The following is a 72089-nucleotide window of genomic DNA, read 5'->3' on the forward strand; positions in this document are numbered from 1 at the left end:
CTGGATGTACCTTAGATAATATCAGGCCTATATCTCTCACATCGAATCTAGTAAAACTCATCGAAAGAATCTTACACATTCGGATAGACAATTGGTTGAATGACAACATGATCTTGAGCCCATGCCAAATTGGATTCAGGCGTGGCTGCTCCATTTGGTGTGCGCACGTCGACCTAGAAAGTAGAATACAACTTGCTCGATATGAGAAACAATATTGCGCTTTAGTAACATTAGATATAACAAAAGCTTACGACAGTGTGGAGCATGTGAAACTTATACATTCACTCCAGAACTTAGGTCTGCCACAATACTTTGTAGCGTGGATCTATGCATTCTTAAGTGATAGAGAATTTTATTGCTCGCAATCCGGTGTGGCTTCTTCAAAATATAAACAAACGAGAGGTCTCCCACAAGGGTCTGTATTGTCACCGCTATTGTTTAATATTCTGCTATGTACCATTCCCATACAACAGGATGTACAGGTATACGTGTATGCTGATGACATCGCATTTTTTGCTACATCAGCAGACATTCACACACTATACCAAATTCTGCAGACATATATGAACAGACTGGAAACATGGCTGGAGGCCATTAACTTATCACTCAATATCAATAAAAGTGCAATTGTAGTGTTCACACAAAGTGCTCCAGTGCAAATTTCTTTACTTTACCAACAAGACATCATACCCCAGGTAGAGGCAGTTAGGTATTTAGGGGTAACCTACACCGAAAAACTTAACTGGAGTCCCCATATAGAAAACATGGCTGTTAAGGGAGCACGCGCAGCAGGCATGCTACGCAGGCTCAGCAACAAACGCGCAGGTTTACGCAGAGATGTGCTTCTTATGATTTATTGTATGTACATTCGACCGATATTAGAATTCGGCTGCGTTTTGTTTTCTGGTGCTCCAGCCTACAAAGTTCGACCACTGGTTCTTTTAGAACGTGAATCATTACGATTATGTCTTGGGCTTCCTAAATTTGTCGCAAACAATATTTTATACGAAGAATCACGACTGCCCTCTCTTATCAAAAGGTTTCATATTCTAACAGTACGACCATTCTTAAAAATTTATGCGTCTCCACAGAGGAGGTCACAGTATGTTTTCATTAATCAGCCGGCCTCATTCTTTAACCGCCAATGGTCTAGATTACGCTGCCCCCAAGTCATTTTTACACAAAGACTTTTGGACCCATTAAAAGTTCACCTCTATGAAGTACTTATACTCAGCACTGTAGAAATGATTAGGATTGAATTTGACGACATATATCCACAGAATGCTAAACAGTTACCATATCGATATCTAAACGGCATTTTGGAAGATCATTTGGCCAATCTGGAAACAAACATTGTGATAGCGACTGATGCTTCCGTTTGCGAAGAAAAGGCAGGGGTGGGAATCGCACCATTCTCTCTAGATTGGTCTTTCTCAATTCGGTTACCTGACTATACACCTATTTTCCAGGCTGAATTGCTGGCTATAGTCTTAGCATTGCGTAAATTGCCTTAGTGCCTGTCGGAAGTGGTTATTCTAACTGACTGCCTCTCTGTCTGTTCTTCCTTAAGAGCACCAAATTTGTCAAGTTATTCGCTAATTCCAAGACACTTACGGCTTATCCGTTTAGTGTGGGTACCTGGCCACAAAGGTTTGATACTCAATGAATATGCGGATTCACTTGCAGTATCATCCCACGATGGCCCTGTTATGTCTATTTTGCCGACGTCGGCATATGTCACTGCAGCAAGATTTGAAAAGCTTACAAGGTCCAATCACTTCGACAAATCTCCTTTGTTTTCATCAGACTTCCCGCAACTGAAGTTTCCTTAAAAGAGCAGATGGTGTTCCTCTAGAAAGGAAGAAATCTCAGTTACAAGGTTACGATGTCGAGTCCCCCCACTGAACTTTTACCTTCACAGGTCTGGTCTGGCTCAGTCACCTTTATGCCTTCACTGCATGGAGAGTGAATCTCTGGATCACTTCTTTTTGAAGTGCCGCAGGTTTAAAATCCAAAGGAAAAGACTAACTAGAAGATCCCCTTCGAAAGATGGGATTAAATTTGTCACTTCCGGTGGTTCTTTCATTTGGTGCTACCGTACTTGGTTTTAGCCACAGGAGTGTTTTCGACGCTGTATGCAATTTCCTACGAGAGACTAAAAGATTTGAATGTTAAGTGTAACATAGCTCAGTTTATTTTTAGAGCGTTTCTTTCTCTAATCACAGTTGTATATATAGGTATTTTTGGCCGTTTTTCTTTCGTTTCGTTTTTCCCCTTTAAGCTTTATGAAGTTGTACTGGTTATGTGCAACGCATAAAATATTAATTTTTAAAACCGTTTCCTTCAAAAAGCGAGTCCAATTTTTGAGAAAGGGAAAGGCACCGTCCGATTCATGGCCTATCCCCCTAAGTGGGTTGCGCCAAGTGTCTGAGGAACAACAACAACAACAGCATAAGGGGCCCTGTGCGTTTTTTAATTCAACGTATCCAAACAATGACTTGCGCATCTGCAGCCGATTTTGTGGACGCTGAGCACGGGGCCGACGATCAAGAGGTCGCACGGGAGGGTTCTGAGATGGCATCGCACGTGGTAAAAGGTAACGCCTTTTCCATCCTGTGGCAGATAAGCATCATTTTCCGGCGGGAAGCGCGCGCGAGCCATCGTCTCAGTGCGCGCTGTCTGCTACTCACCGAACATCACAGGCCCGACGCAGTAACGAGTCTTCGTCGCGGAAGTGCTTGTTCCACAAAAGACTCGTAGCTGATGGCTACTTGCCGGTTCTTAGCTTTAGAACCCATGCTTCACGCAGTTTCTTGTCACGCGGTTACCGGTGTAGGCTGACACCGGGCTCTGTTGCGTAAGCGCGGCACTGCGGCACCGAGCGGTAGAGCCCCATGTTCGTCGCCTTCGGAGGCAGCCACCCTATTACAATGATTTCAATTGAGTAGAAAATGAGAGAAAACCTCCGAATTTGGACAGACCGCAGCGCATGTGGGACTTGAAACTCACTTTCGAAGCACGCGGCAGTGCTCCACAAGCAGCCGACGCGGCCGCTGAGATCACGTGATCCTGCCAAGCACGTCACGCAGACGGTGGCGCCGGCGTTTCCAGTGGTGGGCCTCGAGGCCAATACTGCAAGAACAAGAGCCGACAGCGACGTGCGGCTCTACCAGTGACGTCATCAGTGACGTTTCTGATCAGGTCACGTGACTCTCCCGCATGTGACGGTAAGGGGAGGTTCCGCTATCGCGCTCTTTAGGATGGAAATACGCGGCGCTGCAAATCAAGGCACAAAAGCGCACCCCATAGTGTCATTTTCTTGCCACTTCGCAGGTTTTCTTCCGATCCCCGGGAATAACAATTAGCGTGCACGTAATAGATAAACGCTCCATAGAAACAACTTCGTCAGGAGTTTTAAGCCCTCTCTGCAAAATATCACTTGTGGCTTACGGCCGGAAAGAAATACCTAAGAAATTGCGTCAATAAACGTAACTAACTAGCTAATTAATTGCATTTCAATAAATAGACCGAGTCATAGGCGTGCGCAGGGGGGGGGCAAAGGGGGCGAGAAGGGGGGGCGCAAAGTCAGCCCTATACATTGTAGGGGGGCGATAGGGGGGGCGCAAAGGCAGCCGCATACATTGACATAATAGGGAGGAGGGGCGCTGCGACGAACCTTCGCCCCCCCTGAAGGGCAACCCTGCGCACGCTTATGGACCGAGTGACCCAAAACGACTACGAACAGCGTACGAACAGTACGTGTCATTATTAGGGGTGTGCAAACATTCGAGTTTCGAATTCAAGTCGGATAATTCGATTCGACTTTCGAATAGCTAGTATTCGAAGTTTCGAATAATTCGACAGGACGAATATCTAAAACGCGACAAACGCCAATGGTGCAACTTGGTTAGGGTGGGGTGGCTAAAACTAACGCTAACGTCGTTACAGTAGGCATTTCGTTAAAACTTTCATCGGCATGCTGGTTCAAGAGCGAGCGCATGTTTCTTTTAAAGAAGACTATATCATTTTCGCGCGCCGTGGCTACAGCAAAGAAGGCCAGGGAACAATCTGGGAGACTGTCGAAGTGCTAACGCCGAAAAATAACCAGCACACTGAGCTCAGACCTTGTAGTCACGAGGTTCAAAAATAGTTCAATGAGCCCCTGATCCCAAGAAAGGATGATCTTTTGAAATGCTGGAAAGGGCATGGAGCTGCACTTTATCCGGATATCGCCGAAATTGCCTTGCGATGCCTTCCCATCCCTGCTACTGAGGTGACCAGTGAGCGCATGTTTTGAACTGCACGAAACACTGTAACATCACGGCAAGAGAGCCTGAAGCCAGGTCATGTGGAACAGCTTGTGTTTCTGCATGACAATTTGTAGTCCTTCGGTAGCAGTCGCTCAGCGCGTTATGTGCTCGAGGACATGAGCAGATTTCATTTCTTTGTTCTTTCTTTCAATTTTCAATAAAATCATTTGTATACGAGATTTGATTCGATATTCGATATTTCTGGCCACTATTCGGCACTATTCGATTCGAGATGAAATTTCGCTATTCGCACACCCCTAGTCATTATACGTTTAATGCTCGGCTAAATTCACGTTAAACGCCCGCGCGGCACGGCGTAAGCCGAGGCCCGGCTCATATCCTTCACGATTCTCCTGTGTCCAATCACAACAGCCCTAGAATGACGACCATTGTCAAGTAAGGTTTTACTATTTTCCTTACGCAGCGGCGAAGCCCGTTTAAATTAAACGCTTTGCTGTTGAAAATCTTGTTTATACATGTGAAGTTGTTTAAAAGAAATTAGTATGTTTTATAATTGGGTCAATTAAGTCCTTAACGGCAACAAATACGACAGTCTAGAAAAACAAATTTTACCGTTGAATTTACGCTCCACGCAATAATATGAGATTTTACTTGAGCCCTAACAAATCATTTTTTTAATTAAACAGCGGTGCCAATCTAGAGTAATGTACAATGTAATTAATTTTGTCCGTGGCTGACGCTCTGGCAGAGGCTGTTAAATAATTACGATATATTCTTATTGATTATAAGTGCTGGGGTTTTACGTCCCAAAACCACGATATGGTTTCGAGATACGCCTTAGTGTAGGGCTCCGGAAATTTCGACCACTTGGGGTTCTTCAACGTGCACCTAAACCTAAGCACACGGACCTGGCCCGTAACCTGGGGGGGGGGGGGGGCGAAATTCTGATTGAAGGGGGTGTTTTACCGAAAATAAGTAATGAAAGTAGGTGTTTTTCTAAAATAGTCAACGTCTTCAGCAAGTGCCCCCCCCCCCCCCCCACCAAAAAAAAAAAAAAATCCTGGCTACGGGCCTGACACGGGCCTCTAGCATTTCGCCTCCATCGAAATGCGGCCGCCGCGACCGGGATTTGATCCCGCGACCGGCAGTCAAGCACCATAACCACGAGCTCACTGCCGCGGGTATATTTTCTTATTGTATTTGTTTTTACTCATAAGGCTAATTTTGAAGTTCATGCTTCAATTATTTATATATGTGTGTGTGTGCTATTGGGATGCTGTTATGGTGATCTCTGTTATGAAACATGTTGAGCGTGGACGAAGCACCGTGAAAAGAAAAAAAGAACTCCGTTGCGACAGTCTCGTTGTGGGTCCGTGACCGATTAATTTCATAATTTACTTGTACTTTGCTTTCTTTTTTTCTTTTAAAACAATTAGAGGTTCCTGGTTGTCACAAATTAGCGCGTAATAAAATGCGCGCGCTGCCGCTTTCAAGCAGCTACGAGACAACGGCGCGAACCGCTCGCCCAAGAAGCGCCAAAGACGAAAAAACAAGCATCAAAAGACGCCGGCGCGCCGCCTCCTCCTCACCCAATCGAGCCAGGCGCAGACGACGCGATCGAACGCCCGGCAAAGCCTGGATCTTTCTAGGAGGAAAGGGTGACGCATCCGCGAGCGATGCCGCCGCGATTCGAACGTACGAGAAAGCTCTCGCCTTTCTCTAGCCTTACGCTTCTAGAAACCGGGGAAGAAGGGATAAAAGCGTGCAAACGACGAGGGTGGAGGCAGTCAGGTAGTCGAGAAGTCAGCGAAGGAGTGAGCGAGTCAGTCGGCCCGGATATGGTGAAGTTACGCTAAGTGTGGCTCCGTTAGCCAAAGAAGACGTGTTTATGATGGTGTGCGGTCAGTCGATCGTCGATTTGGAAGAATCCGATGACGACACCGTGTGAGCCGTGACAAGTCACGACGACGGTTGAGCTACGACGATCAACGCTGGAGCTGGCGTGAGTGTTTCCTTGAAGAGAAGCATTCGATTACCGTCCAAGTATTGTGGACTGGATACGCCATTGTTTATTCAGGACTTTAACAGTCGTTGAATAGTTGTAATGCATGCGATTGCATTCGTAGCGTGTGATCTGTTTGTTTAGCTCCCGTTGTGTAAACACCATCTGAGTATTATTGTGAAGCCGTTACTGGTACCAGCCGAGTGTGCACGTGTTTGTATTATTTGTATTGCCTTAACTGAGAATATATTTCGTTTTCGTTTGTATTATCGACTCTCGGCTCTGACTCGGTCTTTGGACCACAACCGGCGTTCGCTGGCGCACTAAAGGACCAACTCTAAATTGTCCGCGCTTTCGTGGTGCGTTTTGGGAGGGCCTTGACGCCAGCCCTTAGAATCCGCCCGGCGATTGCCAACCCGATTAACGGGATCAGTGACACTGGTAAAAGAAAAAAAATTCGCTTCCAAACATTGATAGAACACGATATCATCTTTTCAACGCAAAAAAAAAAAAGAAAGATTGACTTCATGCACATTCTCTGGGAATGTACGGTTATAGGCGAAGAAAATGCAGTCTCCGCAGATGAAGCTGTGGCGCTGTGGACGGCCGCGCTGCGCAGCTCGAACCTCCAAGATCAACTGTGGGAAAACCAGCAAGCCCGTGAGGCGGTGAAGAGACTGGGTCTCCGGTCCTTCTCGGGGGCGGCCTAGGCCCAGGCCACGAATTTGCCGGAGTTCTTAATAAAGTTGTTACCACCACCATGTACACAATGCCTATAGTCCATGTCCTAGTTATAGGTAGTTAGATTCCGCGGCCTATCCGTGTTAGGTTACATGCTGCACGCCGCAAGGCGAGGACGTAAGATCAAGCAGCGCTGCTGTAAAAAAAAACCGTCCCGAAGAGCCACTGCAGACAGCCACAGTTGCCATCGTAAGGTTCGCCAGCAGGATATAAGGCTCGCATACGGTTTGGCGCATAAGTGAACCGTGTTCGTGGTTATTCATTGTAGGATAAACTCGATCGAATTGAAATGACAAGGGCAAAGCACAGCGACAGTTTCAGTTTCGATCACGCGGACTTCCATCACAAGGATGCGGGTATAACACGCGCATCCCAAAATACTTTATTCAATGAACAACGCATATATCATCAGCATAATAAGTAACAGGAGGTCTGCCCTCAGAGCCTTCGACATTTAGTCCTCCTTCTATATAAATGTACGCGATAAATAAATCGAATTCACTAATTAAACAGAGCGGTACACCAATCTGGTCCCCCAGATCCCCCGCAGGATTGACAACCGGGTATGTACGAGGGGCACCAAAGAAAGAGAAATTCTACATTTGTGTTGCATTCCCTTACATTCGCTTTATAAAAAAAGCAAGCGCTGAACAAATGTGCGCAAGACAAAAACGATCGAAAACATACCGACGCTCAGTGTGTCACATGCAATACATCGGTCAGACCGAAACATCATTTCGTATCCGTTTCAACAATCACAAAGCACACGCTAGCAGTCTGCCACATCTTCCATTGTCTAAACATGTTCGGCTGCCAGGTCATTCATTGGACAAAATCATGGTGACGCTATTACAATCAGGCTTCAAATCACACCATGATCGTGAAGTTCGAGAATCCTTTCTCATCCATAAATTTAACACTGTATCGTCCGGTATTAACGAGAGCGTAGGAAAAGTGTCGTGTCGTTCTGCGATGTCTTGATGCTCGATTTTTTGTCATATCTTGAATGAAATGCGCCTAACTGCAAAAAAGTTTGATTATTGAGCAATCGCTATCATCTTGTCCCTTTACGTGCAACCATCCAGACTAGTGCGGTCAATGGCTCATCGTTATAAGCGCTTGTTCATGCCCTTGATCCAGCCTGGTGTATTATATTTGTTTTGTTATTGTTCTGTATGTTTTGTAGATTCACTTCACCCACGTGTTGATGCCCATAAAAGCGGCTGCACGCTTGTACTTCAGTTTTCTTCGACTACATGTGCACTGGACCTTCAGAACTGTCTTTTGAATTACACCCACACACACCCACACACACACACACACACACACACACACACACACACATATATATATATATATATATATATATATATATATATATATATATATATATAAAGGAAAGGAGATGATTTTCTAAGGGCTCGTTTATCTTTGTTAGACACAATATTAATGAGAACTAACAGACAATAACGCCAAGGAAAGTATAGGGCGTGTTATCTGTAGTATTTAGAACATAAATGTGAAGAAAGTAAAGTGGACGAAAAGATGACTTGCCGCCGGCAGGGACCGAACCTGCGACCTTCGAATAACGCGTCCGATGCTCTACCACTGAGCTACGGCGGCGGTAAAGTGTTCTAGAAAGGGGTAGTGGGCTGACTGGAGGCCGTGCACTGACGCACTTTATGTCTCACCTGGTAGATGGCGCCACCACCACCTGCAATGTAAGCGACGCGTTGCTGCCCTCAGCGCGAAGGTTAGTTTGCCAGCGCTTCAAGCACAAACTACTCTTGTGCAACCCCTGTACATAGCCATTTTCGTTGCTTTTTTTTCTTTTGCGTGAGCATATTCTTGCTTTGGCCGTTGTTCTGGCGCATGAAGTATCGCTAAACATGAGCGGTCATCAGCGCCTGTAAACCGCCAGTTTTGTATTGCAGTAGCGAGCTCTCGCTTAAAAAAAAGATCTCGCAGTTTTATTGCGTTTAGATAATAAATAATTTATGGGGTTTTACGTGCCAGAACAACTTTCTGATTATGAAGCACACCGTAGTGGAGGACTGCGGAAATTTCGACCACCTGGGGTTCTTTAACGTGCACTGACATCGATTGCCTTTAGATAAAAGAGACTAATATTTTCATGCTAGCGTTTGTACTCGGTAGTCTCTTTAGTGAGGTCATACTCTCACTAAATAAAACAATATTACTACAAACTTAAGCACCTTACGCGCTCTCAGTTGATATATTCTCCTGAAAACTGCAAGAAAATGTGTGGGAGTACACAGCAGGAAAGACCTATCCTAATCATGCCCAAGAAATAAAAGACCGAAAGTAAGGGTAGACCATGCAATCAGATTTTGCTTCTTGAAGACCCCTCACATGCTGGAAATTATATTTGTGTAAGAAATTGCATGCAAACACCGCTATCAGTTGAGTGCAAAATTCAGTTAGCAATTCTGCTGACACTATAATATGCCCTAAAAGGTTCATATGCACTCTTTTCTACAGAACTATTGTCCGCACTCCTGTATTTAGAAAAATGAATTTGTAATGAAGGTGTGGAAAAATGTAGACAACAATCGTTCGCGGAAATAAGTGAAAAGTTTATTTGGTGGGGCAGCCAATGACCTTATATACTCCACAAAGCCGATGGAACAAAAACAGATGGAAAAAGCTGAATAGCTTGAAGAGGGCCTTGCCCCATTTTTGTACTTATCAGCGTGTGCGGCAAAAAGCATGGTCTCCTAAAACAGCCCCAATAGATGCTAGAAAAATACTCACAAAGAGACGCTAAATATTTTCAATAGCATACTTAGCATAGCATGAATTTAAAAAGTTCACAAAAGCACATGAATACTCAACACATATTGTTCACACAATAAGTGAAGACACTGAATCAGAAGAAATACTAAAAAAATGACAACTAATAGACACATTTCCATTCAAACACGTGCATTTTTATACAGATCTACTGACGTTCTGGTATATCATATTAATCGCATTGTTGATGGTACGCCAAGGACCAAAGCCACCATTTACAATTGAATTAAGGGTTTATTGCTATAGTATGCATGGCGAGTGGCAATTAACATACGATCTTGCTTGTTTTTCAAATCTGGCATTTTCTTGTATTTGGGTCAGTGAAACAGAAAAAGAATATCAGAGAAGATTCATACTTCAAGTTTAACCTACACTTGTAAAATCTAAACGCAGGAACAATAATAAAATTTTAAAAATCTTCTATAGCAAGGAAAAAAAATTTAAGTGCAGCGGCTTATCTTGAATGCTTTGCTTTTTGGCGTTTGCCTGCTCTGTCTGTGTTTAGCCCCTTAATGTAAAAATGAAGTCGCGTAACAACATAGAATTGGATTATTTTTTGAGAGAGCATTGAGGCATGGCTTCGGCACCCAACCTCTTGCCAAAGCCTTGCTTTCACAATGGTCAGTACATCTAAAATGCTGTCTGCATGGAGTTCTTCACATGAAAAGCAGCCCGTGAACAAGCCTTGCTACCAATCTACATTATTCACAACTACAGGAACTGAAAAATGAAACGTATTGACGAAGCAATGCTCGGCCGAAAAACCTGCAGCGACGACGAAACACAGCAGCAGCCCTACAGCAGCGGGGCGAAGGCTCCCATGCTGACGATGGTAGCGCCGCCACGCGGGCATTCAAAAAAACGAAAACTCGTTTACATTTTTTGCGCCGCGGCAACGTACCCTCTCCCCGGAGAGTGAGCTCACTACCCAATATTCTAGAACACTGTAGCGGCGGTCATCCTCCCGTCCACTTTTTGGGGTATATATGTTGATTTAAACGTAGGAGTGTTAGTCAGCGCCAATCGCAGCCATGGCGGCGAGTGTGGAACACTCATTTTTTTTTGCCTGGTGGCGTCACGTAGCACGTGATCTTTTTACGAGCTGGCAGCTGACCAATAATCCCTCGCATACTACCTGAAGGCATTAAGTCTGCCAGGACGAGACCCTCGCTATGAATGAAGGAAAGGAGATTATTTTCTAAGGGCTCGTTTATCTTTGTTAGACACAATATTAATGAGAACTAACAGACAATAACGCCAAGGAAAGTATAGGGGGTGTTATCTGCAGTATTTAGAACATAAATGTGAAAGTGGACGAAAAGATGACTTGCCGCCGGCAGGGACCGAACCTGCGACCTTCGAATAACGCGTCCGATGCTCTACCACTGAGCTACAGCGGCGGTCATCCTTCCGTCCACGTTTTGGGGTATATATGTTGATTTAAACGTAGGAGTGTTAGTCAGCGCCAATCGCAGCCATGGCGGCGAGTGTGGAACACTCATTTTTTTGCCTGGTAACGTCACGTAGCACGTGACCTTGGCGTTATTGTCTGTTAGTTCTCATTAATATTGTGTCTAACAAAGATAAACGAGCACTTAGAAAATCATCTCCTTTCCTTCATTCATAGCGAGGGTCTCGTCCTGGCAGACTTAATGCCTTCAGGTAGTATGCGAGGGATTATTGGTCAGCTGCCAGCTCGTAAAAAGATCACGTGCTACGTGACGCCACCAGGCAAAAAAATGAGTGTTCCACACTCGCCGCCATGGCTGCGATTGGCGCTGACTAACACTCCTACGTTTAAATCAACATATATACCCCAAAAAGTGGACGGGAGGATGACCGCCGCCGTAGCTCAGTGGTAGAGCATCGGACGCGTTATTCGAAGGTCGCAGGTTCGGTCCCTGCCGGCGGCAAGTCATCTTTTCGTCCACTTTACTTTCTTCACATTTATGTTCTAAATACTACATATAACACCCCCTATACTTTCCTTGGCGTTATTGTCTGTTAGTTCTCATTAATATTGTGTCTAACAAAGATAAACGAGCCCTTAGAAAATCATCTCCTTTCCTTCATTCATAGCGAGGGTCTCGTCCTGTCAGACTTAATGCCTTCAGGTAGTATGCGAGGGATTATTGGTCAGCTGCCAGCTCGTAAAAGATCACGTGCTACGTGACGCCACCAGGCATAAAAATGAGTGTTCCACACTCGCCGCCATGGCTGCGATTGGCGCTGACTAACACTCCTACGTTTAAATCAACATATATACCCCAAAAAGTGGACGGGAGGATGACCGCTGCCGTAGCTCAGTGGTAGAGCATCGGACGCGTTATTCGAAGGTCGCAGGTTCGGTCCCTGCCGGCGGCAAGTCATCTTTTCGTCCACTTTACTTTCTTCACATTTATGTTCTAAATACTACATATAACACCCCCTATACTTTCCTTGGCGTTATTGTCTGTTAGTTCTCATTAATATTGTGTCTAACAAAGATAAACGAGCCCTTAGAAAATCATCTCATTTCCTTCATTCATAGCGAGGGTCTCGTCCTGGCAGACTTAATGCCTTCAGGTAGTATGCGAGGGATTATTGGTCAGCTGCCAGCTCGTAAAAAGATCACGTGCTACGTGACGCCACCAGGCATAAAAATGAGTGTTCCACACTCGCCGCCATGGCTGCGATTGGCGCTGACTAACACTCCTACGTTTAAATCAACATATATACCCCAAAAAGTGGACGGGAGGATGACCGCCGCCGTAGCTCAGTGGTAGAGCATCGGACGCGTTATTCGAAGGTCGCAGGTTCGGTCCCTGCCGGCTGCAAGTCATCTTTTCGTCCACTTTACTTTCTTCACATTTATGTTCTATATATATATATATATATATATATATATATATATATATATATATATATATATATATAGCGTAGAGTTGTATCGGCGGAGGCTGACAATTATATAACATGGTATGCGACCGTACGCATTTACAATGCGTGTGCATTCCAAGAAGAAAAATAAACGGCATTCTTTCATTCACATTTCTCCTTTTTATAGCACGTTATAGAATGGCCTCCTCGTATGCGACACATATGAGGTGCGCTGAAGATTGTCTTAACTCCGAATTTTTGTGCCACTTTCTTTAGGTTGTGTGATACTTTATGAACGTATGGTATCACCACAGTACTTCTATGAGGGTCCTCTTCTTTCTTTTGGTTTTTTGATTATTTTAAAGTTGCCATCATTTGCTCAGCAGCATTAGAAAGCAAGGTCAAATGAAAACCCACTTTAAGTAGCCTCTGATCTAATGGTTCTCTCTAAAATGACGTCTAGAAAGTTGAGCAATGGTGGGGCCTGCAAAGTTCCCGATAATTTTGGCATCTCACTCTCCCCAGCGGTCGGTACACAGCATATGTGAGTGCGCACTAAACGATAATTACGATGTGGGACACGCCCTGGTAGCTTAGCAGGTGAACGGTGTCGCGCTGCTAAGCTCGAGGGGACGGGCATGTTTCCGGCCTCGGCGGCCGTATTTCGATGGGGGCTAAATACAAGAACACCTGTGTACTCAGATGAGCACGTTAAAGGGACACTAAAGAGAAACAATGAATTGGTTTAGATTGATAAAGTGTGCTCGGAGAACTCTTGTGTAGTTTATTTCACCACCATAGGTTTATTATTAGAGGAAAAAACCAAGTTCAGAGTTTCGTTTTTAAATTTCGCGCCGAACTTTGTAATTCGTGACGTAAAAGATTTCAAAGAGCATTTAACGTATTTTGGCGCCACTGGCTCGACTAAATTTCCACAATTTTGTTATGCCATGTCTCTAGCCCCCTCAGAGGACAATGTACTTCGATTTAACCGATTAGGAACTAGGTAAGCCCAAGCAGGCGCCTTCAAAAATATGTGACGTCACGGCAAATGGTGCGGGAATTCCAAGGTGGCGTCGCCACCTGTATTTTCTTTTTGCGCGTTTTCTCGCTTATTAAGCGTCTTCTCGCAGCAAGCGTGGTGTTTTTGGTATCGTGGAAGACTACTTTACCAATGCGAGAGAAATCGTTTTGCTCTTTAGTGTCCCTTTAAAGAACTCCAGGTGGCGTCATTTAAATCCGCCACTACAGCATGCCTCATAATTATATCGTGGTTTTGGCTCGTAACACCCCAGACATTATTATTATCATTAAAATGCCTGAATAGCGACAACTGACACGTCACATCGCTTTTTTTAGCACGTCGCATTCATGTAGATGGTCGTAATGAGCTAGGAAAACGAATCGCATTAATGTGACAATTACGGGAGGATAGTCCGTCATAACTAGCGCTGCGTATGTGTAAACGCTGGTGCATCGCACTCACGGAAGAGTGCAAAACGCCGGAAGCCAGCTAGCTTGTGTTTGGATGACGAGGAATGAGACACGCTGCTGCCGCATTCATGGGAACGTGGCCAGTAAAGTTTAAGTATATGTACTCGGGTCATTCCAATGCACGCAAACTGTCCCAACCGTGGCACTCGACAAAAATCAGTTTCTCTTTAAAAATCTGAGAAAATTACGCAGGTATAGACATTAGTTCTACGGCATTTTCACAAAATATCTTCAGCGGCAAAATTTTTTTGGGCACGCAACTTCTCGAAATGGTGGAAAACCAGGTAGGAAAACAAAATTCCCTATAAATCTACCGTTTCACGCGCCTTTCAACACTTATGTTTTTTTGCATTTTTCGAGTATCGTGCTTTTATTAATATGACGGTCCCTTATAGTAGCTGTATATTTTTTTACCCCTTAGCGCGTAGGTAAATGAATAAATTGTAGCGTTTTCGAGAATTTTTTTACAAAAGACAATTATAGATCAAATGCATAAATTAATTTTATAGACCTTTTCATAAAACGTACTATCTCCTAAAATTTTAGTTTTGCCTGTGTGCGGCGCATAGGCTCTAAAGTAAAATCGTGAACTTGGCAAGACGTCTGTAGCACCCTAAGGTGGTCCAAGAAAAAATAAGGAGAAAGGTGGATACGATTCAGAATCATAACAACTTTGTCCACAGAAAGTTTAATCACAGTTCTTGTTTTAGCCGAGAAAAATGTTTTGAAGTTTAGTCCCACCATTGCATTATTTTGCTATGGGGACAATACAAACTTACTGAATTTGCTGCACAAAAAGAGAGTGGTAGCACACGGTTTTCAGTACCTTTTGTTAGTACTTTGTATTGTTTATTACATATCAAGGTGACAATAAACAGAGGTAAAAATATAACAATGCCATAATAGATAGATAGATAGATAGATAGATAGATAGATAGATAGATAGATAGATAGATAGATAGATAGATAGATAGATAGATAGATAGATAGATAGATAGATAGATAGATAGATAGATATGTGCCCTTGGCCTGCAACATTTAAAAAAACAAGCTTGAAAAAGAGCACGCGTCGCCTGCTCACTGCCACCGTAAAAGCGCTCCGGCAGGAGAGTGAGTCCGCAGGCAGCCCGTTGGCTGCCGCCTGGCAGCCCGAGGAAATAATCGAAGATGTTCAATAATTAACTGCACACGACGCACGTGCGCAGTGTGGTTAGCTTATCACGTATCGCTGCGACGTAGCACGTGCGCCAAACAAACGCAGTTGTCTCAACCACGACCTACTCGGGGTCTCAACCTTGCCAATTAAAAACTGTGCTTTGCTGCGCAAGCATGTGGCTTGCTTACACCTCGTAGCTTCCACCCTGCTGCAACCTCGTTTCTGGACATGTGGCACGGAAGCATAGGCGCGCGCACGGCGGGGGATGGAGGGGCAGAGGGGGGGGAGGCAATGTCTCCCCATACTTTGATTTAATAGGGGGGGGGCTGCGATGAACCCTCGCCCCCCCTCCACACACACACACACACACACACACACACACACACACACACACACACACACACACACACACACACACACACACACACACACACACACACACACACACACACACACACACACACACACACACACAGGGAACCCTGCTCACGCCTTTGCACGGAAGTACGAAGGCTGACCTTCGGCGGTGCATTTTTGTGGGTTCAGGCATACTTACAGCAGCCCAGAGGAGATTATGGCGGCACCCGTGGAGCCTTCGTTGAAAAGGTAATATTCTACACCGCTTCGGTCAGTGAGGATAGCAGACGATAGACCTGGCGTTGCAAACACAGAACTCTGGGTGCAAACGCGCGGCGCCATTCTGAATACTACTAGACGACGAACCTTGTGGGAAGTGCTGGCGTGACCCTGTTAAAGTGTACTACCATGTGCTACACAGAAAGGTGACCTTTTTGCTTCCTAGAAGATAAAAGCTTGTCCACAAATGGTGCGTATGCGCACAGTACGTGCTATTTAACGAAGTTGTGTCTGTGCAGTGAGCATCGATTCGCGATGCACGCGCGTCACTCATTTATCTGCAGGTTGTCTAGATTTGCTGCAGAACACGTGAGTTTTAGTGTTCAGCAAGGCGAAGTGCGCAGTTACGCGCGCTTTAGCAGACGAAAACTCACTAGGAGTGTGGATTTGGATAGATTACCCCCGACACCACACTTCGACGCGACAGCACGACAGCGTTAAATAAAAAATAAATAAATAAAGGAACGTTTTTTTTAGTACCAGTGGTTTTTCAGAAAAACAAAAATAGATTAACATACTACATTGGCACTGTAAACCTTTTACGTTAATGTTAGAAAGTGGACGACAGATGGCGTACAATGTCTAGGCGCGTTCGTTCCTGCATCGGAAGCAGTGCAAGCAATCCGCAAGTTTGACTACAGTCTGATGCAGCGAAGACCGGGAAGCTAAAAAACGAAACAACTGAAGCTGCCAAGCTTTGCTTGCTGGAACGAAATTGAACACACTCGTTGTGTCTGGCTACAGGCAGCAACCGGTTGTTGGCTGCATCGGCTGCATCTCCTGCATTACGTAAGCGGCGCAGAATATGGCACCGCCCAAAGTGGAGTGCAGCGAGAGCAGCAGCAGTGGGAACAGTGGCGGTGTAGCGACGGATTTATCGCCCACCGAAAGTGAGACACTGGAAGGTCGAGCTGCGGCCATCCAGGAGAAGCTGGACAACGCTTACCGTCAGATTGTGTTCCTCGACCAGCAAATCCGCGACCTCAAGCGCCTCTACAAGCGTGCCGAGAAAAACAACAAGTACGCTTTTCGCTACAACATTCGCATGAAGATGTCCATCGCAAGCGGCATAAAGATGATGTACTACCACTACGCCAACACCAAAGTGGCTGAGCTGGAACGCATCACGACGCAAATTGAAGAGGCGCGCTCAACGGCCAGTGACACCTCGGATGGCGACAGAGTGTAATTTCTGTAGGTTGCTTGGTTTGAACTTCTGTCAATGATGGTCCATGTAAGTGCTGAGTAGTGCTCCGCAGGCAGCTGTTGTGCAGACTTCCTGAACGGTAATTGTTGGTGGGTGTCTTGTGCAGCGTCGGTTCATTTTTATTTTTACGTTCCTGAATACACGTGGCGACTTGAAAGTTAAGTGCACATGTAAACTGCGTCCACGCATGATTTCCTTTCGAAGCCTCTGGCGTGAGCTACTACAGATCCTCTTTATGAGCAGCAGTGTTTGTGCTGCGCTACCTGCAAGAGGGAGAATCCAAACGAAGCGGTGTAAGCGATCCGAACACCGCGCCATCCACCTGGGCATAGCGAAGTTGTAGGGTCAAGAAGTGACAAAGTCCATGTGATTTTATGTTACTCGGGCTTAGGTTTATAATTTTATCATTGCTTACGGTTTTATGGTTGCGTGCATTGTCGTTTATACCTAGGTTAGCATTAGCATTATTTGATTCTTAGTTCTACTGCAGTGAAAGGCAATGTTGGCTGGCCAACCTTTCCTTTCTTTATGTTTTTATGCACTCAGTGTTCTTTTACACCACACCTTCGTGCTATCTTGTGTTGCTCGTTCTATCCCAGCTTTTTTACTAGCCTAATGCTTCAGCATTTTTTGCTCCACGGTTCAGCTGCACTGCCACGGTTTTTTCCGGGCATTGCTATGTGAAATACGATGTTGGCTTAACTATCTTCCCCTTATTTTTAGTTTTTATATTGAATGTCATTTTAGATAGCACTCCTTTGTGTATGCTTTTATGGTGGTATGAGTGTTTTGTTAACTCTTTACAGGACTTATAATTATGTTGTTGCAGGCATCATTAAGTTTAGAGACGAAAATATGTGATGCTTGGTTTGTTTTGTGTGCCAGAAAATGTTACTGCAAATATTTGAAGCCATGTACTGATGGCAGTGTTCTTGTCTTATACAGCTAGTGCGATATTATTGTAATGCGTACTTTCCATGTATCTTTAGAAGCTGTGATACATCTTGTGGTCATTCTGGTCATCCATTGTGCACGGAATTATCAATTAGCCGTGGTCTCACTACAGTGGCTGCTAATCGATTCTGTTGTACAAATTCTACAAAACATGATGACTGAGGATGTAAGGATTGTTGATGTTCTATCTCTCAGGGAAATTTTGTGAGACTTTCAGAGCACCTTTACAGAGAAGCAAGCATTGGCTTAAGCCCAAAGTACTTATGCCCCCCCCCCCCCCAACCTTTTTAACTGGAAAGGCTAACACTAGGTTCTACTATACTGGTAGGCTGCTTTTCTTGACCTCCAGTGGCAACACATTTACTTGCTTATTGGTAGGAAAAATGTTACTTATAAAGGGGCCCTGCAACGCTTTTTGAACATAGTCAGAGAACACTGTCAATCGGTAGTTAATGCTCCTGTGAACATGCGAGCCGAATATTATTGCGCTGCACACAGCAGGGAATTGGCACTTTTCTCTCAAAAACGGCGGAAAATCACTCGCCCTCTTCTCGGCACGATGTAGTCAAAGGGACCGGCTGCGTGGTCATAGGTTTAATAAATGAAAGAATTAAGGGGGATGCTTAAAACTCCCTAAGAATGTGAAGGCGTAAGCCCAGTTGGACCCATAGCGATGAGGAATGAAGCTATGAGCCTCCGCGGCAACATATAGGCAACGTGCAAGGGAGCTTTCGAAATGCGACAGCAGCATCAAGAACCCACGGCCTAGCAAATGGAAGAAGCCAAATCGGTCCTGGCCCTGACTTAGAAGAGAATGCAACTCGCGAGTCTCCCCCTGTTTAGACTGTGCATGCGTGGCAGGGCCATTGCCACAGGGCCAGTGTAGAGCACGCACCTCACCTTTCTTCATACCCCTACTGTGCTGCTGCTCATCAAACTGTGAAAAGACAAAGTGAACCAAATGGATGTGCAACTCGCACCTTCGTGTGCTGTTTTTATTTTTGCACTCACGCAAATGCCGCAAACACAAAGTGGACAAAGTACACGTGCAGCTGCACGTGCACATGCGTTTTAATTTTTCTTATTCACGCGATGCCACAAAGACGAGCTGGACGAAATACATGTGCAGCTAGCATGCTCGCATGTTTTTTTTTTGGACCGCATGTTTTGGACCTCACACGACTTTTAAACATCAACATTTAAGGCTTTCACCTTAAAATTATACGTATGTCTCGCTTCAGAAACACCAAAAAAGTAACTAGCTTAGTACTTCCAGTCCCGATCATCGGTCGCCTGCTTATTAATTTTCTCCTGCGTTCATTTGAGGCGGCGCGTGGCATACTACACCTGTACTATTTCAACCACTATGTGCCTCAATAGGTCACCTGTCTCATATTGAGTCCACTACAGTGGCACTTACCGATGCACATTGTCATTTCTAAAACCACCGGTACGCTTGTCATTTCCCACATTCTCTCTTCGGCATGCCTCGTGAGCACGATATATTGTCAGACATCACTTGATGTCAAGCTAATTTATTTCGCTTCAAAACATGCTATCTGGATTTGACTGCTATTTGTCAATCAAGGTGATGCAGGACAAAGCCAGTGTGCACCAGGCACTCGCAGAGCTTGGCTACTTTCACACAACAATAGCGCTTTTGTGCTATGTAGTTGCCGTGGCTGCCATGAGGTGCTGCCATGTGCCACTGGCACTCTCATCATCATACCGGAAGTGTACGAACACGTTCAAAGATGAAAAGAAAATGCTCAAGCTCATGACATACATTGTAGCTCCTTGCCCCTTTGTCATTCCTCCCTGTGTAGCTTCCAGCACACTTGTCGGGACGAAGGAAGAGAAGAAGCATTCAAAGTGTGCAACCAATCTCTCCAACTCATACTTGATGGATTAGAAAAGTTTTTGTGGCACGTAATTTGTGAGGCAGTTAACTCCGATAGTGAGGTCATTCGATAATTACTTTGAAAAGTGTCGCAGGGCCCCTTTAAATCTGGACTCTATCAATCACCCATGAATATGAGGCCATAATTTGCAAGCTATAAATGCAACGCATTTATTGGGCTACTTTAGAAAGTTTTCAGTTGTCATCTGTTTGCTAGCTGAAAGCCTGGTCGCATGCAAAAAGCAATGTTAATTGAGTGTATCCCCATCTGAACTACAGCTACAGATGGGGTAGTTGCCGACTCTGTTCTCTGCACAACTATGCAGTAAAACAAGCAGTACCTGAATATCCTTAGTGCAAAAAGCATACGTCAAGAGCATAACTCCTTTAAGGGGGGCCTGAACCATCCATCGTGGCTGGTGAAAAAAAACATAGCAGAAAGCAGATGCTGCTGTGAACAGCTCGGCCAAATCTTGCAGTCGTGTGCAACAAGGAGAGTTCATAAGTGGAGTGCGAAGTTTCCACTTTCGTAAGCACCCTCTCTTCATAAAGAGGCCCGTACTCTCGCTTTTCGGAGGGTGGTCGTACAGCAGATTTTTCGTCACACGACAGATTACTGCTGTTGGTTGATAGCTGGCATAAACCAATAGCGACTTTTGGCTTGTATGTGCTGTTTGCCACAGGGTGTCGCCACGTGCCGGACATTGTGCTCTATAGTTTGCTAAAATTGCATAGTTGCGACACTAGCGCATTCTGGAATCGCACCTAGAGAGAGAGATTGTGTTTGATGACGTGCACATGATGTAGCTTCTTTCCTCTGTGTCATCCCTCCCTGTGTAGCACCCAGCGCTTGTCAGGACGAAAGAAGAGAGAAAGTGCTGCAGGAGACGAATCCCTTTAACTCCGCTCATTCTTGATGTATTCGAAAAATTTCTGTGGCAGTCAATTCTTGAGACAGTAAACTCCGATACTGAGGTCAACTGATGATTACTTGCAAAAATGGTTCAGGACTTCTTTAATAAAGAATATGCCCCCTTTCTAGGAGTTTTGTGCGTATGCTTGGTCAGTCTCACCAGCATTGTGCTGTTCTGTACTGCACTATCCCCAGGATTGGCCCAGTCTAGTCGATGCGCTGATCCTGCAGACAGTAGCGAAATGGGCTAATCCCAGAGACTGTTTAACAGGGCCACCAAACTAGGGCTATCAAGGAAGACAGACACCTGACATGTTTAGATTACCCACCGTGGTAGCTTAGCATGTAGGATGTCGCGTTACTAAGCTCGAGGGCGCGGGTTTGATTCCCGGTCACGGTGGCCGCATTTTGATGGGGACGAAATGCAATGAACACATGTGTGCAGGTTTAGGTGCCTGTTAAAGAACCCCAGGAGGTCGAAATCAATCCGGAGTCCCCCATTACGGTGTGCCTCGCAATCATATCGTGGTTTTGGCACGTAAAACTGCAGCAATTGTATTAATTATTATTGACATGTTTAGATTTTGCCATGTGCGCATGGGCCTTGCCAGCACGAGACACAGGTTGGTGCCTCGTGCTGCAGTGATTTGCACAATTGCATTATGCAGCTGTCAACTACAGTTCAGTCTGTGAGATGTTTTTTCGTCTTTGCCAAGACATGTTGTGGCTGTTGCAAGGTTTGGCACTGTGTCACACGGTATGACACGATGAGATTACGATTGGAACAGAAGCATTTGTTGTGAAAGGCAGCAAGTGGTGTTAATGGTCAACTGTAATGAAATTTCGGACTTTGTAAGAGGCCTGCTTTCATATAGCGCATATAAAAAGCCATCTCCTTTTTTATATGCGTGTGAATACTTCACAAAAAAAATCTGCAGACGTGAATGATTCATCGGTTATTGAACTAGTGACGGTAGGGGGCTGATGCAGCTGATACCACCATAATACAAAGAACCTCTTTTCTGTGTGTGATGCACACAATAGCATCCTCGAACACTACAGTATTGCAGGTTATAGCCACCAGATGCCACCAATCTGTATGGTGCGAATTGCAGAATTGCGAAGTGAGAATGTGGTGCATTAGTATGGTGGTTGGAATGTCCTGCTTGAAAATGCTCTTTGCCACAGAATTGCAAGCTTGAATACCAGTGGTATGTGAGGGCGGACTTTTCTTTCAAATGCTCAAGTGATTGCTTTTGGGTATCCCTCGAACTTTTCGGAGACATTTGTAAGCAGCATTTAAAGGGGCCATGACACCCAATTTTAAATCATAAGCTGTGTTATGATGGTTAATCCTTGTGCGTTCACGAACGAGCTGGTGGAATTTTAGCGGATTTTTCGAACACTTAATTTATAATTGAATATTTTTATAAACACACGAGCGGCCTGAGAGTCGGGCAACACTGGCGCACTCGTGAGCCGAGACATAGCAAGCTGCTTGCTTTGCGAGTGTCTGTATTCCACCGAATGATTATGCTCTTTGCTCAGCTGTGCGTGAAATTGGGGTATTTCAGTTTTCTTCAGCTTGGCACCGATATTCAACGATTTGCAGCGGCTGAAACTGGTAGAAGACGACGGCTTCACTCCATGCAGCACATGACGTCACACATGCCGTTCTGACGTCACACATGCCATGGCAAAATGGTGGTCGCGGCCGGTGGGCGGGGTTTCTAGCCGCCGACTTCTAGGGCTCATTTTGCGCTGAAATATTCTTTTACAGTCCATTTTTCATATATGTACAGGCATAATAGACCCTCTACTATTTTTCGCTGAAAACCTCAAATTGTTGGGTGACCGTGTCATGGCCCCTTTAATGTGTCTAATTCGTGAAACTATCAAATGTCATGCAGTGTTTCAAGAAGTTCTTGTGGTGCTCAAGAGGTGCCCATGACGGGATTTTGTAGCTTCTACTACACTGTGTTTGTTTATTGTCTGTTTACACAGGACAAAAATGCACTCACTGGCACTGCATTGTTGATCATAATGCTGTGCTGATCAATTTTCAAAGGATTGAATATTCTGCAGTGACATCATTACAATGGCAGCGATAGAAACCATGGGAGGATGGTTGCCAGAGTCAGTTCCAGCTGCTCAGTAGATATCCTGTTAGGACATTTGTTGCTTGTATGTAGTGATGTTTCTATGAGGCATGTGGGTGTTCGGGACATATGGACCCGGCTGTGCACCCAGCTGGTAGCCTTCAGTCTCTCACAGTGCTAAGAGATGAGTGACACACTGATGTAATTTTCCCTGCACCTATTGTTCTAGCAGAGGATATTCTGTGACCAGCTTCTAGTAAAGCGTTGCCCATGCTCTGAAGTGCTTCTTTTGGACCCTCCATTCGCAAGCCAGTGCTCCAGCATAGTGCATTGTGTTCAACAGAGGAACAGTTTGTGTGGCATAAGTGGAACACCAGTTCTGCATTCTCATTCGGTACCTGGGACAGCATGTCGTGTACTCAGTTGTGTGGGACATGACACAGTGGTACGAGTGCACATGGAGTGTCTGTATATTTGCTATCGCAACAAAATGAGCTTTGCACGTCACAAGGGAACAAAGCAGAGTATTGAAGCTGGGTTCCGGGACTCTCCAATATCAGCGGGAGTAGGTGGTCATCAGCATGAGCAAACACCTTGCTTTGTGACCAGTATTACACTGGTACAGCAGCCAGGCAAGGTACCATTATCTATAGGTCCTGTAATTTGAGAGCAACTCAGTGCTTGACACGTGGCCAAAGGCTGCCGTAATCTGATACATGGAACATTCATGTCTTACAATGTGGATCACAGCTGCCATGTACTGACCTCTGGCCACCTGAAGACAGATCTCTCAAAAATAAGAACATGCTGTATTACTACATATTGCTGCCTTGCATGGCAGTACAAAAGGTGGGCACAGCCTTTTCTTTTTTTTTTCTATTACTATAGCATGTTTTGTGGTTTGTATCTCATATTGTAGCACGAATGAACATGTAATATTTTTGTAAGTAGTTCATTGACATCTCTAAACATGGCTCTAGGCTCCCTTTAACTGGCTTGAAGTTGGATGAAGACAGATCTGTTAGTTCTGAACATATTGTATTACAACTGCCTTTGCCATAGCACTGTGAAGTGTTTTTGTCTGTAGATGTGCATGTATGCTGTATTTAGCTTGAATGCTATCTGTATCCATTTGTGTATCACATGTGAACATGTAGCATTATTTTTTTTTTTTTGAAAGGGTATGGTTTACTTGTCGACATATTTTTTGTGAGTAAAATAAAGTGAAAAGCCCTGTTCAGAAAATTGTTTTTTTAACTCCTTCAATTCAGTACTTACATTTGCCACTGTGTAAGCTGTTTACAAGTGGGTCAGTCAGGAAAAACTGACCCACTTGTAACATAGAGTTTCAGTTTAACTTAATGTCAAACTAAGTTCATGGATTGTTCCCACAGTCACTTCTGATGAGGGGAGGGACTGAGGTTTAGTGATTATTAATTCGCAAATGTCGTACCAACTTGCCCAGACAAAAGCACTCTTGTAACTAGGAGCGTGTGGTTTGCATTTTAGTTTCACATGAAACCATGCTCTGTTTGGAATTTTGTCTATATGCCAAGAGTTGTATGCTAGGACGTCTAGCGAGTGTTATACCACAGGATTTTTAAATACGGACACAAAGAAACATTGTAAAGCGCTGGCACCAGGAGGCAACCTAGCTACTTTCCTCATGCGGAGGCTCGCACCATTTGCCTCAACCAATGCCATCAAATGATAGTTCCCTCCTGCCTACCTCCTTTTTTGTTACTTAACCCCTGCCTCCACTTCATCTACTTTCATGCTGCGCATTGAATATCCAGAGGTGGCTCTGCGCTTTGCGTCTCATGAGTTGTTCCCACTGCTGCTGGCTATTTGTGAGCTCCATGCAGCATGCATGTGATGCAGAATCACCCTGCCGCATTGCGTCGTCTTGCTTCACACTTCAGTGGCTCCTTCGTACAAGAGAATGGCTTTTATTTGAACTTTAAGCTGTGTTTGGAACAGACATGCATCAATGCAATAACTTTGCAGATGCAATAGTCAAACTTCCTCCTATAGCAGCTAGTGCTGTTTAGATGCTGTGCAAAATCGTGTTACATTCAGTATCGGCACCAAATCATAACAGAACAGCTTGTAGTTTCTTGCCAGAGTACAAAAGTTGGCCCTTATGACATCACCATCATACTTAAGTCGCCACTGTGTTGCTGCTGTTGTCACACACAAACACGCTGGTCGCCCTGGTAATGTTTTGCAGAATGCCAAAAGATGCTGGATAAGCCAGCTATCTGTATAGAATCAATTCCCACATTGTGTGGTATCTGCATACACTTAACTCTACAGTTATGCTGCAAGACCGCATTTTTCGGGGGGTGGGGGGTGGCTGGATTATTTGGTAAACAATTGATATGAAGTCTTGCCTGGCAAACATTTTGCATCAATGCATCAGGACGGGCAATAGACTAGCGCCCATCCTGTTTTCATGTCCTCTCTTGTGTCTGTGTGTTTATATTTTGTACTGCAAAATCTTTGCCATTTCTAGCAACCAACTAGTCCACATTACCGCTTTGATGTCTTGCCTGGTTTACCTGGACTTTGGTTGCCAAGCAGGCAGCAAAACCAGAACGTTTCTGCTGAGTAATTGCTTCGTACTAGTTGGTGTTGTGCTGTGCAAAGCGATCACTATTAGGTGTGGAAAAAAGAGACCATAAAAAAAAAAAAGAGTGCAGATTACCAAATGTTTTTATTTTTAGAACACCAGCAAGCCATCATAAAGGCAGGATACACATGTGTCACCAGGAGAGAGCCCATCAATTTTAGAAAAGTATATTTCATTACTGATACAAACATATCTTGTCTGCCATCAAGGCCATTTTGATACTACCATATATGGGTGTATACAACACGGATAAAAACCTTGCATGCGACATTATACCTAATTGGTGAAATCGGACATTGCGGACCTCATAACAAGTGACCGAAACATGGTTTCAAAATTCGTGAAGCATGAAATTTTTTTTTGCTAAAACGAGTAACTAGAGAGATGCAAAACAAAACAAAATTTAAGCACTAATACATGTTCACGACAAAAGTTACGGTCACATCAAATGTGGCAGTCGAGGAAGGCTGTCTTCCCTATGTTCTTTCCTATCATGTGTCTTTTTTCATTTCATTGCATTTTAACACCTTAATGACTCCATTTGGGGTATTTCATAAGGGGTGGCTATCATGTTTATACAATAAAAAGCAGGTGTTACGGTGAGGTACATGCTTGCACAGTGTCCAGAAACTCGGAATGAGTTGCAGCAGCATGGTGGGGCAGGTCGTTCCAGTCTCTGGCAGCCCAAGGCAAAAATGAGGCTTGAAATGTTATGGTTCGTGTTCGAGGACAGGTAACATGCACTTGACGGCTGGTGCACTGTGATGTGCGTGAACATGATTGCACGTTGTAAAGTGGGCGGTTTAGTGAGCTGCAAAAGAATTTGGGGAAAAGAGAGAGCGTGGCAACACGACGACAAAACGCGAGGGATGACAAGCTAGATTTTGTCTTTAAGAGAGAAATGATGATGTTATATGAACATGAAGAATGGATGAATTTAGCGGCACGATTCTGAACTTATTCAAGTGCATCGAAAATATATGCTTGGTGGGGGTTCCAGATGGCAGCGGCATATTCTAGTTGTGGCCTGACCAATGATTTGTACGGCAGTAGTTTGACATGCTGTGGAGCATGACAGAGACGACGTTTCATGAATCCTAAGGTTTTGTGCACTGATGAAATGACATTAGTCGCAAGCGCATTCCAGGAAAGGTTGTGGGACAGGGTTATGCCAAAGTACTTGTACATGAGAATTGATTCGACTGGGATGTTTGCGATTGTGTAGGTAGAAAGGAATGAATTACACTTGCAGGGAATTGAAACGAATTTGCCCTTAGTGATAAAGGCCATTTGCCAATGGCTGCACCAGTTATCCACGTTATCGAGGTCGTTCTGTAGAGATGTTTGGTCTGAAGGGTTAGTTATAGTACGATAAATTACACAATCAGCGAACATGCAAACAGGACAAGATACATGCTGTGGAAGATCATTAATGCATATTAGGAAAAGAAGTGGTCCCAAGACTGATCCTTGGGGAATGCCTGAAGTGACAGGAAGGGGCTTGGATGAGTGGTTATTTGCAAGGATAAACTGGGAATTGTTAGTTAGGAATTCGTTTATCCATTGCATTACGTGAGGGTCTATGTTCAACAAGGATAATTTCATTAGTAAGCGGTTATGAGGAACTGTTAAAAGCTTTAGAGTAGTCTTAAAAAGATGACATCTGTTTGAATGTTGTTATGAAGATTAACATGGAGATCATGAAGGAAGATGGCTAGTTGTGTTTCACAAGAAAGCCCCTCACGAAAACCAGGCTGAAAAGGATAAAAGACGTTTACTGAATCTAAGACGGCCATGATACGCAATTACACGACATGTTCCATGATTTTGCAAGGGACACTAGTTAATGAAATGGGGCGGTAGTTTAAGGGGGAGTCTTTGTTAACTGCTTTTAAGACTGGAACGACCTTTCCCACTTTCCAGTTACATGGTAAGGCACCTATAGACAATGACTGGAAAAACAGTAGGGTGAAACATGCTGCATATATATGCTTACTGTTCATTAGAATCTTTCAAGTTAATTCTGTGTACAACTGAAGAAGTATACAGTTGGCTTTTTTCAATGATTGACAGTATGACATCAACAGAAAACATAATGGGTAGTGTATGCGATAATATGTTAGTTGGTAGTGGAACGACTGGAGTGGTAGTTTCTTTTGTAAACACAGAGAAAAATGCTGCATTGAAAATATCAGCGCACTCAGTGTCTGTCGCTGTTGCACCTTCTGTATTTGTCACGCTGATGGTGTGGGTTTCTGGGGGGATTTAAAACGTGCCAGAACTGCCAAGGATTACGAGTAAGTAGCTGGGGTAGGTCAATGCTAAAAAAAAATTTTTTAGCAGTGCGAACAGCACTCAAGTAGGTGTTCTCTGCCATGCTTGAGTGCTTCGACCATGCTTGAGTGCTTCCAAGATGCATGGCTAATCGGAAGCAACGTTTCTTTTTATTTTAAAGCGTACTTAGGGCTTTGGTGAACTACGGCTTATTTTGATTTGTGTGCATTGTTATTCTTGCTATATATTTTGTTACAAGTTCATGCATTTTGTTTCTAAATAGTGTCCAGTTTTCCTGAAGTGTGTGCGTAAGGACTAATGTTTTGAAGGTTGAAAAGAAGTTGCCTAACTTAGTATTAATGGCTTCGTAGTGTCCATTGTCATATAAGCTGTAGTTTCTTTGGACTGTTGGACTTTCAACCGATCTGAAAAGATCGGTTGAAAGGGGAAGGTGGCATGTATTACTTTACGATTGATTATTTCGTGGAGCTAAGTTAACCATGATAGACTGTCTGTCGGGATGATGGTTAGTATAAGGCCGAGTACTTTAAAGGAGTCTTTTAAACCCATGTGGGCTCATATACAAGTTGAGTTAGACTGAAATTATGACACATATTAACAAAATATTCAGCAGCATCATTCCCTGTTATTAAAGCAACACTGTTACTCCACTTGATTTGTGGAAAACTAAAATCACCAAAAAGCAGAATTTCCCAGTAAGCCTTTTCTTATGTTCTGTGCAGCCGAGTTATTGTTAGAGTTAACAACCTTGAAGATCTGTTATGTTCTGCCACTCATATGCCAGTCGTGCAGAATAGACAGCGTGGCACAGTACGTTATACAACTACTTTCTGGGCTCTCTCTCTGCACGGCCTTTGACTGTGCGCCTATCTTTGGAATGCAGTTTCCCTCGAGCAGCTCGTCTCGTCTGGGCACAAGCTCCCCGTGGCTTCGATTACATGACCTTGCTACCGCTTCCTAGAAGAAAGCTCGGGTTGAAGGCCAAGGCGTGGCGACATGCGGTCCAAATGCGAGGAGTGTGATGACAGGCAAACACCTCTTGAGTCACGCGTAATCATTCGAGGGGCGAGAGGTGGTCTGTTCACCATATCTTTAATGACCGCCACGGCAGCTCCAGCTCGCTGAGTGTAGGGAAACGGCCTGAAGGAGTCCAGGGCTACAACACTGTATATCTCGGGTGAGGTATGCGAACTTGCTGTCACTTCTGGTATTCCGTGAGAGTGGGCTTGCGGACACATTGCGCAAAAACGTGAAAACAGATTTTAGAGGCATCCATGCAGCGAGGAATCGCTAAAAGCATGGGAGCAGGAGAGAGAGGGAGCCATGATGGGAAGAAGTGAAAACGCCTGTCTAAAGTGTAAAAACACTGCTGTCGAGATTAAGTACAGCTAGGCTAAGGGAATGTCAAGGCGGACCAGCAGTGGTCACCTCCCCTTTTCTTTGTTTACTGCAAGGTATTAAAGACTGTATGGAACTCACTTTCCTTCAATCCACGCTGTAATGACTGAACTGATTGATCAGTAAGACTCAGCACAATGCAACTTTTGTCTGGGCCGTAACCACTTGGTGGTCAAACAGTGAAATTCGGTTTGTCATGTGTTGTAACAGTGTTATAGGCTCTAACTTAAGAAAGTTAAGTAGATGAGTAAGGTGCTGTTTATGTTTATGTTGTAATCACTGTGCTTTTGCAAGCTGTACATCTGACTCTGCAAATATTTTGCTACAATATATCATCAAGTTTTTAAGGTGAAAGCCTTAGATGCTTCACCAAACATGAACATATTGACCGGCATCAACACGGGTGATGCAAAAAGTCGTCATCACGTGATGGCGTCACCGTATGGCATCATCATGACAGCACAGATTGCCAAAATTTGTGACGTCATTATGACGTCACAGTCGCGTAACGTCACAGATGACGTCATCGCATGACAACGTAGCTTGGTCAAAGGTAGGCCGATCACGGAGGCAGTGCAAAACCAGGTGAGGTGCCTCCGATCCTGGAGGCAGTGGAAAAACACATTAGGTGCAGAAAGCTTCCGAAGGGTGGCAGGGCAGGATCAATACATCGACTGAGAAGATAAAGAAGATGGCTTTTGCCTTCCAGTCGTATTAAGTGAGTGCATAAGGGACCCTGTGAGTTTTATTACCGCCAACCTACCTCCCGCTTCCCATCACCTTGATGGGACTTGACCCACTTCAAGGAGAATGAACAAAACATAACTAGATCGAAAAATCAAAAAGCAGATCAAACTCTCAGCGTGAAGCTAATTTGTACTAAAAAAAATATAATGAAGGCATTATCAAGCTTTGTGAAAATACCTTCAAGTGAGAACAACGGGTATAACAGGCCCCCGTGATCAAAATGATTAGTCAGTGTGGCACTGCATCATAATTAATTCTACATGAATTGCCAGAACACAGGCAGTTCCCATGCCCTGTTAGGGCATGGGAACTTTTTGATGACTTGCACACGATGTAATCTGCTATACAGAAAATAAGCTCAGTCGCCTTCCTTTTCTGTAGTCCCTTAGTGGTCAAAAGTAGTCACCGGGGCTTATCCAGCATGGCTTTAACGACAAGTTCTGCTTTATGAACAACGTTTTGTTCAGGAGCATCTGATGGGGCTAGCAGAGGATTTACCAACTCGGGTGGTAAGTTACCACTCCTTCATGGCATGGCAAGACTGTAAAATGCTAGGTTATTTACAATTCATTATGGAAAGTATTCAGCATGCACACAACAAAGACGTACGGGAAAAAGACAAACAAGCGCTTCTTCTTTTACGTCTTTTTTGTGTGCATGCTGAATACTTTTCACAATGAATTCCTACCAACTCGCCCAATTTTCTATACTTTTACATTATTGGCAATTATCAAAAAGTGTTCAGTAGTAGACAGCGAGAGACAGAAAGAAACAGAACGAAAGAGAGAAAGAGAAATTCTTGGTTAAAAAATCCGACAGATCCCACGCACTGTGGGAATCGATGTAATGTGAAGCAGACAGCAAAGATCGGGCTGCATACATCGCCTTGTTTGCCTTTGCGGCAAGTGAGGTCATTCATGTCGGGACATCTAGTTTACTGTATATCGCATGTTTGTCATGCATTCATGCATGTACAATCTTTAATGTAATGAAAAGTATATTTTGGTATACGCACGGTATGGGAATGAAACGGTATGGTATACACGTTTCATTATACGGTATGGTATAATAAAACGGTATGGTATACACCATACCAATTTTGGTGTATATCCAGTTAACAAAACAGCCGGAAGCGCACCATGAGAGTGGCATGTAACTCATGCCTTACATGACATGCATGTCATGATTGTCATGTTACCACCTGTCATTTATGCTCGTCATACAGTCACGTCACGCCATACCAATTTTGGTATATATCAAGTTAACGAAACGGCCGCAAGAGCACCAAGGCTGTGGCATGTAAATCATGCCCACGACATGCATGTAACGATTGTCATGTTACCACCTGTCATTTACGCTCGTCATACAGTCACGTCACGCAATACCAGTTTTGGTGTATGTTTAGCTAGCGAAACGGCCGCGAGCGCACCATGAGCGTGGCATGTAAATCATGACCTACACGACATGCATGTCATGATTGTCACGTTACCACCTGTCATTTATGCTCGTCATACAGTCGCATACCAGTTTTTGTGTATGTCAAGCTAGCGTACCGGCCGACAGCGCACCATGAGCGTGGCATGTAAATCATGCTGCACATGAAATGCACGTCATGATTGTCATGTTACCACCGGTAGCCAGGAATTTTTTTCAGGGGGGGGGGCACTTCATGAAAAACTTGACTATTTGAGAAAGACACCTGTTATTTATTTTCGGTAAGAACACCTACTTCACAAAAATTTCGGGGGGGGGGCCCTAGCCCCCCCCCCCCCCCCCGGCTACGGGCCTGCACCGGGCATTTATGCTCGTACACTCACGTCATGCAATACGAATTTTGGTGTTTATCAAGCCAGCGAAACGGCCACGAGTGCACCATGAGCATGGCATGTAATTCATGCATGACATGCATGTCATAATTTTCATGTTTCCACCTGTGATTGTTCTTCATACAGTCACGTCACGCGATAACAGTTTTGGTATATGTCAAGCAAGTGAAACGGCCGCAAGCGCACCATGAGCTGGGCATGCATGAGCGTACATGACATGCATGTCGACGATTTCATGTTACCACCTGTCATTTATGTTCGCCACACAGAAAAGATTCGTCGTACTAATTTTGGTATATGTCCATTTAATTAAACGGTCGCGGGCACCCCGGACCATGCCATGTAAATCATGCTGTATATGACATGCGTGTCATGAGTTGCACGATAGGATCACTTTAGCTTGTCAGACAATGTTGTCACGCCACACCAATTTTGGTATATATCAAGTTAACGAAACGGCCGCGAGAGCACCGAGGCCGTGGTATGTAAATCATGCCGTTCATGACATGCATGTCATGATTTGTTATGACCTATAATTTATGTTCGTCATACAGTCATGTTGTGCCAAACGAAGTTGTCAGGAGAGCACAAACATGGCACAAAGCCGTAGGCGGCTAGACAGACAGACAGATATACGCTCAAAGTCGCAGAAGTTCGCTAAGAAATGCTTCGCATTTAAAAATTCCTTGACGAGGCGAGATTCGAAACCGCGTCCCCTCGATGCGAAGGCGAGCGTCGTAACCACTCGGCCATCCAGGGCACGCTAGCAGAGCTTAAAAGTATAGCAAGGGGGTTTGCAAGGAATGTGAGGGTGCCTCGCCACGGTGGTCTAGTGGTTATGGCGCTCGACTGCTAACCTGAAGGTCGCGGAATCGAATCCCGGCCGCGGCGGCTGCATTTTCGATGGAGGCGAAAATGCTTGAGGCCCGTGTACTTAGATTTACGTGCACGTTAAAGAACCCCAGGTGGCCGAAATTTGTGGAGCCCTCCACTACGGCGTCTCTCATAATCATATCATGGTATATTATTAATGTGAGGGTGAGGACACATATGTGGATGAGGACAGGGTTGCCACTGACTTTCGAGTCAAAGTCGCCAAACAACGAGGAAAAGGTCGCCATTTTTAGGGGCGAAGCTCCTTAAAGCGGCACCCGTTCGTCCCTCGTAGTCGTAGTCGTAGTGCGTAACCAGTCGTAACGCTAGTACCAGATCTTGACCTCCAAGGTGGTGCCGGTGGGAGATTTTTCCTGTGCGTTGTTGAACAATAAAAAATTCGCAGCGTGCACGTTAACTAAAAGCCGAATTCTTCTGTCTCTCATTCCCCATTAGCAGCCATTGGCATGTTCCAGTAGGAAACGTCAGTAGAAGTAGAAGTGTAAGTGTTAGCTAAAAGCCGACTTCTTCTGTCTCTCATTCCCATTAGCAGCCATTGTTTACCTCCAAGGTAGTGCCTGGTGAGATTTCTCCTGTGCGTGATTAAACAATAAAAATTTTGTTCAAACGCCGTTGATTGATGAAATAAACCAACGAAAGACGCCAGATGTTTCCTAAAGCAAACGAAAAGACGCCAGCTGCTTAACGAAAGATGCCAGATGTTTTCTAAAGCAATGGTTTTCTAAACAATGAAAATTCACAGCGTACATGTAAAATTAAAGTGAGCTGCAAGTCGTCATAACTCATCGAACCTTTAGTATAAACGCGCCCAATCTCACGTCGGTGATGATGTACTGGGCAGAATTCAGGGAAGATTCACGGTTTACCGATGAACCTCCGCAGCTTCGCCCACTCATCATCATTCACTCCGTGGATATGCTGTGATTTTTTTTTTTCATATTTAGAGTACCATCCAAAACCCTCCCATTATACTGACATTTTTCAATGCCACTCGCATCGCCCGCTTCACAATGTGACTGCTTCGTGCGCCTGGTTCCCCGACAAGCCGTGAGGTGGGCTTGGTGCCGTAAGGTTTACCACCAATTATGAATGGAACGCTCATGATATCCTTGCATCCATGTCCGTTCCTTGGAAAAGTAAAAGTGGTAAACCTTGTGTGAAAACCATAAAAGCGTTGTTTGTAGACAGGTTTACGTTCCCATATATGAATTAAAAGGTTTATTGAAGGTGACAGGACAGAAGTCTTGCAGGAACCGATCATTAGTCGAGATATATACCTTTTCACTTTGAACTGATATGATACCGGTCACCATACTTCAAGCTTGTTGCTGTTTTTTTTTTAACGTCACCGTGTGTACACATGTATGTGATTGTTGAATATGTTGTTTTGACTGTTATGTTATGTCTTGACTGTTAAGTTGTATATTGTATGTACTACGGGGTAATTGTGATTAGAAATTTGGACACTATGTACTTTATGTTTATGGACCCTATGTACTCCAAGAGCTAAGGAGTAGCCGGCGCCTTATTTGTGCGCCAACATCTCCTTACATCATGTCAATAAAAAAAAAAAAAGCTTGCGCTTGCTTTGTCAAAATTTTGACCAAGCCTGCTTGGTCAAAATTTGGCTTGCTAACCTAAGCAAGAACTGAGTGAGCTGCTGTGCGGCAGCCACAACGTAATCATTATGTTTCTTAGAGTCAGCGTGCTTCAGGAGGTCCGCGTAATGAGACCTCAATATACAGCTGCTGTATTTGCACTTTGCTACTTGTCCTTGTTCTGTCGACGATATCCTATCTGGAAAGCATTTCGAAAGTGAACAAAGAAAAACAACTCCGTTTAGAAAAGATAATGCCGCTGCGACTGGTTCCGTTCAACTTGGCGAAACTTGGCGAAATATTCAACTACAGCTGTGAAGAAGTCGCTAGGCTATTAGAACAGTTGGAGCTTTGGCGGGACAAATGGTAGAAACACGCGGCCACCCCGTCGTTTGGCCACTTCAGTAGCGAAACTTTAGAGAATCTTAAAGCGCCTAAGCGATAAACTGACAGTCTAACACCGCCACATCGCTGCAGGTGAAGATATCATCTGACTTACATTTTGCTGGGATGTCGCTGGGGACGCGCCAGTTACCAGTACCTCCTGCATCTAAATTAATTGAGGACATACACACGAGTTGCAGGACGGACGGACGAAATGACGCGTAATGTGCGCCTTCTATTGGTAGGTCTAAAATCAAGAAAAATAGAGAGAACGTTGTCGCTTATTCGTTGGGAAGACACTGACATTAACTGAGCCATGTCGCCATTCATAATTTTACGTCACCAAGGGCCTATCAAATTTGCCAATTTGGCGAAAAGTAGCCACCATTGGCAACCCAGGATGAAGAGGAGGGAAAGGAGGAGGGAAGAACGCGTTCAGAGAGAGAATAAAAAGATAACGAAGAGAAAGAGAGAAATAGATAGAAAGAAATAGATAGAAAGAAAGCGAAGAAAGAGAGAAAAAGGTAGAACGCGAGAGAACGACTACAGAGAGAGAGAGAGAGAAAGAGAGAAAGGGAAGGAAGAGAGAAAAAATAGAAAGACAGAGAAAGAAATAGACAAAGAGACAGAAAGACAGACACAAAAAAAAGGGAGCAAGCATAGTCATGTATAGCATATTATAGCAAGGGGCGCAAAAGCCTAGCCAAGCCAAGACCAGTTAAGTGCCCACGAGCTCTGCTGTGAGCCAGCCTTGCGCGACTTAGTGTAAGCTGCGCTAATTTTTTGCTGACACTTGAAAGAATCGGCAGTACCCACATCCCCTCCTTTCCAACGCCAGAAAAATGAAACCCCCTCGTTTTCGAACATTTCGACTTTCATCATTATTCTGTATACACACACACACACTTATCCTATTATACCAATGGAGGAGAGGGAGCTAGCTAATAAATTGCACACTCTGAAGAAAATCGATTTCACCGCCGCGTGTTTCCACAGTGCAAGACACTAGCAGGGGACGGGATGAAGACAGGACAACGCATCTCGTCCCCTGTGTGTGTGTTTCTTTTTTTGCTATAATTTCTGTAGTGCGATGAACTACCACCAACACGCCCAAACTTATTCCCTTCTTAGAATGACAAAAAGCTGATATAGTTGGTAGGGCTTCATGATAAGACACAGTAGGCTTGCAAACACGGACGCGCCTACGATTTGCACGCCTATCTTTTATCATGAATTCCTCCCTACCCACGTGTTTCCATCGAGCGGCCGTTCAGTTAAACAGGTAAATTCGTCTCGACGAAGAGAAGTCCTGTTCTCGCCAGGCTGTCTCGAGAGTAGCAGTTGTAAAATATAAACTCCTATTGACGTAGGAATTTAGTTCCAGTTGGTGGGTCCCTCATTCCAGGCTCGTGGGCGCGGCCCGCCGGTCTCGGTCGAGAAGGGCCGTACTTGGGAACCACAGCGCCCACTGCCTACTATTGGAGGTTTGCCCCCCCCCCCCCCCCTCGACAAAAAAAAGATGGGGGATTTAATGTGGCCGGATCTGGCCCGACCATCTGATATGGTCAAGCCGCGCCATATCAGAGAAGAGCTTTGCGCCGACCCTCACTGTCTCGCATGCCTAAACGCGAGAACGGCACCGACAATTTGCAGCCGGATATCTTAGCGCACGGGCGTGCTATAGAATAATTATGCTAAGTGTAACTCTGCAGAAACACAGCAGCCTCTAACTTTTCAATGCAAACGTGCCCGTTTACTACAGTCAATAAAGTGTTCGATATTCAATTTGAGTTCATTGGGCGGCTGACAGTGGTAATCTCATTTTGTTTACTCCTAGCCATATAGCTTATTTACAGAGATGGCCTTCACGTACCTCCCAGGCCCTAGTTTTAAGAAAACCGTAAAACTTTAATCACCCGGCCTGCATTGCGAAGTGAAAGGAGTGTTGTCATAATTTTGTTTTGTATTCAAAACTTTACGTGGCGTTATATTCTGCCTGTATTATGTGGTATAGTTCAGGGCATCTTTATTGTGCTACTGATAAACAAAGTAAGGTAAGACAGATTTTTTTGTTATTCTTTTTTCCCAGCGACGCATGATCTAACTCCACCATCTCTTTGATGCTCACAATCTTTCACAAAAGTTAACTTACCTGTAAAATTTTGAGGAGGGATGTTTAACTCATTCGGACTGTTCAAAAATAAAAAACGCCAGGCCTGCGCGGAAAGCGCAGCACAGTCACAGCGAAAGCTGGAAGAGCGGCATTTCTAGAGCCCGTTATAAACTCTCCTGTGGCTACTAATACAGGTACATTAGCAACGTACCCACTACGCCACAAAGCGTAATTTTTTGGGAAGTTGGGAAGCACCCAGCACGACATTATTCGATGTTCTGCGGAGAAGCGAGGTACCATATGTAAGCGATTATGTGCAGTTTGTTGATGCGGCGGTTGATGACGATGAATAATTATGGTTGCGCCCTTTGTAATGGGTCGGAAGCTTTAAACGACCCACTAGTTACGTAATGCATATTGTGTGACGCCCGGTCGTTATTTAACTGTCCCACCACGCTATATAACACACTTTAACCGGAGAAACGTAGAGCGAGAGAGAGAGAGAATTTACTTTATTGAGACCCTGAGGAAATGGATCATGGGAGCCTTATGGGCTTCCTTGGCAACCAACAGAAGTGCACTTGCGAGGAACCCACTACGCTATAAATCATTGTAATTTTTTAGAAGTAGGGCAATAGGCACTGTGCCATTTTTCGTCATTCTACAAACAGCCGTGGTACCTGCTAAACGCATGTAAGGCATTATGCGCACTTTGTTGATACTGTGCGTGATGACGATGAAGAATTATGGCAGAGCTCTTTGTAATGGGTTGGAAGCATTCAACAACCTACTCGTTGCGCAATTCGCATTGTGTGACGCCTGGTTACAGAATTCGCGTTGTGCGACGCTTGGTGCTTATTCTACTCTTTTACCACGCTATATTGCATATGCTAATGTGGTTCCTTCCCGACATGAAGCCTGTATAGGACCTTTTTGCAAAGCAGTTTCAAGCACCGGCATGGCTCAGAGGTTGAATACTGGGCTCCCACGCAGAGGGCCCAGGTTCGAACCTCGTTCCATCCTGGAATTTTTTTCTTATTTAGTTTTTTTTCTTATTTCGAGCGATACTGGTTACGGACACCGGCGGCGGCGGCGGCGGCGGACAACTACGGCACCAAAAACGGCCGGTGAAATGATCTCATAACAGCTTTCGCTGTAAAAAGTCTCACCACTTAACCAGTACACAGACCAAGCCTTGCCCCTGCACTTCCAACGGATATATATGCTCGCATTTATTTCGTGAAAAGCGTACTAAAAGCCATCTCGCAGGCCACAAGGAAACTTTGTTTATCTGTTCCCGTATGACAGTCAGTACTGTTCAGCGACAACGGGACATGTTTACGAACAATCAAAATAATACTGCTGTTCTTAACCACAGAATGAAATCGCGGCAGCGAAGCGATATCTCATGATTCGACTTTCGACGCAAGAACAATTGCAGCACCACCGCATCTAGTGGTAGCGCTCTTCATCGGCATCATATTCCTCTATGATTATTTACCTTCCATATAGGCGCGAGGACCGCCACTGGAAACGCTGGTGCCACCATCGGCGTCACGCGCTAAGCAGGATCAGTGGTGCGTCCTCTGCTTCGGGAACACCGAGGCGCGCTGAAAACAAAATTTAAGAAGACCATCTGCTCTGCAATTCTGATTAAATGGCAAGGTTTTGCCGCTTCGGCTGTGGGCATGACAGCACTGCGGTATGGAGTCGCTGTCTTTGATGGCGTCTTGCATGGTAGGCCACCATCGGCGTGCGCCCGGGGGGGAGGGGGGGGGGGGTCATCTAAAGGGGGCGCCAATCCTGCCCCATGCCTTAACTCAGTCGGACCTTTCACGTCACTTTTCAATGCGCAGGTTCATGGTTACGCATGTGTACTGACGGCAATGGCGGCCAAGGACTCCTGATGTTGCATTCACAGACCTGTTTATGACCTGTTTACTTCCCACCTTTACACCCAGAAAGCCGGGGACCAATGGCAGGCCTTTGTGAGAAGCACGTCATCACATAGTTTTCATTTTTGCATCTGTTGCGGAGCTCGTTTTATTGCAGACTCGAACAACGGGGGGGGGGGTGCTGCAACGAACCTTGCCCCCCCCCCCCCCACACACACACACCACTAATGGAGAACCCTGCGCAGGCCAGTACTCGGTGCCGCGCAGTGCAGGACGTGCGCAACAGAGCGCGGTGTCGCCCTTCACACGTGTCCGCAGGGTAAGAAGCTGCGTGAAGTTTGGATTGTGCCACTTAAAAATGGTACACAGACATCGGCTACAACACGCGTGCGAAGCCAGCACTACCGCGAGGAAGACTACTGCGGCGTGGGGCTGCGGTCGGTGAGTAGCATGAAAGCGCTCACTGAGATGATCGCCCGAGCACGCTAGCGGGCTAATGACTGCTTTCTCCCACAAGCTGGCCCATATGTTGCCCACCTCCATTTCGACTCCAAAATTAGGCTGAATAACTTCCAAATCAAGTTGCCCTGTCCAAACCTAATTTGTTTTTTACGGAGCCGTGTGTATTCTTGTCGGAAAGGTGCCGTCCCTTTTGAGTTATATAGGCACCCGAATTGCTGGAGAACTTAACAAAAAATGTTGCGGGTTAAAACTTTCCATTGTGGTCTCTACACCTAGTTGTTATCCCCCTTTGCAGCTACTTGCTGCAATACAGGGGCGTAGCCAGAAATTTTTTGCGGGGGGGGGGGGGGGGGTTCAACCATACTTTATGTATGTTTGTGCGTGCGTTTGTATGTGTGCGTGTATATATACGCAAGCAAAACTGAAAAATTTCGGGGGGGGGGGGGTTGAACCCCCCCAACCCAACCCTTGGCTACGCCCCTGCTGCAATAACTTGTTTGTTTTAGATGCGAAGCAGCTTATGAACGAGGCCTGTCCCCCTGCGTGACCAGTGCCCCGCGTGCCACTAGATGTATGGAAGAAAGAAGAGAACGAAGTGCTGGCACGAGAGGAGAGCTCGCTCATGGTGTGCAGAAAGGAATGTTTGCCTGAGAATAGTAGAGTAGAGCCTGGAAGCTGTGGCTCATACCCACACTGGGGGATTGGCCAAGAACCGGTTAGTTTTTAAAGGAAAAATTGAAATTGAAGTTCAAACTTTGTTTAATTAATACGAAAGAAGTATAAATGAATTAGAGTTAAAATTATACTACTAATAATAATATAGAATAGAATTGAATCAATAAAACCGATAATTTTGGGGAAAAATAGAAATAATATTTTGGAAAGGTAAATTTTACAATCTAAATCTTTTTGAACCTTTAAGAAACTCCTGCAATGCATCAGCAATCTTCCCGTCACTGTGGCCCATAGAAAAAGCCCCGAAAGACAGTACATTTTGTTCATTTAATTCTAATCTAAGCAGACGGAAAACAACACCTAAGGTATTTTTGCGCAAGGTAGAGTACCTCTTGCAGGAAATGAGAAAGTGCTTCGTTGTCTCATGTATTCCGCAAAAAGGACAATTAGGCGATGCTGCCAGACCAGCTCTGTGTAGATAAAAATTTAGATAGGGAGTTTGACAACGTAGTCTTATGATTGCGACTTCTATTGCTCGTGATTGACATACTTTACTATTCCACTGATGATTTAAATGCTGGAATTCTAATATGGTCGTTAATGACGGTGCGGAAAATTCTTCTAACATCATTTTCCTCCTAAATCTAGCACATGTAATGAATTTGGATGCGGGCAATACCTGAATTACCGGGCCATTCAATGATGACCTGGCTAGCGCGTCTGCCATTTCATTCATAAATATGCCCTTATGCCCAGGAACCCACACTAATTTGATGAACTTTATGTGCAGTGGAACTAATGATTTGAACACATCCAAAACATACGAGTCCTCGTTTGCAGTGAGGGAGGAACATACTGATAGTGAGTCCGTCAAAATTATTGCGGAGCTTATTGATGCTTCTAATTTACGTAAGGCTAGACTGATGGCTAAAAATTCTGCTACAAAGATGGGCACAAAATCTGGAAGGCGAAGTGAAAACGACCAGTCTAGAGTAGGAGAGAAAATCCCAATTCCACATTTTTCTTCATTTTGGGAAGCATCCGTCGCTATGACTGTCTTAATTGGCATATGCTCCAGGTAATCACTTAATATATCGTTTAATAATCGGTATGACATTAGTTTTGCATTTTTTGGAAAAATGTCATCAAACTGTATTTTAATAGAGTTGTTACTATTACTGATTATACACAGATCATTAATTTGAACGTTTATTTTGTCAAGAAGGCTTTCTATAACTAAAATTTGGGGCTTATGAAATCGCGGCCAATATAATCCAAAATACAAGTCAGGACGTGCAATAAAAACTGTTTCGGAACGTCTAACGGAGGATTCATACAGCCTTAGAAATGCCTGTACTGCTAACAATTTAAACCGGGTAGCAAGTGAGGGGAGTCTAGCTTCTATATACAGGACCTTTATTGCAACAAATTTAGGAAGACCTAGGCATAATCTCAAAGCTTGTCTCTCGAGAACTACAAGAGGATGAAGCTTGTAAGCAGCAGCCCCAGCGTATAATATGCACCCGAATTCAAGCACTGGACGAACATACATGCAGTATATTGATATAAGTGTATGTCTCCTCATACCTAATCGGCAATGACTGATCTTCCTTAATAGTCCGACTGCTCGAACACCCTTTGTTGCGATGTTTTCAATATGCGCCTTCCACGTCATAGATCGGTCATATATGACACCGAGATATTTTACTTTCTCTACTTGTGGAATAGGCTCGAGATGATAGGAAAGTGACATGTGGATAGGGTTTTTTAATGGAAATGTAAGCACGGCGCATTTACTGACATTCAAATGTAGATGTATACTATCAAGCCAGCTTTCTAGTGCTGACAAGTATGACTGTAATATTTGGAACAGTTCGTGAATATCACCTGCTGATGAAAAAAATGCGATGTCATCAGCATATACATAAGTGTGGACATCGTCATGTAGAGGGATAGAACTCATTAGGATATTAAATAATACTGGGGAAAGGACTGCGCCTTGCGGGACACCTCTAGTTTGAGCGTAAATAGAAGACGAGATGCCGTTTTGGGAGCAATAGAATGTTCTATTTCTTAAGAATTCCGCAATCCACGCCTGAATATATTTTGGAAAGTTAAGGTTGTGAAGCCGATTGATTAAAACGATGTGTTCAACGCTGTCGTATGCTTTTGAGATGTCAAGAGTGACTAACGCTGCATATTTTCTTTCACGCCTAGCTAATAGTATACGACTTTCGAGATCTATATGGGCCTGCCATATAGAGCATCCTGATCTGAACCCAGTTTGTGCTGGATTTAATATTTGTCTCTCATTAATGAAATTTATTATGAGGCTGTTTAACAGCCTCTCGATTAATTTTACAAAATTTGAAGTAAGCGCAATGGGCCGAATGTTGTCCAATACATACCCCTTACCCGGAATCTTAAGTAATGGTATTACCTTAGCTAATTTCCAATCTGATGGTAGCCATGCCATTCTTAGTGAGTGATTGATTACATCCAATAAAAACACTTGGGATTCCTTATTTAGTATTTTCAGCATTGAAGACGTGACTCCATCCGGGCCAGGAGCAGCTGATGGTAAGTTACCTAACATCTGTGATAATTCCGAACCGGAAATTTCTGAGAAATCTTCATCAAATAATGCTTGCAAAGGAGGTAGTGATAGTTGAGAGGAAAAACGATGTTCTAGCCCTCTACCAATTGTTTCCAACGATTCTTTTATTTCTTGCGGAGACAAACTGATAGAATCTGCATTGATAGGCCGCGGAATCATTTTCTTTTTACGCAGAAATCTATATAATGCGCCTTTATTGTTAGATTTAGAAAGGTAATCGAAAGTCCGAATATCGTAATTTTCTTTTGCGTTCAAAACAGTTCTTTTAAAAATACCAGCGTAGAACTGGTAGTCCTTCCAATTTTGAGGACATTGATTGCACAGCAACTTTTTCCAGGATGCTTTTCTACGTCTGTAGTCCCTAGAACAATCGTCAGTCCACCAAGGAGAGTTAGGATTGTGCGCAACTGACGAGACCACGAATTCAGCTTTCTCGCGAGAATTCTGTAAGACCGAGCAGATGCTCAACGCTTTCGACTTCGTGCTCATATGGGATATTGAAGCGAGTGAAGAAAGCAGTGATTGTTTAAATATTTTGTAATTAATGAACTTATGCGCGTTCGAAACTGATGGGACAACCGGACTTATTTCAAATGTTATCGGCAGGTGGTCGCTATTTGTAGCGCAGTCAACCACTGACCAAGTCGAAATATTCAGGCTGGAGCTAGCGAAAGTCAAATCCAAGGCTGACGCGATGCGACCTTTCACGTACGTAGGGCTTCCTGAATTTAAGCATGTTAAGTGATTATCCTGTGACCAATCCCACAAGCGGCTGCCGCACGCATCAGTTTTTAACCCCCACGTAACATGATGGGAGTTGAAGTCTCCTGCTAATAAAAAATTTCTTCCACACATGCCAATTATCGTGTCCAATGGCCGGGTGTCGTGCACGCCTGAAGGGAAGTAAGCATTGGCTATTGAAAAATTTTGACCAGACGGAAATTTTATGCTTATAACCAGGGCTGGGCAAAGATACTTTGAAATTGTATCGCGATACGATACAAGATACTACCGCAATAAATGTATCCGATACGATACCTGCCAATTGTATCTTAAGATACTTCGATACATTCGCAAATTTGTTATTATAGATCCATATAATGTAGCAGCAAACGCCAATGAACAAAAATGTCCACTTGAAATTTATTGACTGTGACCAACCTTGTTTCATTTGAATGAAATGTATGTTAATATCTTAAAAGTTTTGTCCTTCTTGCTCAAAGTACATTAGCTCAATTCCGAAATAACTTTCTGGGGTTTGTTTAAGCTGCTTAACAGGACAGCTCTTTATAAACTTCGCTGACAGTGGTTCTTGCTTGTTTTTTTGCAATTGATGGGAGTCGCTGCTCTGCTTGCCGACCAGCTAGCGGGTTGCCATCTATTCACAAGGATTTCAATAAGAAGCTTTGTCACGATGGTGCAAATACCGGCGTGGACATTGACCTTGTCCGTAAGCCACCGCTACGCAATACTGGATCTCCGGACAGGTGTACTGCAGCAACAAAGCTGGTAGCGACATTTTTTATGACGCATAGTGTATACGTAGAGGATATAAAACAGAAATGGCTGTTCATATTCTACGTATCTTCTAATGTAAAGCGTTCGTTATCAATTATACTCACTAACGTGCAATTTTGAACATTTTATCTTCAACGAAAGAAAATGTGCAACCAGGAAACGTCTCAGGCGTATTGTGTTGTCACGTGGTATAGTGTTGAATATGAAGGCGGCAGTCAAACTGTAGAAACGAAACTCTTTACTGAGCTAACTTGCGCCAAGAAAAACTAAGTTACTGAAAGCACAAGCAAAGCACGCTGCGCGGTGATAGCGGCGATCACATTCGTCGGTCGTCGGTAATCTGATCATCGGCCGAACGCGTCGTCTTTCATACATCAGGGATCAAAGCTTCCAGCGTTGTCCCTGGAGCTCGCGCAAGCTCCCGATTAAACTAGACTACTCGCGTCCTGCGCATAATTTTAACAGAACAATTGGAAAAAAATTGCGAAGCTTCCGAAACATTGCGGCGCGGCTTGCGCTGAGTGGTGCTAACAGTTATTTTGCGGTTTAAGCCCAATCACACCAAAATAAATAAATAAATAAGAGCGCATGGCAGTATAGTTGCATAAAGCGTCCCAGGACACCGCCGCTATTCGCGCTATTGCCACTTACAGCTCCGATGATCTGGCGACTATAGTAATAGTAAAAAAAAAAATCAGGAAGGCCTAAAAAGGGGGAAAAAAGAAATTAAAAGTAATATAGACAGGGGGTTCTGTATCAAACATTCACAGTGAATAAGTATAGAAGCCCGATGCAGGCGGGACCACTATTAGCTATGCCGATTAAGGATGAAGTATCGTCAGCTTACCTGTTAAGGTAAGACAATAGAAAATTAATTGCCCATGCAAAATTGCCTGAATATACTAGTTAGGACGCTCATGAGAAAGACGGTGCATTTGGTATAAATTTTTCTCGAATCCCCCATCTGACATCTATAAGACAGCCCCTAATAATTTCCATTATTATAATGAAAACTCAATTTCACTATTTTATTAAGCGGTAAAGTAGAATGGTTTATACTGTATACTCAAAGCCCGCCGCGGTGGCCTAATGATTATGGTGCTCGACTACTGAACCAAAGGTCAAAGGAACGAATTCTGGCCGCGGCGGACGAATTTTCGATGGAGGCAAAGATCCTTGAGGCCAGTGTATTTGGGTTTAGGTGCACGTTTAAAAACCCCAGGTGGTCGAAATTTCCGACGCCCTCCACCACGGCGTCTCTCATAATCAAAACGTGATTTGGGGACGTTAAACCCCAAATATTATTATTACTGTATACTCAAGGCACGCCCACATAACTATATATTTGTTTTCGAAATCTCCTTGGCAGAAGAGTAAATTCAAGTGAAGTATAAATGTGTAAACAGTAGCAAATATAACGCAGAAATTTAAAAGTAGTAACAAAGCAGAGAGCTTCTTTTGGCAGCCCTTTACAAAAATATTGCAGCGATAACAGCGGAAAAAATAGCGACCTAGGTATCATATCCAAAAGAAGCGCAGATAAGAAAGCGTTTGTGCTAGCAATCAAATTATGATTTCAAAACCTCTTTGAAAAAAGATAGCAGGAACAAAAAGATACGGTACACCGAGATATCTTTTGCTAGGTAAAGGCTTGTTCTAATAGATCGAGCATCGGTATCGGTGGAGCAATAGATCTTAGAACATTATCTGCATATGAGCCAATGTCATCGTATGTAAGGCAAACTTACATCCAAGAAGTCCTTCAAGTCGCTAGTGTGTGAAAGCCATGAGACGCGAAGCAACTCCGTTCTTGAATTCTTCAGATTTCGTAACGAAGCACCACGCAAGAGAATCAATAACGACACGAAAGCGGCATAAGAATTTCCGTGACAGACGCTGCGCTCATTAGAGTGCGCGGCGCAGGGACCGTGGCTAAGAGAAAGTGTCATGGAACTGACACAAATAAAACGAAAAAAAAATTCGAGAAAACAAGAACTACGTGGGCTGGATGTAGACGTTCGCGCGCGTGTTTGTGTCGAGACTGCGCGAGCGCTGCCACTTTACTCTGTTCCACCAATAGGGACACACAGACCTCATCACCTGCCCTCACTAGAGGAGCTGGCAGAAAGATAAATGTATGTCGCTGCCCTTAGTTTTATTCAGGTGGCTTAGTGGTGCCAGTACCAGCTTCAGAATCGGAGTTCAGCCAGCGATAATTGTTTCGCACGGTGGTGTTGCGATAGCAGTATCTTGTATCTTAAGATACACGATACATTATTGAATGTATCGGAAATACAGATACAGATACACGTTTTGCGAGACGTATCGCGATACAGATACAAGATATCCAAAGAGTATCTAAGATAGTATCTAAGATACATGTATCTTCGATACTGCCCAGCACTGCTTATAACTAATATTTCATATTCTGGATCGAGCAGTTTTAATGTCAACTTTGCTTTGTGACAAATCCTGTTTGATATCAGTGTAATTATGCCACCACCTCGAGAAGGGTGGTCTAATCTAAACGAACGATAATTCTTAAAATAAAAATTGTTCTCTGGAGAAAGCCAAGGTTCTTGTATTAGAATTAAGTGAGGATTTAACTGAGAACTAAGACAATGCAAATCAGTAATAGCAGCAAATATCGAGCGACAATTCCACTGTAAAACTTTCAGGGATCCTATTTTGGCTGAAGAATTGTTGTGGAGATAACTTTCTCCAAAATACTCCCCTTCAGAACTTTACTGGGCGGAAGCTTTTTTGATTTAGTCTGAGGAGAAGGGGGAGCAGCACTGTTCAACGGGGACCGGCTGCGTTTTTGAGCCCGGGCCTCAAGATCGACATCTGTGACCACATGCAGGTCAAGCAAATGTTCCTGACTAACATCCGAATGACACGCTGGGGAGCCACAGATGGTATCGGCAGCATTCTCCTCATCGTTACACAGTGTATTAGCTTCACTTGTATTTAGCAATTGAGGGGACTCCGGAGTGCCTGTTGGTGCTGGCGTTAGAAGCTTAGCAATTTGATTACTGACAGCTTGAGCAATGCACTCGGTAATACTAATTGCTATTTGATCCATTACCTTAGCCATAGCTTTTTCTACAGCTATCTCAACCGCCTGTGCGAGAGACGTCTCAGTGTACATTTGGCGGGCTGTAACGCCAGCATAACCATGCAACCTCTCCTTTACAGTAGCAATGGCTTCTCTCCTAGAGCACCGTCGTTTGTCTACAATTTCTAGGACCTGCATTTCTTGCTGTCTAATTGGGCAATCTGCATTGTCAGCAGCGTGTTGTCCACCACACAAGCAGCACATGTCTTCTTGGGCCGTACATTCTCGATTTGAGTGGGCGTCGCCACATCTGCAACATCGACCGTCTGATTTACATCCGCCGGCGCTATGCCCAAATCTCCAACAGTTCCTGCACTGTAATGGACGAGACGCAAGCTGATCCACTCTGAAGATTAAGGGCCATGCTTTAATTTCAGAAGGACATGAAGTACCAGCAAAAGTCGCAATCACTGACTCCGTGGGGACTCGCTTGTTGTCTACAACTCGATTGCATCGATAGACAGCCACTACTCCTGCCACAGAGAGCTTTTCAAGTGTCTCAGCAGGGCTCAGTTGTGCGTCTACACCTCTTACGATGCCTTTAGTACAGGCCAGATGTGGTGGTATATACGCACTCACCGGGATCGATGCAAAGGAGGAACATATTAGAAGGTCTTTTACACATTCCTGGTCTGGCGATCGGCACACAATTCCACCACGACCAAACTGCCGCACGTCGGTGATACTCTGGTAGCCTGGAGTCACTGCATGGAGCTGTTCCTGAATCGCCTTGGGGTTATTCAACTTAATGAAGTGCCCACCCAAGGGTACCAGAGCGACGGGAATGCTGCTTACACCACTGCGGAGAAATAGGTCCAGAGGTAAGTCATCGTTATGCAAAGAGGCCGTCCACGGGGAACGATCCTGACCAGGAGAATTCCTGGCCATCAGTGCGATCTCAAGCAGAGAGAACCAAGCAAATAAATCGAACCTGCATGAGATGAAAAAACCTAACGATATTAGTCAAATAATACAAACTATCCGGTACTCAGCCAATCAAACCAGCACAAGGACACGACAGCAAAGGGCTCGCGGTCGTGACCCGCGAGCCAGAAAACGGTGCCACTAGATATATGGAAGAAAGAAGAGAACGAAGTGCACAAGTAGCCATCGGCGCCAACTTCCTCAAATTTTTCAAGAAATTACTTTCGATAACCTTTGATAACATCGACGCGAGAACGGTTGCTTGTGCATACATTTATGAATGCTCATATATATGTTGCGGCCACGCTGTCGCTTAATTGGGGCTTCATTCTGGCCACTGTAAGACAGACCACTGTAAGAGTGCATGTCACATAGTTCGCCCTCGAGATTGCCTGCATTTCATGCAAGCATGCATTGTGATCTCGGCTCAATTCCTAAAACTGCTCTATATAGTACAGCATACAGCTCCCTTACACACCATGAACGATGTTCTGTATATAAATTGGACTAACTTGCGCACATGAATATTGGTTATAAATATGACTCAATATTGGTGTGCTAAAAGAGTAGGCCCTGGTCGCGACTTCCATGCAATTTAACTAAGGAATAAATTACATTATAAGACACTTCAGGCAATAATTGGACAATACAAGGGCAAGGAAGCAAATTTTATTTCAGAATATTGCACTTCTGCCGAGCAAGAGGATCTTTCAACCTCGCCAGTTTTTCGAACAACTTAGAGGGAAATGCCAATCGTCCATTTTGGCTGGCTCTGCTCTCGGCGTAGTGGGCCTGACTGAAGCTTTAGTCCTAATGACGGCGTCGCCCCTGTTCTACTTTCTCTTCGACCTCTTGGTGGTCTTGGCGACCCTGGTGCGCCTCCCATGTCTACTTGACGACGCGCTGCTCGGAGCCTTCCTCGCCTTCATACGCCTTCCCCCGTGTCTCGAGGACGCTCGACTATGGGCACGGCGACGCTTGTTGCCGCGCTTCGAGGGAAGGCTCGTGGCCGGGGAAGAGCTGGTAACCGGGCACGGCGGCGGCTCTTGCTGCGCCTCTTCTTTGTTGCGTGGCTCCTTTCGGACCGTGTGACCGAGCTTCCACGGCTTCGGGCTTTCCGCGCTCGTCTGCTATGACGACTGGCGGATGAGTGCCTTGACCTGCCGCGGCTCACCCTCCTCCTGGCACTGCGACGCATCGGAGCCTCGCTAGCCGTGTCGTTGGCGCTGCTGGCGGAGGAGCTTCGCGAGCGCTTCCTGCGGCTCACTCTCGGGGCTTTAGGTTTGACTGCCTTGCTGGTAAATGGGTTTTCGCTGGCGGGCTCCGTTGCGTCCGCTGTCTTCCGCAACTTCCGAGCCGCCGTAGTAGCGATAGGCTTGGGCGCTATTGGCTCCACCGGTACGGCCTTGGGCGGTCGACCGCGTGGCCGCTTGGGAGCCGGAGCCTCGTTGGAAGTACCAGCGGCATTTTCGTCAGCGGCAGCCTGGCGCTGCGCGCGCTCGACGTTCGGTGGATCCTCCTTGCCTTCCTCCTGCTTCTTCGGCATGGCGGCGTCGTGCCGCGGGTCTCGTTGCACCGTCAGCCCTCGATCCCGAAGAGCCTGCTGTCCCCTGCGTAGCCGCAGGCTGAGAAGCGGGACCCAGGAGAGGGCTTCGGTGGAGGAGCGGCGAGGTGGAGGTTGATGCAGCCAGCCGGACTGAACTGCTGCCGCTGGATGAGCGCAAGCCGCGTTCTCTTCTCGTGCACCGCGTGCGCGTATTTCTTCTTCCTCGGCACCGCCACTCGTGCCGTGGAGATATTTAGGACATTTTAATACACAGCGCCATGTGTAATGTTAATAGAAGCACATGCACGTCACAGGTAAAAGACAGCGAAGCAATGTGTTTGACGAGTGTCTATAGGTAGCTGCGATCATAAAATATCATCATCATCGAGTAGATACAAAACAGCGCGGGCATATTCTTTATTCATCAGATACCCCGCAGCGCCCGAAGGCGTTATATCAGGGGGATTACATCAATAAATGAGTTACATTTTCGTTCGCACACAAATAAAACTTTGTTCATACATAAATAACTGAAATACATCTTCGTTCACATATATGACGGCGTATGGAGAGAAATCTGACATGGTTCCAAAAATGTTGTTTAATACGACAATCACATCGATTCTGGAACACTTCCTTATTGAAGCTTGATTGATAACGTGTATTGAGTGTTATGAAATTGCAAAGAATGTATTCTCGTAAGAATTCTTCAAAATTACTTCCTTCAAAGTCTCTGCAGGGTGGCTTGCATACTTGCTTGCTCCTTATACTGGCACTTACCAATTTCGGATGATTGGCCAAGAAGCGGTGAATGTCAAGCAAAGATTAAAACATTAAATAAGTGTACGGGGAAAAATTCACTTTCCAGAAATGGAATTACGTAATTTCAGTTATACGGCAAAAATGTAAAATATAAGATAAATGAATAAATAAATGTATTTTAAAGAATAACAAAATAATCCCTAACGTATGATTAGGACACTGCTGGTTTTCCGAAGTACCATAGAATTGATTCTGATTAAAGCATTAACACGGCATGTTTAATCGCTCTTTGGCCACGTTGCTCACTCTACACGCGCACGACCTTCGTGACGCGATGGAAAGGAACCGACAGGGAAAAAAAGAAACAGAAAAATGACGTCCTTCCACGTTCGATGCAGTCCATCAACTCAAACCTTGAGGCATACCCTGAACTCTGGCTGGTTCATGATGTAGAATTCTTTCCTCTACGTTTCAGATTTCAGCAAAGATGCGTAGATTGAGATATGTACATATGCGCATTAGGTGTGTGCGACTGCCTTCGTATTGTACCAATTTCATAATGCAGATATGATTTTAAGGTATACGTAGTACGTGCATTCTTACATATGGAACGAAGTTCTTTACGGGCGCAGGTCCACAGCCTAAAATTTGTGGATGCGTTTAGAAGGGAGGGAAGTGTACGTTGTTAATTCCCTGTATTTATTGTTGGCACCAACCAGTTTTCGGGTTGTCTGAAAGGGTAACTAGTTTTCTTTTCTTCCAAGTTTGCGAGATGTTGGTGTGAGTTACATTATCAGATGGTTTTTTGCTGGGTACGCAAGCGCTTGGGGTCCCATGAGCTTGAGTACGTGCGGAATTGCGCACTCAAGCAGACAGGGGCGTAGCCAAGGGGGTGGGGGGGGGGGGGCTGGGGGGTTCAAACCCCCCCGAAATTTTTCGGTTTTGCTTGCGTATATATACACGCACACACACAAACGCACGCACGAACATACATAAAGTATGGTTGACCCCCCCCCCCCCCCCCCCCCGAAAAAAGTTTCCGGCTACGCCTCTGCAAGTAGACATGCCTTATAGTGGTGCATGCCCAAACGCAAGCCGCACGAAGGTCATATGCGCTCGCAGCGCCATAGCGTCATGTATGAATTGCTATGTGTTTTTTAAATGCGAAGCATTTCTCAGCGAACACAAGGCACTTTGAGCGTTTCTATCTACGCATTTATCTAACTATCTAGCCGCCTACGTCTGGGTGCTCTCGCGATCGCCTCCTTAGCTTGGTGTAGACCAAAATTGGCATGGGAGGGTAAGAGGGTTTGACGAATATGACTGTCTGCAATAGTAACTTGATGAGGGCTACTTGGTTCATAATTAGAACAAAGAAAGTAAAAGCGCGAATGGAACAAGGACGACAAAGGAACGAAGACCACGGGACAAGCGCTGTCCCGTGGTATTCGTTCCTTTGTCGTCCTTGTTCCATTCGCGCTGTTACTTTCTTTGTTCTAATGAGTGTCTGGTCGTGACATGAGTAACTTCCAAATTCTGTCGCGCACATCGTCAAACCCTTCCCTCCAGACACGTGTGGCACATACCCGTATAGGACGGGCCACGGTAAGCGGGTATGCGCCACAGGTGATTGACAGTTTATCATCTTCCCAGGAATAGCGAGAACAGACAATGATAACTTAAATGCGAGAACGTAGAGAAAAACCGACGTCGGCAGCGTTGACCCGACGAATGCAAAGAATAAAGATCAGGATCCCATCAGGAATCGAACCCAAACATTCTGCGTGGCAGTCAGGTATTCTACCACAGAGCCACGCCGCGTCTTGAAACTGCTTGGGAAGAAGACCCTATGCAGGCGTAATGTCGGTGCAGCATCCATCGTAGTTGCAGAGCTGGCTATATAATTTTATAACCGAGCAGTAAACATTGAATATGTACTCCTATGATACAGGCTTCATGCCGGGTTAACGTCAATTGTGGTTCCACTGTTGGATTCGCTTTCATAGAAATCTAATCATCATTACATTTTTATTCCTATGATTCAGCAAGCCATATTCAAGCGTTGCTCGACCCCGGAGTAATACGCTAAAGAAATTTCGTATGATATTCGCATCATCGCACCCTAAAGTGCACTTCGCTTCGATAATACTCACATCTGTGCTCTACAAGGTGAGTGCGGACGTTACGTCAGACCATAAGTTACCCTTCAAACGCCAGTGTTGTCGACGTGCCTGGTAAGCCCGCGATGTGCACGCAACTACTACGCTTGCAAAAACACGTCGATCCCCCTCGTAACGCTTGGCTCAAAGCCAAAAGAATTCAGCATAGACAACTATTCGCTCATTGCTTCGCATTAAACCGATTCCCACAAGGCATGGGATCTGAGAAGTTTGCAGTGGGATCTGCATGGGATCTGCGAAATGTTAAACCGAACATAGATGGTGGTGTGAAATGAATTGCTTCCAATAAAATATTCTTAATTATTATGACAATATTATCAACCCGAGTAAAAAATGATTTTTATTCGTGTCGAAGTTGCGGCTGAAGCCGGTGCGAAACAATCCAGAAGGCTGGTCGTAGTCCGACAACTACGTACACGTGGAGAATTTGTGGTGGCGTGATCGGCATCGTCTTTTCCCGCATACCCTTCATTTTCGTCTGGCCTCGCATTATGCTGCTTCGCCGGAGGTGGCATCTTTGCTGTGGGTCTAGCCAGTTGAGCCATGATGTTCTTGCTGTGGCGCCTTTGCACTCGGGCGGATTGACCGGGCCAGCCTCGGCTTAGCTCACCGTGAGAGTAACGTGTTTGACGTCATGGGTAACGTGACCTGCTAGGAACAGCTGATCTTCACTAGGTCAGTGGCGGCAGCGATGTTCTTGGCGGTGCGTACGCACGGCCCCGGCGACCCGGAGACGCATGTGCTCGGCGTTTCGCGCATGCGCAGTACCGCCGCCCCAACAGCTTTCGTGCGCAAGCCCCTTGGGTACCCAGCTATAAAACTCTCTATTAACAGCGGATCTGTTTAAGCCGCCGTTCCTATCCAAATCGTGCCCCTTGCGCCATTAAAACCCACATATCAACATATGCAAATCGTGCGCAGAAACTTGGGCGGATATGTGCCACAGGAATTGGGCAAGCCCCACTACCCAGTACAGCAAGTGCCAAGGGAAGAGAGAAAGAGATTCTTTATTTGGGAAAATTAGGTGAATAGTGGGGGTAAGTGACGCAGTAACTGTCTCTCAGGCGAGGACACCACAACCGCGACACCTGGGGGAAAGGGGAGAAAAGTATAGGAGAAGTTAGAGTTATAGTGGAGGAGGAGGCCTGGGGGAGTTAAACACATCACTGGGGGGAGAGGGGGAAAAAGAAAAAAAAAGGGGGGGGGACACACGCGATAAACGCATGACTCGGAAAAAAAAAAAACACGGAAGTTCCGTTTGTTGGGGGCTTGGTCGGCGTGGTTCAGAGAAGACGGTCCGCCAGTTGCGCGGCTTCGATGTAGTTGAGGACCGCGCGCAGGGCAGGGCGCACGCGATGGGCTGATCCTACCGGGTGCAGAATGTCATCTACCGTGGCAGACGGAAGTCCCAGCTGCTTGAAGGCACGAGCGAGCGCTTCGCGGTGGGTGGAGAGGGCGGAGCAGGAAAGGAAGAGATGCGCCACGGTTTCCCTCTCTCCGCAGTCACTGCAGAGGGGCGAGGGCGCACCGCGGAGGCGGTGCCGGCGCTCAGCAGGCCAGACGGAACCTGTCCGCAGTGCGAGGAGGAGGGACCGCTCTTTCCTGGTCAGCACGTTTTCCGATAGAATGCGTGGTGGAGAGCCGGCGGCCGTGCGCTTGTCGGGGTGGTTTCGCACGAGCTCTCGCCAAAGGTTTCGGCGCGCTGAGTCCACGGAGTCCGCGCACGTTGTCAGTGGAACAGCTGGGTCGTGTGCTGTCTTTGCCAGGTCATCGGCAGCCTCGTTCCCTGCGATGCCAACGTGCGACGGTATCCACTGGAGAGCCACGTCGCATCCGTGTTCGCGCAGACTGTGGAGTGACCACGCCACACGTTGTGCGAGTGGGGGGGCGCGTTCCTCTTTGGCGAGCTGGCGGAGGGCTGACCTCGAGTCAGTGTAGATTGTCGCGCGTGTGACTTGCGGCGTTTCGCGGATGAGGTCGGCAGCAAGGTGTATTCCTACCAGCTCAGCCGTCGTGGAGGAGGCGCGGTAGGCGAGCCGGCATTGGCGCTTCAATGCCAGCTGTGGTGCCGCGCAGGCAGCGGCCGCAGAGTGGTCCCGAAGCACGGAGGCATCAGTGAAAAACTGTGTCCTTCCATCAAGGTCCTGGTCCATTCTGGCTGCGGCTTCCTGCGCGATAGCACAGGCCGGTGTGTTGCGCTTCGAGCGCACGCCTGAGAGCTCGAAGCCGATGGGGAGCGGCACTCTTTGGTGAGGGGGGGGCCACGGGGGAATCTCGGGTGCGGAGTCCACGACGATAGAGTCGAACGTGTCGAATAGTGTTCCGACACGCGAGTTGGGCAGTGCCCGCAACTGGGACAGGATGGCGGCCCCATCCGGTGCACGTTGGAGGCGCTCGAGGTGGTAGAGCGCGCGCAGTTCGCCTGTGAGTGACGCCGGCCAGGCGCCTGTCTCCGCGAGCGTGGCAGCCACTCTCGAACCGCGCGGGAGTCCGTGACACATGCGGAGAACTCGGCGATGGTCAGCGTCGATGACACTCCACTGTATGGGGCGAAGGCTGCACAGAGGAAGCGCGTAATGCACTTTGGACATTGCCATGGCCTCGTAGATGTTCATCGCGAAGGAGGCCGGGCATCCGGCTCCTCGCGCGAGAATCCGTCGGACCGCACCCTCGACACGGCGTGCTTCACGTCTCACACGGCTCACCTCCAAGTTCCACTTTAGTCTATGGTCTATGGTGATACCAAGATAGCGGACGTGGGTTTTCCAGGGCAGCGGAACACCGTGGAGTGTTATGGGGCGGGTTGTACGCCGTTCACTGGCACGCGGGTGGACGAGGAGTAGCGAAGACATTACAGGGAGAGAGCGGAACGAAGGAGAGTGATGGAGAGCGGTGGGGAAGGAGGATGGAGCCTGCGGTGGGAGAGAGTAAAGCCTGGTAAAACGAGGAGTGCTGAGGCAAGGAGCCGGGAAGTAGGAGGGAGGAGAGCGATAAGCGAAAACTCTGTTCGGCGAAGTGGAGAAGAGGAAGGAGAGGAGGAGTGGAGAGGAGGAGAATAAGTACATAAAACGAAATTAAATTTCTTGCCGTGGCGGAGTTCGGACACGGGTACGCACGGCCCGAAGGCGAGCGTCGTAACCACTCGGGTATCCGGGCTTTGCTTTATTGCCTGAATTCACAAATCTAACAGGACAGTACAATGCACAGAACGTCAAAACTTTTTCATGTTAACCAAGTCATCAATGATTCACCCCCCCCCCCCTCAGGGGGCCCTGGTTGGGCCCGGTAGAGTTCTCGTACATACATAACGTGTTCAATAAGGTTTTCCCTTACTGTATTTTGGCTGATGCCAGCATGTCTCACCGCCATGGTAATTTTCCAGATACTATGGAGGCTGAGCCGCATTAGCAAGTCGTAAGGTACACCTGCATTTTCCTTACCTTAACTGGTAAAAACCGAATCCCATACGATGTGATGGGCAGCTCATTTTTAATAGTTCGCTGAAGGATGCACCAATGGAATATGAAATCCCAGCATCTGATGAATACACGTTCTATTGTTTCAGGTTTTTCACATAATATGCACTTTACTCTCCATGGTACAAAAATTCCTTCTTCTCGTAGATACGTTTTAACAGGTAAAGTGTTCGTGTGAAGCTTGAAGAAAAATGATTTAACGCGTGGTCTAATTGGCATTCCTTTAATTCTTCTGAGCACGTCGTATCCGCAGCCTCCAGAGTATATGGTTCAGTACAACGGCACAGGTAACATGTTGTCTAATAAACCTCTGTACAGTTGCTTCCTTTTTACGGTACTCAAGTATTCTAAAGAAAAAACGAGCACTAAGCATACGAAAAGCAACGACAGTTTCCAGCCAATGAGCACTGATGCCTTGTATGGTGGTCTTACTGGTGGATACAATAAATTGCGGTAGAGGTTTTTGTAGTCGAGCTTGCGTAACTGTGCGCGGAAACGGGTCCCTCTTGTCCCTTAAGAACACAAAACGTGACACAACGTTTCAAAAACAGGGGTGACAAACTGAGTTCACCTTTTTTCACAGACAAAACAAGTTAGTCTAACTAGTTCCCTCTCAAGTGCTTCCCCATATGAACATTGCGAAAAGTCTGTGAATCTCATGTTAGCAATCGACGTGAACGAAAACTGCATCACGTGCCATAATCTTGCGGTTAAAAGTACATTGCAAATAGCAGCGCGAGCAAAGATTGACAAATTCCTACCCTGCCATCCTTGGATCTTTACCTTCACCCTTTCCGTTTCTGCTTTCCAATGTTGGTCATTGTCATCGTAACATTGTAACGGTACACCTAGGTACATCGAACGCATCGCTGTCCAATGTACACTGCCAAATTATTCTGGCTTTTCGCGCCACTCGCCGTGCCAGAAGCCCACGGTTTCTCCCTGTTGATCTTACAGCCAGTTACCTTGCAATAGCCTTCGGTTAGTTTAACGAGTACTTCTATGCTTTTCCGGTTGTGACAAAAAGCGGCAATGTCGATGGCATATGTAAGCATACTTCCCTTTACAACCCCCTTGGTATAGTATACTACGCAAGGCTATATGTTAAGCTCTGCTAGCGTGCCTGGATAGCCGAGTGGTTACGACGCTCGTCTTCGGATCGAGGGGACGCGGGTTCGCAATCTTGCCTCGCCAAGAATTTTTTCACCAAGAATTTCTCTCTTGCTTTATCTTTCTTTCTGTTTCTCTCTCTCTCTACTAGTTCTAGTTCTAGTTCTACTAGTGTGTCTGGCTTGGCTTGGTACTAGTTCTCTCGCCGATCAGAGTTATTGCATCCAAGCCAGACACATCGGTGCACGCATTCCGGGAGCGAACCAGAACAGGAAGAAGAGGAAGGCGATGAAGAAGAGGACGAAGAGAGCGCGTGCCGGTGCACGATGATAATAATTTTCTATACGACGCAAGGCAAACCTCGATTATAACAGCTCTGCTGTGAAAAAAGAAAGAAAGGAAGTAGTACGTCAGGCACGCAGACGCAAAGCTTCGCTTGCCCCCATTTTCCCGATACGGCACGGGTTCCTGAATTTATCCGCATGGTAGCTGAACGATTACAGCGCCAAGGCTGTCTTTAGTTATTATTGTAGGAAGCTCTTGGCTCAATGCATCGCTAGTCTCCCTTTCCCGTCCTGCTCCTCCTCTAATCGTCCTGTACATAATTAACCATCAGCGCTACCGAAACGTTCGAAGTCTCTCAATGTAAAGAAAAAGACTAGTTAGGGTCGTACTATGCATTCCGTGCAGCAAGTCCCTTTTCTTGCTTATGGGGGCGTAAACCATACTAGACGTGAATAAACTTCGGAAACTTCTGAGAGCGCCAGTGCGGTCACGTTGAAATGCCACGCACTGCTGTAGTGGCGGCAGCGCGGGAGGATGAGGATCGAGGAAGGTGAAAGAATGGCGTTATCTTTTAATTTTTTTTTTATAAAAGCACTCTAGTCTGACATATAGAGCGCCTCGATGTCTCGATCTATACTGGGCACGCGCTTGAAGATCCGGAACATTTTGTTCTCGCCACTTTTAAGAAGTTTGCTGTCATAAACTATAATACCGGCAGCTGTCCTTTAAAGAACACGTCTATCACAAGTGTGGGCTGCACTTAGCTCTACTGAATACGAGCTCCGTCGTTTTAAATGACAAAATGGGCACCGCTCGTTTGACTGTCCACCTTTATTTGCTTATCTACACCTTGAAGACACCCATTCTCCCCTCCCCCTCCCCCTCCCGTCATATAACTAGCGTGCAGCGCAGCCTTTGCGTCCCGGCAGCTTGCGCAAGAAAAATGTGCATGGTGGCCTACTCGGACCATCTGCATTCAGTGGTCGTCGACGCCGCCTGCGCTGGCTGGGGTCATCGCGTATACGTGCAAGTTAAAGCAGCGAAAACCCCGTGATAGTGGTAGAATTAGCTCCATTTGCTGCTTTTAGCTCAGAGGCAACGAGTAATACTTCACACAGCTCAATGCTATGGAATCAAAAGCGGTGCTCAAGGGGAATTTCATATTCATCGCGTGTGCTGCTTCCTAGCCTTTTAATAAAGACATGCACACAGCCAGGGACTCCGCTGCTGTATTGAACTATATGGGACATCTTTTGGCGTTATAACATACAATGTACACCTAGCACTGATGAAACAATAAACTGAACTTAGCAACATGCGTTGCTGCACGAGTTAGTACATGTTGGGCATTGCGGGCAGAGCAGAAAAGTGTCCCGGACGAAGGAGTACACTACACAGATAAACTTGTTCTGTGTCCTCATTCGTCACTGTCAGTTTCGTGTTTGTTCTGATACTCTAAAATTGAAAGCGGCCGCTGTATACAAGGAGCTACCCGCCACGGTGGTCTTGTGGTTATGGTGCCCGACTGCTGACCCTAAGTTCGCGGGATCATATTCCGGCCATGTCAGCCGCATTACGATAGAGGCGGAATGCTAGGGGCCCGTGTACTTACATTTAGGTGCCGTTTAAAGATTACCAGATGGTCAAAATTTCCGGAGCCCTCCACTACGGCATTCCTCATAATCATATCGTGGTTTTGGGATGTAAAATTTCAAGAATTAAACAAAAAAGGTATATACAAGGAGCGGCGCTCTAGCGAAAAGTTGCGTCAACGGCCGCAAAAAAAAAAAAACAAAAAAACGACGACATGCCTACGGCGGTACGAGGACGCGAAGTGCGCGAAGTGCGCTCCAAGTGATGTTGCAGTGGTGTTTCCTAGGCCTGGTGTACTATGTTTTAATGCGTCTGTTGTTCAAAAAGGTTGCCGCTTGCGCGAGTGTCAGGTGACAGCCGTGACACCAGGTAGTACAAAAGAAAAAAAGAATGTCAATTATACGCAGCCCTCAAGTTCACCTTGTAAACAAAGCTCACGGCGGCAAGCTGTTGAGCTATAGATCTAACATGCAGCTTTCTACTCCTGCTCTTCCTACATGTCATTGTTCTGGTGACATCATCGTGTGCTTATCCATGAAGATGGGTGAAGCAGCACAAACAAAGGACAATATGTATATAGGACTTCTCGCCGCCGTTTTTTGCGCCCTTTCGCCGATTGCACATGAGTCAGAATATTTCTCGTTGTGTATCCGTTTTCGTACTTTAATATCGTTTTTCCTATGCTTTACCGATACTACTACTAGTACTGTCTTTTAGAAACTGTATTCGATTCTTCAGTCCTGGTCTTTCTCGCACAGACTGGCGTGTTGAGAACGCAATCGTCGGCGTCCGATACATGCACGTGTGAGGCAGGCGTCGATGGTGAGTGTAAACACGTCCCTGAGCTGTGTCACCGCTTGCAGTCTTTGTAGAGCACGCAGAGTATCAGCCTCAGCATGAGCTGGGAAGCGGACGGAAATAAAATAGCCCTTAAGGATACAAAGAGACAGAGAGAGAGAAATCATAAGAGACAAAAAAGACGGCTTCGAATGCTCGTGTTCGTCTTTATTGGATAAGATCCGGAGCCATCACCTCCTTAAAAAGTAGAATAGACCTAGAAGTTTCAAGAACTGCCGAGGAATTGGACATCCAATAAAGTCAAGATCTGTGTGTCGCCTGCCAGCTTGTGGCACTGTTGAATTCTGAAGTGTGATTCCGTGATATAGCATCGACTCTTTACTTTTACCATTGTGCAGTATCGTGTTTTCTTGATATATATATATATATATATATATATATATATATATATATATATATATATATATATATATACAGGGTGTCCCAGCTATCTTTAGCCAAGGGTTAAAAAATACAATATTAGAGGCAGGCGAGTGAAATCAGTTGCAAATTGCTCACAGCCACCTTGCACACTACAGACAATTTTTTTGTTTTGTAATTAACAAATTTGTTAATTAGGACGATTTAACTAAAATGCTAAATATTGACTTTAGGCAAGAAATGCTGCTTGCAAAGTGCGAGAGCGTCTTCGGAAACCCCAACTGCATTATTTGCGACAAAAAAAGTGTCACGTATACCATTTTTTTCCAAGCTGCAAGGAAAGTCCGCGAAATACAAAAATAACCACGTGACTAGCGCACTCACGCGCCGCGAGAATGCTGCCCTCAGCCGTGGTTTGAGCGAACGAAATCAGCTGCGGCCGCGACTCGCCGTCTCCGTTGAAGCGGTAGGCCGATAAGTTAAAGGTGGTTTCTTGGCCCGCGCTCGCTACAGCTTGCACCGTCACGCGCGCCAACTGGCTGGCAACGGGCCAAGAAACAACGGCCCACTTATCGGCCTACCGCTGCAACGGAGCCGGCGAGTCCCGGTCGCAATTGATTTCGTTCTCTCTAACCACGGCTGAGGGCAGCATTCTCGCGGCGGGCGAATGCGCTAGTCACGTGCTTCTTTTTGTATTTCGCGGGCTTTCTTTGCAGCTTGGAAAAAATGGTATGCGTCAGACTTTCTTTATCGCAAATAATGCAGCTGGGGTTTCTGAAGACGCCCTCGAACTTTGCAAGCCGCATTTCTTGCCTACAGTCAATATTCAGCAATTTAATGAAATAATCCTAATTAACAAATTAGCTAATTACCAAACAAAAAATTGTCTGTAGTGCGCAAGGTGGCTGTCAGCAATTTGCAACTGATTTCACTCGCCTCCCTCTAACATGGTATTTTTTAACCCTTGGCTAAAGAGAGCTGGGACACCCGGTATATATATATACATAAGCGTGCGCAGGGTTCCCCTTCAGGGGGGGCGAAGGTTCGTCGCAGCGCCCCCCCCCCTCCCTGTTATGTCAATGTATGCGGCTGCCTTTGCGCCCCTCTTCTCGCCCCCCCTACAATGTATAGGGCTGACTTTGCGCCCCCCCTTCTCGCCCCCCTTGCCCCCCCCTGCGCACGCCTATATATATATATATATATATATATATATATATAAATGAAGGAAAGAAGTGTTAATTTCAAGGGCTCGTTTTTCTTTGTTATACACAATATTAATGAGACATAACAGACAATAACGCCAAGGAAAGTATAGGGGATATTTTTAGTAATAAATGTAAGGTAATTGTGAAGAAAGAAAAGTGGACGAAAAGATAGCTTGCCGCGGGCAGGGACCGAACCTGCGACCTTTGAATAACGCGTCCGATGCTCTACCAACTGAGCTACCGCGGCGGCCATCCCCCCGTCCACTTTATAGGGTATATTTTCGTCCACTTTTCTTTCTTCACAATTACCTTACATTTATTACTAAAAATATCCCCTATACTTTCCTTGGCGTTATTGTCTGTTAGTTCTCATCATATATACATACATATATATATATATATATATATATATATATATATATATATATATATATATATATATATATATATATATATATATATATATATATATATATATATATATATATATATATATATATATATATATATATATATTGTGCTCCGCCTTACTGATTATCCTTTAGGTTTTTCCCATAACTCGCATCTTTCCGAATGAAACTTTCAGCAAGTGTTTGTCTTGTGCGCTCTTCTCACGTTCGGTTTTGTCTTCTTGAGCCGCAGTCAAAAAGGTCTGCGTTCGCAAGTGCGGTTTGTCATTGTGAACTACTGAATCTCGTAGTATTTAAAACGTTGCGAATCATGCGCATCGCTTCATACTAACAGCCTTAATGAAACGCGTTTCTCGTGAATACGAGACGTGCCTTTTGCCGTGGAATATTCGCCAACTTGCTCACCTTTTCTTCTTTAGCCCACTGGAATTTCCTATCTCGAAATGCTGCAACACGTCCTGCCGGTACATTTTACGTACGTTACGTTAAGAAGTTTCATTCTTCTCGGGCTAGCTACATTCCGTTAACCTGACTATTTAGATGTTGATAAATAACATGACATCGTTCGAGGAATGGAAGCGTCGTTTTAGGATGCATTGACCTCTTGCCGGTATATGAGAGAGATACGTTAAAGTGAAAGCTACAATGCTAGAAGCGTAAGCACCTCGCACACCATGCAACCACAACTTATCTGTTATATCGAGGGGCGAGACTAATCAAAGAACTAACAATAGGTTATGCTAAAATGGTGCAGGTTTCCTTTTTAAACGCTCGATATTTGTAGCAACAGCCGCCGCACTAGTGCCTAGTCATGTGGAAACAATAATTTATGGAATACGCCATCATATAAATGACTACAATGGACTGAAAGACCTTGCATGCAAGTTGCCTCTTTAAACGGTCGCATGGGCGGCGCCACAAAAGGACATACTTCGACAGAATAATTGAACCTTCAACGCTTGTTATGCCATTGTAACTCCTATTACTGATAGCTTTTTTCTGCTAAGCCGAAGTTTTGCCATAATTCGGCATTGAACCGAGACCTTTTGTTACGTTGCTTCATATTCGTTCCAGATATTGTAAACACCTGTAACGTGGGACGGCTTACGCGGCACGCAGGGCCACCATACCCACGCTGATTTGCTGTGGTTCGGGATGAAGTATTAATAATGGTGTCACAAAGCACACTACTGGATCAAAATGGCGATGACGCAGAGCACATATCCTGCCGGTATCTTTCACATTTGTTATGACACATCGCAAAAAATTACACGAACGATGACTCACTCTAGTTGTTTCTGTTAGTGCATCTTAATTATCGTTGGCCACAGGGGCGTAGCCAGGGGGGGGGGGGGTCAACATCCCCCCCCCGAAATTTTTTTATTTTGCTTGCCTATATATATACACGCACACATACAAACACACGCACAAACATACATGAAGTATCGTTGAGCACCTCCCCCCCTCCCCCCCCCCCCAAAAAAAAATTTCTGGCTACGCCCCTGGTTGGCCATGCTCTGGCAAGCCAAATGAACACAAGTTGCTATGAATAATTAGTTCCATAACTAGATCAGTAGTAACATGCGTAAATGCGCGGCAGACTGCTGCAAAGCGGCCGCGGAAAGCATGCAAAAACGCTTGACGAAGTACAAACGGCGACGACTGTTAACATTCTATTCACTCCGCCACCGTAATTACCATCATTGCTACGAGCTTCCGAAAATGTTCAATGACACCTGAACATGGAATCATTCACAGGTACGTACGGCGTCCCCCAAACGATTGCTTCTCGATTGCAACACCCTTCGCTCCGTGAAAGTTATATTTGCAGTAGTCACGTAAAGAGCGTCGGAGGACTTTTTAGCATTCTGACATTTTCAGCGTAGAAGAAGGTGCCGCCGAACGGCACTGTGTCGCCAATTTTCCTACGGAACTTTTTCAGATGAAATTTCTTCCGTCGCCTGGTCTTCACTGTCGAGGCCTTCACACGCTTTCCGCCTTGACAGAAGGCTAAGAAGACGTATCGATGTGGTCCCGATCCTTCGGGCGGTGTTGGACCGTTGTACTCTACCGCCTGTTCGCCCTTGTGCAGCGTCCGCGTGGTGTTGGCGTTGATCACCATCCAGTGTAACCAGCTGCGTAGGCTAGGATTTTGGCGGCTCGGCGCGTCCGGGTCCAACATGACCAGGGCGAACGGTGGCATGCAGTTTATGGCGCCGACCAGAGCTACCTCGGGCATTTCAGCTGTCTGCTCGGGCGTCAGCGTACCATTAATAGTGACCGGCGTACTGCCGTAAGCGACTTTTAGCAGGGCTACTGGCGCAGCACCCAGCGAAAGGTCCTTCACCAGTCCAGCAGCTGTCCATAGGTCCGTCTCCGGTTGCAAATGCTCTTGCGAAGGAAATGCCTCCGCCTGTCCAGCGGGTGTCCATAGGTCTGTCTTCGTCTGCAACACCTCTTGCACAGGTAGAGGTGATTTCACGGATGGCACGTTAGGATCGACGAACTGCTCCGCCTGTGCTCCGCTCCACAGCGTCAAGAGAATGAACGCTGACGAGAGTTGGATGAAGTTCATGGCCCGCTCGCCCACTGCACCACGTGAGATACTGAGCGGCGCCGCACGCTAACGCCGAATGTATACTCGCAAGAGCCGGGCGTACGGCGGCTGCGCTACCGTTCTCCTGCAGATACGCATATATACATACAGCCACTGCCGGTCTATAGCCGGCCATCTGTGCCGGCGTCGTGTGTTTTGCTGACTGCTGTTTTTGTCCTTTTGTCCGCCCAGCCTTCAGACGGGCAGCTGTGCGGGCGTCGGCGTCGGCGTCGGCGCGAGCACCGTCTCACAATTTTATTTTGTATGTGAGCTTTGAGAATAAGTTTACATGGTTGGCTTTTTTGTTTTCTGTCAGTAGGTCACTTTGCTGCTGGGTCATTCCACGCCAAACGTCCCAGACATTGCGCTCGACCCTCTCCAATTGTATTGTAAAAAATTGTGGACATTCATATCAGTGCACTATTTTCCCTCGGAAAGTATTTTTTGGAAAAAAAAATTTTCTTGTCTGTTACAGTGATTTGAATTTTGCCGTAGTGGGTAAAACATAGGTTGCGAAAAAATACTCTAAAAAATACGATACTTTACGGAACGCCTTAAATATCTGCTGTTTACTTGAAAAAGAATGGCACTATCTTATTATCACCCATTGACGACCACTACTTTGTCTCACGATGTGCTTTGTGGTGAAGCAATGCTGCAATTCTGTGCCCATTTTGATTATTTTTTTAAAATTCCACGAACATTACAGACAAAATAGGACTATATCACATGGCTGGATAGTTGGCAGTAAGCGTGTCAAAAAAGTATTGAAGTCGATGACCGAGTAGTTTCGAAGTGGAAGGGGCGCAAACATTGAAAAATGTGTGAAATGCTCCACGTTCAGGCACATGTAGAGTGGTGATGCAGTCCAAGTAAAAATGCTCGCTTGGTCTCGTTGGGAAGAGTAAACAAAGTAAATTTATTTGTGAAAGTTTCATCGGAGTGTTTTTCGTTTTTGGCGAGAAACAAAAATTTATGTTGAGGGTTCGCGGCGTGCCTGGGCGCGGGCCCGTAAGTCCGCTTCACTGCGCCGCTACTGTTCCTTGGGGCAACGAAAGTATGCAGCGACCACGCGGGTGGCACGATCGTGTGCAGCTGTGAGTTTTCACGTTGCTGAAAACTTACAAACAGTGTATATGGCTGGCAGAATGTTTCGGAAGGGCACTAAAGGCTGCCGGTTAGTAGTCGGAGCAGAGCACGATTTCATTGCCACGTCACTGCATGCACACGTACGACAGGAGCAGAGCTTGGGTTGTGTTTTCGATCTCTGCGGAGGTTGCAGTTCTTACTTCCGTTGCCGACGTATGGACTTCAACACTTGAAATGCCTGTGTTGCGGAGTAGGTGGTGAGACCGCCATTAAGAGTGGTCAGTGATGATGGCACGAAAAGGTGAAACGTGCGCGTACCTTTGAGGGAGATTGTAGACTTAAACCTTGCTGAGAGCTCAACTTTCTGCTACGCTGCATACGATGCTTTCATCTTAGTAATCGCCTTGCGATTACTAAGCGAAGGCAGGGGCGGCGCCAGGATTTTTTTACTGGGGGGGCACCCACGACAAGTGGGTTCCTTCAGGGGGTGCAGAGAGGCTGGGAACATATGCATTGTATTTTGACTATGCTTGCTCTTGGGGGGGCAAAGGGGGGGCAGGCGGAAATTTTGGGGGGGCTTGGAGCCCCCCCAAACCCCCCACTGGCGCCGCCCCTGAAGCGAAGGCGATAGACATTTAAAAGGACGAAGCCGCCTTAAGGCGGCTTCGTCCTTTTTGTATATTTATCGCTTTCGGTTTCCGTTGTACAGGCTCTCCGTCTAAAGTATGACACGATAGCAGTATACTCACCATTCGCAATGTTTATCTTACGCGCTGCCAAGGGATGCGGCCGAAAGACGAACCTTCGAGTGCCGCGTGCTCGCTCGGCGACGCGATCACCGGAGCAAAGTTCACCTCTGCCGAAGATCCGAGCGTAAGAATACGTAGCATCATTCGGCTACGAGGCACGAATGGCGCGAGTCACGTTCAAGCGACCTGCCCATAAAAAAGAATTAAAAGTGTATTCCCGGTGCCTGTTAGCCACTTTTATTATATAATAATATATTTTAAACGAACCATCACTCGTTTTCCTTGACACTTCGTTGGCGGCACTGCGGAAAGCCGAAGAATGCGTGTCGAAACGTGAAAACTCACAGCAGCACACGATCGTGCCACCCGCGTGGGCGCTGTATACTTCCGTTGCCCCAAGGAACAGTAGCGGCGCAGTGAAGCGGACTTACGGGCCCGCGCCCAGGCACGCCGCGAACGCTCAACATAAATTTTTGTTTCTCGCCAAAAACAAAAAAACACTCCGATGAAACTTTCACAAATAAATCTCCTTTGTTTACTCTTCCCAACGCGACCAAGCGTGCATTTTTACTTGGACTGCATCACCACTCTACATGTGCCTGAACGTGGAGCATTTCACACATTTTTCAATGTTTGCGCCCCTTCCACATCGAAACTACTCGGTCATCGACTTCAATACTTTTTTGACACGCTTACTGCCAACTATCCAGCCATGTGATATAGTTCTATTTTGTCTGTAATATTCGTAGAATTTAAAAAAAATAATCAGAATGGGCGCAGAATTGCAGCATTGCTTCACCACAAAGCACATCGTGAGACAAAGTAGTGGTCGTCAATGGGTGATAATAAGATAGTGCCATTCCTTTTCAAGTAAACAGCAGATATTTAAGGCGTTCCGTAAAGTATTGTATTTTTTAGAGTATTTTTTCGCAACCTATGTTTCACCAACTACGGCAAAATTCAAATCACTGTAACAGACACGAAAATTTTTTTTTCCTAAAAATACTTTCTGAGGGCAAATAGTGGACTGATATGAACGTCCACAATTTTTTACAACACAATTGGAGAGGGTCGAGCGCAATGTCTGGGACGTTTGGCGTGGAATGACCCTGCTGTACGGATTTCCGTGGTTTGTGTAATGTAATCGCTAGTTCGCTCGCTTTTCATACCACCTAAAGCAGGTGCGAAAGCTAACGTTCAAAACGGGCTCTTTTTTTTTTAAATGCTTGTCTAAATGTTGGCATAATGTGCGATCCCCGTTCGTCCTTATTTTTAAGGCTAAAGTGTAATATGGGGTATAGTCCGGCTTAAAACGAAGGAGCAAACAAGACAGAAACAGCACACAGTAAACATTCCCGGGGTTTTTCGCGTGGTTGATGCTTCACTGTAGCGTTGCTTCCGTCGCACACCGTACAAAAGGTTCGCAAGAAGCTTCGACAAGAAGCATCCCCAAATGCGAGCAGCTCGACACCGCCGCTAAAATACAACTGCGGGTGACAAAATATATAGATGTAAAACAGTTTTTCAACCAGTTTACAGCACAAATCTACACAGAAACACATTTAAACAAGATTTATAGCTGACAAAATATTTGTCCTATAGTCTGCGATTCGAACCCGGGAGAGAGGTCTTTACAGGGTGGCCGCTCTGCCACAAGAGCTAACCAGGGGGTCAGAGATGGAAGCTCGAAGGTGGATGACTGGACAACTCGAAGCACGGGGACGCTTCATATATGGCGAATCAGTCATTTGCTCCTCCATGAACATGAATCCACCTTGCGTGTTGCAGCGAAACTGATTTGCCATATTTCTGTGTGGCATACACACACGCTGCCAGAAAAAGGTTCACGCTACCAGAAAATACTTAATCTCGTCTGAGCAGGTTTTTAAATGCGAAGCATTTCTTAGCGGCTTTCTGTGGCTTTGAGCGTATCTATCTATCTATCTATCTATCTATCTATCTATCTATCTATCTATCTATCTATCTATCTATCTATCTATCTATCTATCTATCTATCTATCTATCTATCTATCTATCTATCTATCTATCTATCTATCTATCTATCTATCTATCTATCTATCTATCTATCTATCTATCTATCCGCCTACGACTCTGTGCTCTACTGGCCGTTTTCTTAATGGGATCTATACCAATATTGGTATGACGAGACATTTCTGTATGGCGAACATAAATGACAGGTTAGTAACATGAAAAAATGGCATGCATGCCATGTGTGGCATGACTTATATGCCACGCTCATGGTGCGCTCACGGCCGGTTCACTAGCTTGATATAAACCAAATTTCGTATTGCGCGACGTGACTGTATGACAGACATAAATGACAGGTGTTAACATTATATTCATGACATGCATGTCATGTACAGCATGACTTACATACCACGCTCATGGTGCGTTCGCGGCCGTTTCCCAAGCATTAGGCTATATACACCAACATTGGTGTTGCGGGACGTGACTGTATGACAAACATAAATGACAGGTGGTAACATGACAATCATCACATGCGTGTCATGTACGGTATTATTTACATGGCACACGCATGGTGCGCTCGAGTCCGTTTCGCTGGCTTTATATACACCAACATTGTTTTTTTTTTTGCGACGTTACTGTATGATGAACATAAATGACAGGCGGTAACATGAAAATATTGACATGCATGTCATGTGGGCCATGATTTACATGCCGCGCTCGTGGTGCACTCGCGGCTGTTTCGCTAGCTTGATATACACCAAAATTGGTATTGCGTGACGTGACTGTATGGCAAATATCAATGGCAGGCTCTAACATGCAAATCGTGATATGCAAGTCATGTAGGCAATGTCTACATGACACTGTCTTGGCGAGCTTCCAGCCGTTTTGTTAATGGACATATATCAAAATTCGTATGGCATGGCATGAGTGTGCGATGGACATAAATGTCAGGTCATGCATTGTATATACCAGGACGTACGTTTCATTACCGTGGTATATACCAGATTGTACAGACGGGTCCACTGTTAAAGGGAACACTTGCGTGCAGGGCATGTTTAGATTTCGCTCTCTTGCAAAAACATAGATTTGCATAAAACTACTGGTGGTTGATAGTTCTGCCACTTTTAGACAGACTTGTGCAGTGCATGAACAATGCTTCCCTAGCTGTCCGTTTGCTGATAGAGGGCCAGCAAAACGAAAGGTGCTCATTTGAGTGTTCCCTTTAACAGTGGACCGTACTGTACATGCATGCATGCATGACAAACATGCGATATATAGTGAACTAGATGTCATGACATGAATGACTTCATTTACCTCAAGGACAAACAAGGCCATGTATGCTTTGCTGGCTGCTTCTCATTCCATCGACTCCCACAGTGCGTGGGATCTGCCGGATTTTTTTAACTAAAGAAAAACAATCAAATCTTACCTTGACCTGCTCTAGTCGGGTTCTGCGAATGTGGAAAAGATTCGGACCATTCGCTGCCCCGGTGTGATATTTGTAGCTTTAATTTCTAGTGTTTTCCACGCCAAAACCATGATATGATTATGATCGAGGGGCGCCGTATTGGAATGGAATCCGGATTGATTTTGACCCTAGGTTCTTTAAAGTGCATCTGAATCTAGGCACACGAGTGTTTGCCGCCCTTCCTAATCCTCTAGTGCAAAAAAAAAGATACTGTGAAAACCCAAGGCAAGGACGAAGTAGAAGGCACACTTCCTCACACACCATCGACAGTGAGTGAGTGAGTGAGTGAGTGAGTGAGTGAGTGAGTGAGTGAGTGAGTGAGTGAGTGAGTGAGTGAGTGAGTGAGTGAGTGAGTGAGTGAGTGAGTGAGTGAGTGAGTGAGTGAGTGAGTGAGTGAGTGAGTCTTCTACTTCGTCCTTGTCTTGGTTTTTTGTTGGTTCTTTTCTTGCACCTAAACTTGAACCAACCGGCCCAGCCTTTTACGCTCCTTAAGTCCTAATCATCTAAAGGGGCGACATGTCTACCCCATGCTTTTACTCAGTCGTACCTGTGCCGACATTGTCTTAAGTTTGGGTTATGGCCATGCAGGATTTTGACGATGACGGCAGCCGAAAACCCCGGATGTTGCATTCCAAGAATTATTTTCTTCTCATCTTTGCGCCCGGAAATCTGGGGACGAAAGGCAGGCCGTTGTGAGAAGCACGTGATCGCTTCATTTTAATTTTCACACGAAAGTGTCTTACGCCGGGGTCCCCCAAGACTTCACTAACATCATTTCCGTCACGGATGTGACGTCAGTAAAATGCACAGGAACACATGACAAAGAAAAACAAGAAGAAAAAATTCGTTGATTTGGATGACGTGGGAGTCAAACCCACGATGTCTCGGTTCGTGACGATGGGATCCGGGCGTTTTAACAGCTGCGCCACCGACGCTCATGCATGAGCCTTGACAAACGCCCCCCCCCCCTTTTATCTTTCACATTTTCTCCCTTTCAGAGTGACCTTGTAGGTGTGGGGCAGTGTCGCCGCTTTGGAGGGGTGTAGTGAAGTATTGCATCACGACACTAACGAGCGCCTACAGGACGCGCTTCGGTAGTCTAGGCGCTAGGGCGCCTCGATGCCAGCGTTCTTTCGTTCAACGATGGCAGGGCTGGGCAAAGATACTTTGAAATTGTATCGCGATACGATACAAGATACTCAGGCAAAAAGTATTGGAGATACAGATACAAGATACTGCCGCAATAATTGTATCCGATACGATACTTGGCAATTGTATCTCAAGATACTTCGATACATTCTCAAATTTGTTATTATAGATCCATATAATGTAGCAGCAAACACCTATACACGAAAATGCCTGCTTGAAAATTTCTTAACTGTGAACTATTCTGTTTCAATTGAATGAAATGTCTTTAGTATCTCAAAAGCTTTGCCCTTCTTGCTCAAGGTACATTAGTTTTCTTCCAAAACAACTTATTGGAGCTTGTTTTAGCTTCTTCACAGGACAACTCTGCATACATTTCGCTGACTTCGGTTACTGCTTGTCATTTTTGCAATTGATGGGAGTCGCTGCTCAGCTTGCCGACCAGCTAGCGGGTTGCCATGTAATCACAATAACATCAATAAGAAGCCTTCGTACGACGGCGCAAATACCGGTGTGGAGTTTTACCTTGTCCGTAAAAGACAGTTTGCACAATACCGTATATCCGGACAGGTGTACAGCAGCAACAACGCTGGTAGCGATTTTTTTTTTCGGGGGTGGGGGGGGAGGGGGAGGGGGATGGGGGCGGGAAAACACGGTGTATACGGAGTTTGATATCCTTCGCTGGCGGACCGGCCGGCACACATGACCGTATCCGTCCCATTTGCTTTTACTTTCTAACTATGTTCGTGAGCTACACAGGCATGACTGGTCCCAAGCATTTCTTTCGTGAGGAACATGTGGTCCCCATGTGCTGAAACATAACCGTGGAACAAAAACTCTATATTTCAATCCGCGTCCACATTTCGCTCGTTGTGTACATCGGTATCGATGTTTCTCGAATCCTGACTCCAAATACCCTTCAGAAATGACCTATATATGAGATATGGGAAAGGCTTCCTTTCAAATGCCAACGTCATTTTGTTCAAACTCTCTCCGACCCCACCATCTTCACTGTCGCGGCCCTTGGAGCTAAATTTCGCGACTGCGGCCCGCTGGCTATAAGCTGAGTTTGAGACCCCTGGTGTATACGTAGATGACGTAAAATTGCAATGAATTTCCATGTTC

At 45.5% G+C, this 72089-nt stretch overlaps 2 protein-coding genes across 2 annotated transcripts; both read right to left on the minus strand.

The window, feature by feature from the left end:
• Positions 1–17413: 17413 nt before the first annotated feature.
• LOC119384242 (histone H1.0-like) lies at positions 17414–49688 on the minus strand. Its single transcript, XM_037652462.2, has 3 exons — positions 49317–49688; positions 19030–19071; positions 17414–17443 (listed from the first exon to the last, which is right to left on the minus strand). Exons 1-3 carry the CDS (start codon positions 49686–49688, stop codon positions 17414–17416), a joined length of 444 nt encoding a protein of 147 aa, XP_037508390.2.
• Positions 49689–62034: 12346 nt separating this feature from the next.
• LOC119379576 (protein D1) lies at positions 62035–64637 on the minus strand. The gene has a single exon (XM_037648878.2). The coding sequence runs from the start codon at positions 64500–64502 to the stop codon at positions 63762–63764; it is 741 nt and encodes a 246-aa protein (XP_037504806.1). The 5' UTR covers positions 64503–64637; the 3' UTR covers positions 62035–63761.
• Positions 64638–72089: the final 7452 nt, after the last annotated feature.

This window comes from Rhipicephalus sanguineus, chromosome 1 (genome assembly GCF_013339695.2).
Source record: "Rhipicephalus sanguineus isolate Rsan-2018 chromosome 1, BIME_Rsan_1.4, whole genome shotgun sequence".
In the NCBI taxonomy this organism is placed as follows: domain Eukaryota; kingdom Metazoa; phylum Arthropoda; class Arachnida; order Ixodida; family Ixodidae; genus Rhipicephalus; species Rhipicephalus sanguineus.

Bases quoted from the DNA above. Each gene is read 5' to 3' on its own strand.
- LOC119384242 (XM_037652462.2), bottom strand. From the start codon at position 49,688: ATGCCGAAGAAGCAGGAGGAAGGCAAGGAGGATCCACCGAACGTCGAG. The intron at 19,072-49,316 runs GTGAGCCGCGGC...GTCTTTTCACAG, and splicing joins GTCGCAGTGCCAGGAGGAGG to TTTGATGAGCAGCAGCACAG. The intron at 17,444-19,029 runs GTGCGTGCTCTA...TCCCTCTTGCAG, and splicing joins GGGGTATGAAGAAAGGTGAG to GTAGCGCAGCACAAACACTG.
- LOC119379576 (XM_037648878.2), bottom strand. From the start codon at position 64,502: ATGAACTTCATCCAACTCTCGTCAGCGTTCATTCTCTTGACGCTGTGG.